Source organism: Saccostrea cucullata, unplaced genomic scaffold (genome assembly GCF_032062105.1).
Source record: "Saccostrea cucullata isolate Sc308-1 unplaced genomic scaffold, CSIRO_AGI_Scuc_v1 ctg1145, whole genome shotgun sequence".
NCBI lineage: Eukaryota > Metazoa > Mollusca > Bivalvia > Ostreida > Ostreidae > Saccostrea > Saccostrea cuccullata.
This window is the reverse complement of record NW_026919948.1, coordinates 16,933-89,021: the sequence shown is the minus strand read 5'-3', so window position 1 is coordinate 89,021 and position 72,089 is coordinate 16,933. Positions and strand designations below refer to the sequence as shown.

The 72,089-nt window shown below is 32.2% G+C and overlaps 5 protein-coding genes across 6 annotated transcripts; 2 read left to right on the top strand and 3 right to left on the bottom strand.

Annotated features, from left to right (window-relative positions):
• The first annotated feature begins 155 nt into the window (after positions 1-155).
• LOC134240844 (phosphatidylinositol 4-kinase beta-like) lies at positions 156-11,951 on the top strand. Its single transcript, XM_062722919.1, has 15 exons — positions 156-182; positions 1,308-1,907; positions 3,276-3,393; positions 3,779-3,913; positions 4,096-4,217; positions 4,736-4,902; positions 5,192-5,282; positions 5,598-5,737; positions 5,885-6,112; positions 6,383-6,535; positions 6,689-6,871; positions 7,312-7,577; positions 8,413-8,548; positions 8,868-8,988; positions 9,369-11,951. Exons 2-15 carry the CDS (start codon positions 1,424-1,426, stop codon positions 9,551-9,553), a joined length of 2,529 nt encoding a protein of 842 aa, XP_062578903.1. The 5' UTR covers positions 156-182; positions 1,308-1,423; the 3' UTR covers positions 9,554-11,951.
• A 2,914-nt stretch (positions 11,952-14,865) lies between these two features.
• On the bottom strand, positions 14,866-21,751 carry LOC134240855 (protein ABHD13-like). Its single transcript, XM_062722931.1, has 7 exons — positions 21,485-21,751; positions 20,332-20,554; positions 19,954-20,054; positions 19,107-19,363; positions 18,499-18,603; positions 16,179-16,282; positions 14,866-15,141 (listed from the first exon to the last, which is right to left on the bottom strand). The coding sequence occupies exons 1-6, from the start codon at positions 21,696-21,698 to the stop codon at positions 16,205-16,207; spliced, it is 978 nt and encodes a 325-aa protein (XP_062578915.1). The 5' UTR covers positions 21,699-21,751; the 3' UTR covers positions 14,866-15,141; positions 16,179-16,204.
• A 173-nt stretch (positions 21,752-21,924) lies between these two features.
• Positions 21,925-41,552, top strand: LOC134240834 (ankyrin repeat and MYND domain-containing protein 2-like). 2 transcript variants are annotated; one of them, XR_009986532.1, is made up of 13 exons: positions 21,925-22,053; positions 26,504-26,568; positions 27,290-27,428; positions 27,620-27,718; positions 29,829-29,903; positions 30,186-30,271; positions 30,721-30,926; positions 31,319-31,454; positions 31,771-31,899; positions 32,144-32,216; positions 32,508-32,621; positions 32,929-33,945; positions 41,403-41,552. XR_009986532.1 is itself a non-coding variant. In XM_062722910.1 (12 exons), the coding sequence occupies exons 1-12, from the start codon at positions 21,987-21,989 to the stop codon at positions 33,006-33,008; spliced, it is 1,269 nt and encodes a 422-aa protein (XP_062578894.1). In that variant the 5' UTR covers positions 21,925-21,986; the 3' UTR covers positions 33,009-34,099. The 2 variants fall into 2 exon arrangements, 1 of the variants encoding a protein (XP_062578894.1); XM_062722910.1 differs by lacking the exon at positions 41,403-41,552 and having other exon boundaries at positions 32,929-34,099.
• On the bottom strand, positions 36,266-47,039 carry LOC134240814 (carcinoembryonic antigen-related cell adhesion molecule 6-like). Its single transcript, XM_062722893.1, has 5 exons — positions 46,607-47,039; positions 45,883-46,215; positions 45,145-45,661; positions 39,906-39,974; positions 36,266-37,193 (listed from the first exon to the last, which is right to left on the bottom strand). The coding sequence occupies exons 1-5, from the start codon at positions 47,037-47,039 to the stop codon at positions 37,172-37,174; spliced, it is 1,374 nt and encodes a 457-aa protein (XP_062578877.1). The 3' UTR covers positions 36,266-37,171.
• Positions 47,040-67,093: 20,054 nt separating this feature from the next.
• LOC134240804 (uncharacterized) lies at positions 67,094-68,827 on the bottom strand (the record flags this gene model as incomplete). Its single annotated transcript, XM_062722886.1, has 3 exons — positions 67,094-67,533; positions 67,871-68,143; positions 68,416-68,827. Coding segments are annotated over 3 exons (1,002 nt in total), but the record flags the coding sequence as incomplete, so codon positions are not given.
• Between the last annotated feature and the right edge of the window lie 3,262 nt (positions 68,828-72,089).

The window sequence follows — 72,089 nt, the reverse complement described above, 5'->3', positions numbered from 1 at the left end:
TGTTTTAAAAAAATTCTAATATAATTTAAATTAAACATTGGACGTCACGTGGCCGTATTAGTAATTCCGAGACCTTCAAAATGATTAAATTTTATTGGAGTTATTCCTCTTTGGTAACATTAGTGGTGTAATTTTATCTATATATGGCTCGACACAGCAAAAATGGCGACTGTGATCATCTGGTAACAAAATGTCTTTATTTTTATAAATCAATCCTTTTGTCCTAAATGTGAAATTATTTGTATAGGCAAAGGGTTATTTTAGTTCATGTTATTTATAACGAATCAAAACACTCTAAAATCTAGTTGAAATTTGGGCATATTTTCATTATTGTGACACTGAGTGTTGAGTAAACCATAAAACACCACAGCCCATGTCAGATTTTACAGTGCTTTAGACTGGGTCATCTCTGTACAAATATGGGTATTTCTAGCTAAATATTTTTTAAACATTTTATATAATATCAACTAGAAATGTTTTCTCTGTTTCTGGGCCAATTATATCTATGGTTGACTTTGTTTTTAATTGTGATATAATTTTTTTTTGAATGTCATTCATTCATTGGGACTTCAACCTCATACATGCATCATGTACACATAAAAAATGACTGTGATGAGGGTCTACCCGAAGGCATAGATTTCTTCAAACTATTCTAACTGAAGTAATGAACTTTGACGAGTATTGAAGTATTCATTACTTTTATATATATGCACCTTCCTTATCTGTAGAAAATTACATTTTACTAGCAGTGCATTCTTAGTATGTGCATTTCAAATTCTGCTTTTGATTCACTACTGTACTGCACCCAGTCAGTGTGTTAAATTTCGGCTGAACATTTGCTGTATTTAAAACTGCTGTTCAGAGTTCAATTTAAAAATGAAACCCTTTGAAGTGGAGAAAAAAAAATCATAAAAGTTTTAAAGCACACTTGGGTGTCAAAGTAGAAGTTAAAACATTTCCAGTATAAGAGTTGTAGAAATCCCAGATTTTACCTTTTGAAAGTAATTATTGCATGAAAATACGTTTATACCCAGGCAGTATTCTGTATATTTATGACCATGGAATGCATATTGTTTTACTCAAATGAATACTTAATTAAATTTCTTAACGATACAGTTTTCAGCTATGATTCTTTACTATTGGAATGGATTATGGATGTTTGTTTTTATAGTAAAAAATAATTAAATACATACCACACCTGTAGTATGTTTGGCAAGTTGGGCCTGGTCCACCCACCCCACCCCCAGATTTTTGCATTAATTTGTGTATGTTATTGTCACATATCAAACATGCTTTCTTATCAACAGATGCAGCAGTCCTGATTTGAACATCAGTGTCCATGTAAAATGCTGATCCCAGACACAGCAGTGAGACCCAGTGAAGTAATACTATCTCAAGCATGAAATGGAATTAACTGACCATCATGTCCACAGAATCATCTCTTAATGCTGCTCACTTTGAGCGAAGCTTGTCTGCATCAGCTGTTGACCATACAACAAATAAATTCCTGTCAGAAGACTGCAAAAAAGACCAAAATGGGAACGAGCAGCAAGAATCTCCAACAGAGGGTCTCTTGGATCAAACTGCAAATGGACATGAGGAAAAGTTAGAGGAAATTAGCTGTCAGTTCAGAAATGGCCATGTTGAAGATGGTGCTAATTTATCAGATAAAGTTGCAGCAATAAAAGTGGAAAGCAATGGACTTAGTACTGTGTCAGAGGAAGAGAAAAAAGAGAAAATGAAAGGTGAAGTGTTGGGGAAACCCCCTCTGCCTAAAAATAGATCCAACTCCAGTGCTGGAAAACAATCATGGTTACTGAGATTGTTCGAGTCCAAAATGTTTGATATGTCCATAGCCATCTCATATCTTTTTAACTCAAAGGAACCAGGAGTACAAACATACTTAGGTTTGTGATTTTCATCTTTTTATTTGAATTTTTCACTTCTTGAAAAACAAATATACATGTTTTTTTTATTTCAATAAATATTTTTTACCAAGATAACCAAAGGTATTTATTGCAAAATAATCTTGAGTAATTTTTTTTAACAATAAACAAAATATCTTTGTATATCTGGGTTCCATTTTAATATTTTTCTTAGTGTTTCTCCTGAAATCTATTTTATAGCCAATGTTTCAGTTCATTGAAGAGAGAGACCTGCTGTTTGCTAAATTAGAAATAATCTATCATGATAGAGAAAAAAAAATTATACATATATGTAATATGTATTTCAGGCAGGCTTGGGGTCAATTACTTTGAAATGTAATTAATTACTTTCAAATACATTGATAATTTTGTCAATTACTTGCAATTGCAATTACAATTACATTGAATTTTTCAAATGTAATTAATTACTTTCAATTACTTTGACAAATGTAATTAAATACATATCAATTACTTCGAGTTTTATTTTTATATATAGAAATAAAGTTTTTTAAAAAAATTTTTTCTATAGCTACTGGGCCAGGAAAGATGAAACTCATGTGCAATTGTTTTTGTTCTTGGGTATGATAGATTCACACCTTGTTCAAAATTAAACCTCACCTTATAATGAGTGTGACACACTGTATAAACAAATTAAACATTATGAATATATATTAATTATCTTTAAAAACACAACCCCATGCTACACCACTGGTGTATGGCAAGACCTTTTTTGAAATCTTTTTTAAATCCATATTTTTGAAGGAAATAAATAATATCTATCACAATTCCATTATTTTCTAACTTTAAATGAATAGAATACAGGTAAATCTTTAAAAATGTTCTAGTCTAATTGCTGTAAAACAAATAAACTATGTGAAACAATCATAATGATTGTTATTTGCAAGTGGGAATAGGGAGAACTGAGATTTTACATAGGGATATATAAAACCTTTTAAACCCACCAGTATAGAACTATGTATCAGTATATTTATATGAATCATCCTTTTAAATATAAAATTTCATTTTGAAAAAAGTTATTGAAATGTAATTGAAAAGTAATTGAAAATACATTTGTTTTTTTCCTATGTATTTAAATACATTCAATTACTTGTAATTGAAGGTTTCTCCTGAAATCTATTTTATACAAATTACTTCCAATAGAGAGACTGCTGTTTGCTAAAAATGTAATTAATCTACACTCAAAAAAATTACTTTATTCATATATAATCCCTGTATTTCAGCACATTTAGAGACAAATTTGTTATAGATGAAAATAATCTATCATTATGTCAGATTTATCTCATTGAGGGTAGGGCCATTCTTGATTTTGTTTTTTTTTTTAAATTTCAGGAAATAGGTTGTTCAGTTTTCCAGAGGAGGAGGTGGACTTTTACTTGCCCCAGCTGCTGAATATGTACATTCACATGCATGATGTAGCAGAGGCCATTCACCCCTATATTGTCTATAGGTGAGGGCCCTTATTAAATATAGATATGTAAAGTAACTATTATCAGCTGTACTGCTGTATTTTTAGACTTAATTGGCCTGTGATAAAAGTATACGATTTACCACTGCTGAAGTTGTTCACATATTTAGAGAAGATGGTGATTTAATTAAATATGATAATGAGAAATGAGAATCTGCTTGATCTATTTTTGGAAACAAAATTGAATATATTTTTAAAAATTGAAATAATTATTAACTTTATGCTATTTAAGTTTTATCTTATCTTTGAAGTTTGTAACATCTGTTTACATGCACATACAGAACAATTTAAATATACATGTATATTATGACAATTAAGGAATTAGAAGAAAACACATTTAAGTAACAAAATACAAATTAAATTACAGGTGTCGGCAGAGTGTGGAATTTTCTCTTCATACTGCCTGGATTCTTAGTGCCTATTCTGCAGATGTATTAAAGCCAAACTGGAAAAATTCACAAGGCATCAAATTAAAGAATATGATTCTAAATGAAGAATTAAGGTACACTTCTCTAAGTAGTATACATGTGTTCTATTTGCTTGTCTTTTATTGTTTTCACTTTATGCATTTTTCTTCCATCAGACTTGATCAGAGATAAAGAAATGATTTCTGTTTATTCTAGTTTTAAATTTTCTTGCACCAAAAGGTTTTGACATGTTGAATAAATTTTGTGATTTTTGTAGACCCAAAGTGGATAAAAAAGTAGGAAACCTGCCAAGCCCCACCATGCCCACTGTACTCCACCCATTTACTGCCACCACACCCTCAAAGAAAACACACAGCAGATCCAAGTCTGATGCAACAGGTATCACACAGTTTACTTCAGGAAAGAAGGATGTAGTTAAACCCAGTATCTTAATACTTATGCAAAAAGTCCATTCATCATACTTTGCATTAAGCTAAGTTCCAAAGAAACAATTCCAGAATATTTTAATTGATTTAACTGATATGTTTTTATTTTTAACTACCTCAGTTTTTCCTTTTGCCTTGGTTTTTGCTTTGACCATTATTTAAGGTTTATTTAATCAATCTGCCCTTTCTTTAACATTGACCTTCTTTATGACTTTTGACTTTGTTTTAAACACTCTTGTAAAGAAACCTCTCAAAATATTTTTATCAATCTCACGAACTAATACAAATCAGTGAGAGCTATATGTATTCATTTGGATCATAGTTTTATGACCTTGACCTTCCCTGTGACTTTGACCTCATTATTCCTCATTTACCCTATCTCAAAGAAACAATGTAAATTTCTTTTCTTGTTGCATTATCCTTAAAATTTAGATTGAACAAAGAAATGAGAAAAAATTCTTTACCACCTAGGTATTTACTCAAAATTGACCCACAGTCAGACTACAGGGAACCTCCAAAAGTCGAGTACAGGAGATTTGTCCTCAGGACGAGCTTTTGACAGTGGCTGTATTTGTGTGCAGTCCTCAGAGGGCATTGTCAATGATCTCACTGGAAAGGAGACAGTCTGCCATTGTGGTGTAAGTCAAAAACATGTTAAACTTGACATCAATACATGTATATATGTAACCTTTAAAAAAAGAATTGATTTGAACATAAATATAACAAAGGTTTTGGATACAAGTTCCTTAGTTGAAAATATCGGTGTTTCTGTATATTGTTCTAGATTGTCAAGGTTTGAAAGGGGGAGTGAGGGTCATAATTCTGCATGGGATTTAGATTAAGTTGTTTTTTTTGATACTATTCCTTTAAAAGTATTATACATATATTTAACTTATAATTAGCTTTTTGTTTCCCTTTTATTTATAGGCTCCTAGGTTAAAACCAGAATTGGAATTTGTCAATGCACTGATGAATATTGGAACTCGGCTGCAGCAGCTGCCCACTAAAGAACTCAGAAGTATGTTGTAAACAAGTAGAAATAACTATTAATGCTCAACGTGAAATGATTGTTTTATAAAGCTATATGTTTAAGGTGAATTTTTACATGTAAAAAATTTAGGGATGCTGGTGTCTTATTGCATAAAAAAATGTTGTGTGGGTTAATCATCCCTATTAAATTGAAGTATCATGAAAATAGACCATCAGCAACCATTACATCTGAATCCTTTAGAATACTTGTACTATTATTCAAATTGGTACAACAGTTGTTCATCTTCCTAGAGAAGTGATAGGCAACACTTTCAAGAAGTTATTTATAAAATTGTAATTTCAGCATCGAGATTAATAGCAGAACTAGCCATGTTGAATCTGAATTTGCCTGCCAGAGTCTGGCTTCCTTTCAACACAAACAACCACCATCACATTGTGAGAATTCCCCATACACAGGCCATTGTTCTTAATTCTAAAGAAAAGGTAAGAAATTGTAACCTGTTCCTCAATTTATTGCCTGTTTATCTGTTTCCTTGATCATCATGATAACATTTTCTTTACATCTTTACATCTAAGGAAAATTTCAGCTTAAAAAATGCACGTGTTTTCATTTGTTAATGTGTTTTGTAGGCCCCGTATTTACTGTATGTGGAGGTTTTGGAGGTAGAGAATGTCTATTCTAGTCACATACCTGGTAAACGACTGGAGAATACGCTACGTTTTACCAAGTCCGAGGAGGACCTCACCACGTGTTACAGCAGAAATAATGGATCCCCCCACCCCGAGTTCAGCATTTATGGAGGGTCGGAGTTCGATGATGCTGAATGCTGGTCACAGGAAGATGATGAAATATTACAGGTCAGAGGTTACAAAATTTCTTCAATAGACTTAAGTCTCTCATAAACTGTTCAGAAGGAATTTTATGAAAATGTAATTGATGTTTTCATTTCATTTATATAAAATTGCTTATGTTTGCATTAAATATGTTTGGAACAGACTTGAATTCTGAGATTAAATTGCGAAAGTAATGGAAATGAAGAATGATTGAATACAGAAATAAAACTGTGATAAAAAAGATTGTCAGAGTTACGATTGATATTTTACTTATCCTTTGTTTGTGGCACACAGTTTAATGTCAAGACGAGATCAGTAGATACATTATCACAGTTTTCTGTGGAAAGCACCACCAGTGCTGATAGTAAGGACCCGGTCTACATTGCAGCAGGAGACATTAGGAAAAGACTATCAGAGCATTTCACAGCTCCTAAAAGCAAATTTGAGGTAAACTTCTATAGTTATCTGTAAATATACAAGGAATTAAAAAATTCACAAGTACGTGTAAACATGTCCTTATGGAAAAATTTGGGAAAAGGTCTTGCAGACTTGATTTTCTGGTAAAAATATTAAAATAAAAAAAGTCTTGACGATTTATAGCGTGACCCAGAGGATCCCTCAGCAGCTGCCCTTAAAGAACCTTGGGAGGAAAAAGTCAAGAGGATTAGGGATTCCTCCCCGTATGGACAATTACCAAACTGGAAGCTGTCATCTGTCATCATTAAGTGTGGGGATGACCTCAGACAGGAACTACTGGTGTATCAAGTCCTCAAGGTTCTAAAGGTACAGACTCATTTTTATGATTAGTGTTTCAGAACTTGTGCCACTCTAAGTATTGCATACTAGAATTATTAAGAATTAATTTGAAATAATAATTCTTTTTCTTTTTACTTGTAAGGAAATAAACTTTTACTTTACAATGCATGTTAGTAAAACTTAACATAGAAATATAGAATAGGAACTTAAAGTGGTTGTGAATTATTGAAGTTTAATTTGAAATGATAATTCTTTTCTTTTACTTGTACATGTTGTAAGGAAATAAACTTGTAATTCACAATACATGTTAGTAAAATTAACATAGAAATATAGAATAGAAACTTAAAGTGGTTGTGATTTTATTTTGATGTAAATTCAAAAAGAAGCGTTCAGTTCTAAATAAAAGGTTTCACAGTACATTTAATAGTATACAGGTGTCTAAAAAGGGCTATCTTCCATTATTGCAGAACATTTGGGATCTAGAACATGTGCCATTATGGATAGAGCCATACCACATCCTAGTCATATCCAACATGAGTGGAATGATCCAACCTGTGGATAATACAGTCTCTATCCACCAAATCAAGAAACACAGCAAGAAGTCACTCAAGGAGTACTTCATCCAGGAGTTTGGAGCCGTGAACAGTGAGGGATTTCTGACAGCCCAGAGGAACTTTGTACAGAGCTGTGCTGGTTATTGTCTGGTGTGTTACCTGATGCAGGTCAAAGACAGGTGAGAATAACTATCGGGTGGCACTCTTTGGAGTATACATTTAGATGAGAATAACTATTGGGTGGCACTCTTTGGAGTATACATTTAGATGAGAATAACTATCGGGTGGCACTCTTTGGAGTATACATTTAGATGAGAATAACTATTGGGTAGCACTCTTTGGAGTATACATTTAGATGAGAATAACTGGCACTTGGGTATAATTTAGATGAGAATAACTATTGGGTGGCACTCTTTGGAGTATACATTTAGATGAGAATAACTATCGGGTGGCACTCTTTGGAGTTTACATTTAGATGAGAATAACTATCGGGAAGCACTCTTTGGAGTTTACATTTAGGTGAGAATAACTATTGGGTGGCACTCTTTGGAGTATAATTTAGGTGAGAATAACTATTGGGTGGCACTCTTTGGAGTATACATTTAGGTGAGAATAACTATCAGGTGGCACTCTTTGGAGTATACATTTAGGTGAGAATAACTATTGGGTAGCAATCTTTGGAGTATACATTTAGATGAGAATAACTATTGGGTGGCACTCTTTGGAGTATACATTTAGATGAGAATAACTATTGGGTAGCACTCTTTGGAGTATACATTTAGGTGAGAATAACTATCGGGTGGCACTCTTTGGAGTATACATTTAGGTGAGAATAACTATTGGGTGGCAATCTTCGGAGCATACATTTAGATGCACAGCCAAACCTCATTATCATGAATATCTATGTGTGCATTCTTATTTGTCAGAAGAGTATGGATAGTCAGATGAGGATTGGGGCCCCTGTATCTTTTAATACATGTATCTGAAGTAAAAGTGGAAAACTTTCTTTTGCAGACACAATGGGAACATTCTACTTGACAGTGATGGTCACATTATTCACATTGACTTTGGATTTATCTTGTCAACTTCACCAGGCAAAAATCTAGGATTTGAAAACTCACCCTTTAAACTCACACACGAATTTGCAGAGGTATTTACAATCATTTGATAGAAATTCTTGCAGAAGTGGTGGGATAAAATTATATTAAAGAAAAAAAAAACAGCATTCAGTTTTTGTATCAATATGTACTAAAAAGATCTTGAATGACTTTCTCCATCCTTACTTTAAATTTTCATTCATTCATTGATCTGATCAATAAATGATTGCTCTTGTGGTAAAAAATGTGTACCTTAGGTACTTCAAAACAATGGGTAAAATGCACGATGTATGAAAATATATGGAAAATTGCCACCTATTTCATTTTAATTTTTGGACAAAATTTTACAACCAATGTTTGTTTTATTTTCAGGTTATGGGAGGACTGGAGAGTGATATGTTTGAATATTTTAAGATTTTAATTTTACAAGGATTGGTAGCATCAAGGAAGCACATGGACAAAATCATTCCCATTGTGGAGATCATGCAAACAGGTAACAAAAGGATAAGACATTTTAAATAATTTGACAACTTTAATCCGTGAGGATTTAATTTTGGCAATATTAGCGAGGGTACTGAGATTTCTAAATATTGAAATTCCTAAAATTTAATTGCATGTTATTTGTAACTGCTTTTTTATGGAGCATTTTAATAAAATCATTAAAATCACTATTCGCTAAAAATGAAATACCAATTTTTAAAGCGAAATTGCTAAATTTGCGTCTCGCAAAAATTTCCACTTATTCTGTATTTTATGCTGATCATTAATTATCAAAAAAAATGTCGAGGACCATGTATTAGGTTTTGTGTTTTGTTGCTACTTCCGGAACAAATTGGAATGTAAAACCTAGTTTATCCTTTACATGTATTGCAGGTTCAGGACTGCCTTGTTTTGGGAATGGTGTAAATACAATACGGCAGTTGAAGGAGCGATTTCATCTGAATCTGACAGAAGAACAGCTTCAGCTATACGTGGACCAACTAGTCGAGTCGAGTCTCAACTCGCTTACCACGTCTCTGTACGACAAATTCCAGTACTTCACTAACGGCATTCTGTGAGATTTAGAAAGAGGGAGAGATTGTAGCAGAAATGTTGGATGGTAGAGACTTAGCAGAGAGAATTTGGAGATTTAGAAATTTCCCCGGACTAGTCAGATATGGTGTACATGTATTATTGCACAGAAAGTTGCCAAATTTGTTCACGATAATCTCAAACATGTAATTTTATGTGCAATGGCTACCTCAAAGAAATGGATTTCTTCAAGATAAATATACTGTACCAACGTCTTTTATAATAATTTTAAATTAAAGTTTAAGAAATATTTTAGATTTAACGAGAAAGAGCTCGGAGAAAATTATATGAGACTGTTCATATATTAATTTTAACAAAATAATCTTTTTTTCATCAATGATTGAAATACTTTACTTTCACATCAATGTATGAAAATATTTATTGTTTTGACTTAAACAAGCTGAATTGAGATTTTACTGTAAATTATGTGTAAAAATGTATATTATTTATGATGGTGCATATCTTAAAGGCTGGATTTTATGTTTTGCACTCAAAATTGAATATCTGCATGTTTTATTTGTGGAATTTTAAAGCACTTGCCTTATGTCAAAGTGCATACAGTTACATTATTTGTGATAAAACATTTAGTTTCAATTTATGGTAGTGCTAAATTAAAAATTAATAATATTAGTTTATTTGGAATTTTAAAGTCAAAGAAATTGAAGATGTCATTTTGAATTTCTACCTTCACCGAATATAAAAATCAAGTAATATTGATGTCGATATCTAAACAGATAAAAATCAATATAGTTTTATAGAGAATTTTAACCAGTTAATGTGCCATACTTTGTACATTTAATTAAATATTTATTAACAAAATAAAATAATTTTATGTTATTAACTTTGAATGTTGATCAGTAGTTTTTTTCCCCCCAAGAGATTAATTCTGTTAAGTGAAAACAAAGCACAGTTCACCAAGAGAAATTAAAATTAAAAAGGGATATTAAATACATGTATTTAGAAATATTGAAAAAAAATTGTTTTGTAAACATAAAAAAAATTATTTTAAGCTTAAACATAACGATATAATTCATGTAAAAGTCTTGCTGACTTCAGGTCAAATTTGAACTGGTTGTTGTTTCTTATGTAATTTTTGATTTGCAATGCATCTGTGAACAAATTATGTATAAGGGTATCTAGTTGTACAATATTTAAGCTTTTTCATCTTATATAAGGCATAATTTTTGCATTATTAAGAAAAACCGACATAAAACTTGCAATATTGAATACCTGTAAATTCACACTGTAATGTGATACAAGAGCTAATTTCAATGCAATGTTTACCTGCTTTAGTAGGTTGTGTGTGTGTACCTAACAATTTTTTGTCCGTCTTATATCTGTGTATGATGATTTTGTAATGATGGGCATTTTTTAAGCAATTAATTAAAAATTTATGATTTTTAATTTTAACTGTACATTGCAAATATCATACAATGCTACATGTGTAATTCCTCATTAATGATAAAACATTTTTCAATGGATTGCATATACTGAGCCATTGGAATGACCTTCTCCTGTTATAATATATTGATTATCAATGCAATTTTATGTACAGAACATGTTTATGTATGTGTAATTATTCATTTTTATACCCCTTATTTTGAAGATCATACATTACTCAGTCCATTTGTCTATCCACAACTTTAAACAATGGCCAAATTTAGGATTTTAAGTACACAATATAAATTTTTTTAATTGTTAAAGATGAAAGTTTCCTAAGGTCAAGACCATTTACTGTTAATGTTACTCACCAAAGGTAAAATAAATATGTACCACCGAGGGATGGGTCTGGGATGGGAGAATTATGTTTTTTAAACACTTCTTTTTTTCCAAAGACAAATATGTATGAAGTATATAATTTCCTAGTCAATGCATTTACTCATCATGGAATGTATGCAAGAAATTAGTATTTTTTCTAAAAACTGCATACATGTAATATTTAGAAAGATTCCCATGTGTTGTGTTGTTCCTTTGCAGCTTGGCAACCCTGACAATCTGCTTCTTAATTGTACTCACTAGACCACTCACATTTTTGAATATGAATGGCTTGATATTTCTTTGAAAAATATTTGTCAGAAGGAAACATACATGTTAATAAGAAATATATTTATTATTAATTTAATGTAGATACATGTAACTTGTTTTCAGGAATTGGTTATTTAATATTTCTTTTATCACAAATACCAAATTTATGTGTAAAATTACACATATTTAGTTCTTGGAGTACAGAGTACCTGTATTTAGACTTCTGATGACTGCATTAACACTTACATCTCATCTTTTTTGAAAATGTACATTTGTAAAATCACTAACCCATTGCACTGAACAAAGTTGCTTCATTTTGTGAAATGTCACAAAGATTAATTAAAATATGAATAGAAGAAACTTGATGTTACTTGTACAATTTATGAATATCTGAAAGACACAGTTCTTCCAAGAATCCAACAAGTTAATTAAAAAACATAATTCAGTGAATTTTACACAGGGTATATAGGAAATTCAATGATTTGTTGTTGGGTGTGGAATTTTACATGATTGGAACAGTTTTTTTTTTTTTATATTTTCACAAGTTTAAAGCACAAATGAAGATATTTTTTAAAACAAGAGGCCAATGGGCCACATTGCTCACCTACGCAAGTGAGTTAAGGCTACAAATGGAGGTTTCTATGCAAAATATCTAATTAAAACCCATAATTGCTATACCTACCATATAGAAAAATCTTAAGACTTGTTTTTTTAATATATTCTTGGTACCCACGACATGCGATAGCCAGTACGCATTATGACGTCGTCGACCTTTACTACACAAGTTTATAAGAAACAAATCGCTTCGGTGCAAGGGCATACCTTACTTTGTTTTACAAAAACTAGGTACATATAATGAGATGAGGATATTACAAGGATATAAGATATTGCTGCACAAATGTCGACACTGCAATTGTTTAGTTACTATTCGTACAGTTTTAAGTTGGAAACAAGGTAAAAATTCACAGTCCAGTGTGTTTCCTAAAAATTTTATCGATTGAGAAAGTGCATAGGATTTGTGCAGCAATTTTATTAATTTTTAGAATATTCTCCTTAATATTGTACATTATTTATTTTAAATAAAATAGGATATGCCTTTGCGCTGACGTTTTGTTGAAGTGTTTTATTACCTTGAATGGAAAAAAACAATGACGTCATGCTATGGCATCATAATGTGCACTTGCTTTATTATGCTGTGGGTACTAAGTTTGTATAAGAAAATAACTTTCTCTGTACATAAAATACAGCAAAACTCATTTAGTGCGAACACGGATATTGTGAATTTACGGATATAGCGAAGTCATCTTGGATCCCCAGCGATATTAATTAAATGAATTTCTTATACGGTTATAACAAATTACGGATATAGCGAAGTAATTTCAGAGGTCCCAGTGACTTCCTTATAACCGAGTTTTGCTGTATACAACTTTTGCATTTTTATTAGCCTTAACTCACTTGCATAGTAACTTTGTCCATGCTGTTCTTTAATGGATTTCCCTTGTGTAATACCTATTATGGCCCCACCTTCCCCCGAGGGTCAAGATTTAAACAATTTAGAATGTAAACTATCTCAAGATGCTTCCATGTGAGTTTCAGCTCATTTTGTCCTTTAAAGCGTTAATTTTTAAAAATTTTTCCTACGTATTTCAATGTAAAACTTGGATGTCCTATTGTGGCCTCTGAGACATAATTTCAACTCCCTCTGCTTCTGTCATAGACCATGGTACCATAGTTGAGTGATTCTTAAAAGGCAGCTTAGGGATTGTGAGATAGAAAATTGAACACCTAAATTTTAACTAGAAAACTGACCAGTCAGCAAGGGCCCCGCCATGGGGTAGAATTAAAAAAACCTACAAAAAATAAGATTCAAAATGTACAAAGAATAAGCTTTAGCAATTGTATTCTTAAAATTTCATAGTTAGATTCCTGAACATTCAAATATACCTGAAAATAATATCCTTGTACTCTACATTAGGCAGTAAAGAATGACTTAACTTTGAATTATATTTTAACAATTATGAAGCTTGTGTTATATAAAATCCAGCCTTAATTTTTTTTAATATCATATATTTTTCCTTCAATTTTCTATCCAGCAGTTGCATGACAAAGGTTTTCATATAATCTTAAACACAGATATCAAGAAAATCCAATGTACAGTTTTCTGCAGCAGGCTGGAAATTAATCCCAAAGGATTAATTGCACACATCTCTCGATCATTTTCTCACTGTGTGTTACAATAAGAACTTTTTTCAGTATTAATGATGAATTTTTTATATATTCCTTAAAAATTAATAATTGATTTTGAATTAACATAAGTAACAAAAGTAAATCAAAAAATCTTCTTTAATCTATTTCTTGTTTTTGCACACATTCAATGAAATCATATACTATTAATACAAAAATAAATTATGAAAATTTATATTCAAATCCACATTTCAGAGTGTTATGCATTCAATTGACTTAACTTCAAAACAAACTTCATTTGCAGACAGAGGTGGTAATTCATCTCAATGTGACAAAAAGATAATGCTTTGGATTTTCTTCAGGAGGAAAGCTAATTAATCCCACTGAAATAAAGCATTCAGTTTAAAAACAAATAGTTATATCTCTTCAGCCAATGTCATTATTATATAAAGTTTTTGTAGGAATAAAACCAAGCCCAGCTCCAAACCAGGGGACAGATCCCTAACTTATAATGAAGTGATCCTTTGCATAGAAACTACCATACCAAATTTATAGCCTTAATTGGGCAACTTAAAAAAAGTTGTCCATGCTGTTCTTTATGCATTTCCCCCGTGTAATACCTATTACCCCAGCTCCAAACCAGAAGACACAGATTTAAACAATTTAGCATCAAAATATGATTTTTCCATGTGAGTTTCCATACCAAATTTGAACTTGATTGAAGAAGATTTTAAAATTTTTTCCTAGTAAAAAACAGAAAATTTGTGGCCGGAAGATTCAACTCCCTTTGCTTCTGTCATAGACCATGGACAGACAGACAGATTCAAACAGGCAGAGTGATTACTGATAGAAAATTGAACACCTAAATTTTAACAAGCTGGAGCAATTTTTACGATTTTGGTCTCTGTCAGAATGAATTATTCTTTCACTTCTTTATAACAGGATTTTAAAAAAAACTTTTCATAGAGGGAAAAATATTCAATTTTTGATGCACTGATATTTTTTCCAGTGTGAGAAAATACAGTGTATTACATAGAATATTTCATACAGCAAAAAATATAACTTTTTTTCAATAAATAAGATTACAGTATTTCACTGTTGAACTGTAATAAATAACAATAAGCTTGAAAAATCACTGCATGTTCACGATTTTCCAATATTAAGAATTATAGAGTACCCAGTACAAATGTAATCTGAAGACATAAGTTTGTCATATAAATAATTAATCACAGATAGTTATATAAAGGGGAGTTCTACCAGAGTAAGAACACCCCCAGTTAACAATTTTTTTTTGCATAGAAATTCACAGATCCACCACTCTGCTTCCTCCTGCAGCAGTACCAATCTTTCTCTTTGTACTGAATACCTACAACAAGTAAAATTATTAAATAATGTTTTTATTTTGGAAGAAAAAAACATGCACTTGTATCTTGAAACATTATGGTTTTTAAATCATTCAGGTCTTCAAGGTGCTTCCTTACACCTTCAATGAGGCCCACAGGCCACAATGCTCACCTGAAAAAAAAAGCCTATCTTGAATTGAATTGAATTGAACATATTTTATTGACAATTAAAGCCAAAAGGATAAGACACAGTTTTTACATCTAAGACATGTATCCTTGATTACAACTTAGAATTTGACAGACCTCATCTTCACAAGCAATACCTGCACCACCTAGAGCTTTCTGATGTTACATCCTATATATACAAAAAATGTGTGATTTTTCAGTAGAATATATCGCGACTTTTTGAAAGGTGATACATAACTTTAAAAATTACCGGTAGTTAGTTATATATTATAAAGTCCAGAAATTATTCATTTATTTGCTTCATCTTTTAAATTACAATTATAGAAAGTCTAAAAAATATTGTAAAAGGTGAAAAGAACAGCATCTTACCATCCAAACATGATTAATTTTATGTACATAAAAATTTCAAAAAAGTGAAATTTTGTTTTTCTAGCATATTTTTAAGAAAAATAATGACAATTCATTATAAATCATTGTAAAAATTTATTGCAAAAATATCATGATATTGTGATATTTGGGGAAAAAATCGTGATATATCGCGATACGAAATTTTTGGCGATACCCATCCCTACTATATAAGTTTAACTAAGTCTTGTGATCTTGATGCTAATCTATTCAATGGCTTTGGTTTATGATCAAGACATAAATCCATCAATTGGTGAACTCAATCCTCATGCCAAGTACATGTACAATTATATTTTCTAATGTTACAAATGCACAGGAGAGGCAAAAATTTCATATTATTATACTTCGTGCAAGTGATCTCAATACAGTATAAATTTACAGTCTCTGTTATCAACATTTTTATTTTGCGAAAAAAAAAAGTTTTAGAATAATAATACAGTACATACAAATGAAAGAATTAGATACTTACTTCCTGCAAGAAACTAATCCATGCTGTTAACCCTGGGACATCCAGGTCTCATTATGTGTGCCCTCTGGAAATCTGGCTATTCTTTTAAGAGAGCTACCAGAAACCTGAAATGAAACACATGAGTTAAGTTTGCAATGTACATGTACCGGGTACTGGTACATTAAATGTTTTACTCTGTAACTCAGATCACATTTTGAATTGTAATTCTTACTCAGAGATCTATATACTGGAAACACACATGTCAAGAGTTATATTTTATATACATCACCCCTACTAATGTTATTGTGATTTAAATTCAAGACATGTGGTTTAGGTTTACCTATTCAAAGGTTATAGGTTAGAACCAGTTTTATAAATAAAATTGGCAGTAAACAGGAAATTACTATAGTCTGTTACATATCTAAAACATGTCCTGAAATGTATTCATTTATTTGTTTCATCTTTTTAACAAAAACAAATCATGCAGTGGCTAAAATAGAAAGTCTAAAAAATATTTAAAAGGTGCAAAAAGAACAGCATCTTACCATCCAGACATGATTAATTTTATGTACAAAAAATGTGTAAAAAAGTGAAATTTGTTTGCCTTATATGGCTATTTTTAAGAAAAATAATGACAATTCATTGTAAATCATTGTAAAAATTTATTGCAAAAATACATGTTTAATGTATCGTGATATTTGGGGTCAATCTATGATATATCAATGGAGTGCAAGATAAAAAGAAATTTTTTATGAACAAAATGCCTTCATATATATATTTAACTATCACAGTTTTTGATTTGATGTTAATCTATTCAAAATTTGGTTTATATAAAAATAAATACATCTTTTGGTTAACTCAATCCCATGCCAAGTACATGTACAATTATATTTTCTAATGTTTAAATGGACAAAAACATTTTTTATATTATTATACTTCGTGCAAGTGTGTTCTCAATACAGTATAAATTTACAGTCTCTGTTATCAACATTCTTATTTTGCAAAAAAAAAAAGTTTTTAGAATAATAATACAGTACATACAAATGGATAGACAAATGTAATGATTACAGTGTACATGCACCAGAATACATCTACTCGCAAAACGTATTTTTTAAAGGAATATAAAAGAATTCTTGTGACTTTCAATATACTGTATACAGGGAAATTTGGCGGTGTTTTATTTTCGCGGCTTTGGCGCCCTCTTCGCTAAATCAAGTACAACGCTAAATGTCAAATTCAAATACACACATAATTTTTTAAACAAAATGAAGAAATGATCTAAATCAAATCTACGGGGCAAAATTATTCAAAAGTGCAAAAGGGTGAAATATCGTACACGCGAAATATAATACATTTACAGTATATATGTTGACAAGGAAATTTTAATGCAGAATTAGCAGAAAATTGTATCATGCAAGAAACTTATAATTTAAACTTGATGGAATCCAGAGAGATCATTATGTGTGCATTTCTGGAAATCTGATATTATAAGGAGGTGAAAACCTGAAACGCAATATACTTTTCTGAGTTGAGTTTGCAATACATGTACTGGGTACTGGTACATTAAATGTTTTACTCTGTAACTCAGATCACATTTTGAATTGTAATTCTTACTCAGAGATCTATATAACAAGACTGGAAACACATGTGTCAAGAGTTTCATTTTATATACATGTAAGCATTACATTCTGTGAATTTTATTCTTTTTTTTCTTCTTAAAGACCTATTGTGCGTTAATTTACAGGCTTATGAATACAGAAAAGGTAAAGTAATGTCTGGAAAAAAAAAACAACTCTTAAACCTTAAATATACATCTGGATTCTTTGTAGTCCAGGCTCCAAGACCATAAACTGAGATCAAATTAAGTCCAAATTTCAAACTATTAAAACTTTTGAAATAAATTTGATGCTAAAACAAAATTTTCACCATTTGTTTGAATTTACATATTACGTAAACACATGGTAAAATTGCAAATTTAAGAGCAAATATAGGACCCCATTGGAAATAAACTCTCGAGCTTTAATGGGTTATCCTGCTATCTATCTAGTCAACTTGAATTTTATTTCTAAAAATATTATTACTTTAATTTTTTATTTATAAAATCTTGATTATCAACTTTCGTCTTTTATAAGATCATGTATAATTTTGTGTATTTGTTTTATGTATGATGACATGATACCAAATAAATACTACTACTACTACTACATATACATGAAATAAAATTCAAGATATTAAAAATCTAAATTTGGACTTAAGTCTGTTCTCAGTTTATGGTCTTGGAGCCTGAGTTAAGGTAAAAGCTTTTCCCAGAGAACTGACAGAATTAATTATAGATACTTACACTGTGTAATTTTGACATCATATGTGGGGGAATTAGTTTGTCCCCTTGTCCCGATAAGAATAAGGTTGGAATGGTTATCTTCTGAATTCTATCAACTGTAGGATACTGCAGAGGAAAATTTATATTTAGTACACACAGTGTATGCTTATATCTTATGTGTTCTTTACATGTACTTGATACAACCATAGTCAATGTAAGTTAATGACACTTTATCAGTAATATAATGAAGCTAATAAATTAGCATTACAAATTAAAGTGTTTCTTTTTTAAAGTAAGAAGCATTGTTACAAATTGTTTTTACACGATAGTTACCATTTCCGGTAATGATGAAAAAAAAAACATTAATTTTTGGTCATAGTTGCTTATTAATTATCCTAACATTTAACAAATATACTTGAGAAATGATTTTGTGAAGAACAGACTGTGTTGTGTACTTACACGAAAATAAAGTTCTCTGGTCTGATAAAGCAGAGAATGACACAAAGTCTTATTGCAATGCCAGCACTGATTAGAATAGCAAATGCTTGTGGTTAGGCATAAGCTCCCTGATTAACAAGGTGAACTCTAGGGTTAACTCCAGTGTAGTAAATCACATTATCTAAACTTACCTTATTTTTAAATACAATGGCAGGTATATATTCCAGAATGTACAAGTCTGCAAAAATGGACCTAGCAATGTCTGGAAGTGATGTGAAGGAATTTTCTAACACTAGTGCTACTATATGTGGAGAATATTTTTTGTTGCTGGCTAACCACGCAGCCACAGCGCCCCCTAGTGAGCGGCCAAACACTATTATTTTGTCTTTATTTATATCTGGACGGCTGAGTAAAAAATCCATAGATGCCTCGGAGTCTAAGTACAGTCCTACAATAAAATGTGAGAGTTTTGTATAAGATATAGATCATTGCAGGTATTGACAATTTATGTAAATATACATAGCTATAGTTTAAGTAAAATTAATTAAAAATTATCAGTAAATTTATGCATGCATGCATGCATTTGTGTTGTATACTGTAAAATAATTTATTAAATCCCATAATGTTTCCATAGCAATAAGATCATTTTAATCACTGTAGTGTAATAAGTCTAATAGTGAACACACTGAACAATTAACTGACTTTACAGTAGAGTGATTTCCATTTCCTGTGGCTTAAAATGTGTGAATTTAAACCAATACATGTATATACATGATATAAATGTATAGCAAATTTATTATGTTTATAATGAAGCAAATCATCCATCCCTGGTATATTATTCCAAGTATGTTTTACTGCAATACTCAACATAAATACATGTAGTATAGTACAAACAATGAGCTACAAAGTGCTGTGGATTTTAATTAGATGAATATCGAAATAACAAAATATTACAATGAAAGCTTTATTTAACAAGTAATCTGATTCAATGACTTTTTTCTCTATCAGCCTCTGCTTTTCTGTGAACTTTGACCTTACCTGACTCTGAAGGTGAGCCATCACTCCTTCCATAACCCCTGTACTCAACCAACAGAACATTCACCCCAACATATCTGTGTAAATCACCAACATTAGGGTACCTACAAGACAAGGTGGTTTTGTAATATCATAATATCATTTTCAATAATCGCTTGAAGTACATGTAACTCCCATTTCTTAGCATATAAATAATAAAAGATACACAAAATTCATGTTCTAGAAAATGAATGACCCTAACCCTAGAGAGAGAGAGAGAGTTGAGTAAGAAGTTTTTTTGGACTAGAGAAAATATTCAAGGCAGATAGTAATATTTTAATTCCAAAAGGGTAAGCATTGGAAGTACAAGTTTATTGCCAAGTAAACTTTTGTAGTCCTTGCCTGTGTCCAATATTCCCAGCATTTCCATGGAAATAAATCACAGTTGGGGCATTAGGATTGGAATGTTTTATAAGCACCACATTAATTTTGACACCATCTTTAGTGGTGATGAAATGGTTTTCTCCCCGCAGGTTGAAGCGCTGGGGACTGTCAATAAACAATCTGGACTGGGGAGGTTGCTCAGGATAGTATAGCAGCAAGTCCTGGGCATTGTAGAATATACCTAAGCAACAAATATTGTCAATACACTGTAGTAGGGATAATCTCAACGAGATGTTGTAGGGACTAAAATTTTGGTCTGGTGTCCCTACTGCATCTCAGAGCAATCCCACACAACATGATAAGGGATTTTTTGCCCTGACTTCGACCACTCATTTCAATCAATATGGGCTGCAATGAATTAGCTGCCCATTTCAACTGTTTCCTTTGGACATCCCTTTCAGTCTCTATCACTGTAAAACTTTCCTTTCTTACCTTTAAAAGGTTTAAATCCAACAAAATATAAAGTTGTTGATTTTTCATAGAAATATCCTGTGCCATTACACAGCTTATGCATATATGTTCGTAAACTTTTTGTGTTTTTCTTTTTTTGTCTGTGTGAAATGTTTAAGTCTACCGTTTATATCCGAATACTAGTTGTATTATTATTCAGTGATTCTCTTTAAACTTGCAAAATTCAGTGTCAATGTCAGTCTTGTTTTGTTCTTTTTAATTGTACAGTAGCCTTTATTGTAACATCATCTTTATGTCATCTGAATAAAATCTGAAATGAAGATTGAGGATAGGAGAAAATGTATGTCTGGACCAGGAATCGAAGCCGGGACCGAGTTATCCAGGCCGATATCCATGGCCCAAACCATTACACGTTTAAACCTCCGATGCTGTCGAAGAGTTCAGCAATAGTCTGCTTTGAATACTTCGTTCTACTACTATTACCTATAGGAATGAACTATAGTACAAAGCGGTTGAAGTCAGGGCAAAAAATCCCTAATCACGTTGTGTGTGATTGTTCTGAGATGTAGTACTAGTAGGTACAGCAGACCAAACTTTTAGTCCCTACGACACCTCGCTGAGATTATAACAGCAAAACCTGAGAATTGTAGAATATACCTATTAACACAACAAATATTATCGAATGTATTTTTATACATACTAAATCCTCCTACTAGAAGGAGTGCAAACGTCAGTAATCCTCCGTAGTACCAGAAAACCAACACCAAGATTAGTCCTGCAGATGCACATAGTTTCCAGAACTTTGACAACACAGAGAAAACAAGACGTGTGATAATTTCTAGGACCCTTAATTTTGATCCCATTTTTTGTTCTTTTGGAATCAAACTCTCTTCATCATCTTGGTTTGTTGTCATAGTAAATAACTTTCAATAAATTTAATTTTCATGCCATCCAAAATCAAACCGGAAGTTGAGAGAAGAAGAAAAAATTTAACTAACTTGTACTCTATCTTAGTCGTAAATTCCTTAAAATAAGTGTGTATCGGCAATATCTCTTTAAATTTATACGAATATTATCAATAATATACATATTTATAAGAGCCATTCTTTTAATATAACAATTTATTGTTTTTATGATTCTGGAACATTCTTTTATGGTCCGGAAAAGCAACGTAAACCTTTTCAGAATTTATATCAGAAAAGATGGCGACCCCCAAATCAAAGAATGTGCGAGAAAACGAACAAAAGCTGCTGGATGCCATTGTAAATGGTGATGCATTTTAATTTTTTGCGATTTTTAAACTTTGTCTACGCTTTCCAGGTTATCTAGGTTGAAAGAGCTTCATAGACATCTTTGTTTTTTTTTTAAAGTAACAGTCACAGCTACTTGGTCTTGATGTTATATCAATAAAGTGTGTTTATCATGTTTAAGGACAGATGATGCAAACAAATTTTGTCTTTGAGAAAGATATAATATCATGTCACAGGTTTAGAAATGTGGATGGTTCTTAGAATTTGTTCTCCTAAGAACTGGAAAATATTAGTAATATTTCAATGAAAAAACAAATATAGACAAATTACATTCAGTAAAGGTTTACAGGTGAAAACAGTTTTCAGAATATGTTAACATGGTGTTAAAAGTGTAATATAAACTTAAGAAAAATGTACCAAGCCAGATGAATTTTATTAGGAAAAGCTAAATGGTAAAAATCAGCCTATGTAATATTGCTAATTTTTTGTCATTTTGATCTTCCTCTTAAAATTCACCCGGCTTGGTATATTTTTCTAGGGTTTATATTACACTTTTAGCGCCAAGATAACATATTCTGAAATTCATTTTCACCTGTAAACCTTTACTGAATGTGATTTGTCTATATTTGTTTTTTCATTGAAATATTACTAATATTTTACAAGTCTATTTCATTTTCCAGTTCTTTGGAGAAAAAATTCTAAGAACCATCCACTTTTCTAAACTTGCAACATGATATTAAATCTTTTTCAAAGAAAAAATTTGTTTGTATCATCTGTCCTTAATGTTAGACCATTCCAAGTTTTTTCTCTGTTTAGCGTCCACCGATCTTTCTAAAACCTACCTACCTATTCGCAAAAAACACACAAGTCAAAACACAAAACACAGGCTTAAAAGTCATAAAAGTGACACCCTTTAAATGATGTGATCTAACTAAACTGCTTTAATAGATGAAATATCTATTCTTTAGCAAAAACAAGGGATTAAATGCTTAAAATACACCCAGTATAACTTACTGTACAGAATTATTTGGAGAAATTGACAAAATTCAAAAATTTCGACTAAATTAATCAATTTCAGGACTCCTGATGTTGTGTGTTTTTTCTCATATGGGGTGTCAAAAACCAAGGCGCACGTGGACGCTAAACATAGAAAAAACTTGGAATGGCCTTACCTATTAAATTTTTAAAAAGATTACTCTTTTTACGTATCAGCAATCACATATATATTTATAAACCAAGAATGAAGACATAAGTACCTGTGAGCAGGAGCAGCACAATCTGGTGTAGAAGTCGTATGTCGAGAAACCATTAGCAATATACAAAATAATCTATCCAGAATAGTTTGATAAATGTTCTAATTCAATATGTTTTATGGTGTGACCATTTAGGCAAGCACAGTTGTACCATCGAAACCACACTTGAAACATTGATCAGACACTTCAAACATCAAGTGGCATGGGATATCTCCACTAGCTGTGACGTCACATGACGTAAAGGAGCTCGTTGGAGCTTACAGACAGCTGAGTGTCTGGTCGAAATTATAAACTTAGTGCAATGTTTGACAAAAGTCGTTGTAGAGTATTTTCTTGCCTCTTTTAAGATTTCTACAAACCTTTTTAAAAAGCCTTATGCTTTATGTTAATGATTTATTCGCCATTATAGTATGGAATAGGCTCAACTCCAATATAAGGATAAAGTAGTACTTTGACTGAAACAATATTAACATATTCATACATCATTGTATATTGTAGTAATGTTACGGAGTTTATTTTTTCTACTTTCCACACATGAATTTACTATCGACCGGGGACAGGTCGACGGTTGACACTTCCCTTCTGTTCTAGTGTCGACCAGAGACAGGTCGACCGTTGACAGTTGACACTTCCCTTGTGTTCTAGTGTCGACAGGGGACAGGTCGACGGTTGACAGTTGACACTTCCCTTGTGTTCTAGTGTCGACCAGGGACAGGTCGACGGTTGACAGTTGACACTTTCCATATGATCTACTGTCGACCAGAGACAGGTCGAAGGTTGACAGTTGACACTTCCCTTGTGTTCTAGTGTCGACCGGGGACAGGTCGACGGTTGACAGTTGACACTTCCCTTTTGTCCTAGTGTCGACCGGGGACAGGTTGACAGTTGACAGTTGACACTTTCCTTGTTTTCTAGTGTCGTCCAGAGACAGGTTGATGGTTGACAGTTGACACTTCCCTTGTGTTCTAGTGTCGACCAGGGACAGGCCGACGGTTGACAGTTGACACTTCCCTTGTGTTCTAGTGTCGACCAGGGACAGGCCAACGGTTGACAATTGACACTTTCCATATGATCTACTGTCGACCAGGGACAGGTTGACGGTTGACAGTTGACACTTCCCTTGTGTTCTAGTGTCGACCGGGGACAGGTTGACGGTTGACAGTTGACACTTTCCTTGTGTTCTAGTGTCGACCAGAGACAGGTTGACGGTTGACAGTTGACACTTTCCATATGATCTACTGTTGACTGGGGACACTAACCCTAATCACACCTATAAATGCGAAACTAACCCTAATCACAGCTATAAATGCGAAACTAACCCTTATCACAGCTATTTATGTGAGACTTACCCTAATTACAGCTATAAATGCGAGACTTACCCTAATTACAGCTATAAATGCGAGACTAACCCTAATCACAGCTATTAATGCGAGACTAAACTTAATCACAGCTTTTAATACGAGACTAACCCTAATCACACTTGTGAATGCGAGACTAACCCTGATCACAGGTAAAAATGCGGGACTAACCCTAATCACAGTTATGTGTGCGAAACTAACCAAATATCCCTGGTCAACAGTAGAAATGATTAGATGTCAACTGTCAACTGTCCCCGGTCGACAGTAGAAATGGTTAAATGTCAACTGTCCCCGTTTGACAGTAGAAATTGTTAAATGTCAACTGTCAACTGTCCTCGGTCGACAGTAGAAATGATTAAATGTCAACTGTCAACCGTCCCCAGTCGACAGTAGAAATTGTTAAATGTCAAATGTCAACTGTCCCCGGTCGACAGTAGAAATGATTAAATGTCAACTGTCAACTGTCCCCGGTCGACAGTAGAAATGGTTAAATGTCAACTGTCCCCGGTCGACAGTAGAAATGGTTAAATGTCAACTGTTACCTGACGACAGTAGAACCGAATCACTACTTTTATATATAAAGCTTCCGCATAGGGACTACATACCCTTATACTGGAGTTGACCCATGGAATCCTGGTAGTAAAGGAATTCTGGGAAGGTTTCACACAAAAATTTTCTTGACGTATGTACAGATTTCATAACGAATTCTGTATATTCTTACATGTTAGTCTGTTGAGCTTGATATTAGGCCTAGAACAAAAATATGTTTGTTTCCGCTTTCCCGACCGACCCTAATTTATAGTGCCGACCCTAAATATTTTTTTAATGCTTTTGGCCCATGATGTGCAAGATTTCACCCAGGGAATTAAAGTCTCCAACTTTGCAAGCTTTTCAAGACAGAAAGAAGTTTGGATCACCTTTCTATTATAAGTTTTAACTCACAGAAATGCTTGAAAACACCATTTCTTTTGTCATTACTCATTAATATTACTACTATACACGTTTTGATTAAAGAAGCAAAAAAAAAAAAATAAAAAAAAAAAAGAAAATTGCCTACCTACCTACCCTATATTTTTTCAGCCCGAAAGCGGAAACAAACATATTTTTTTTCTAGGCCTTAGGGATGTGCGATTTTATCAATATACCGGTATATAGCGATTTTTTGTTGCGTGATACGTACTGTGATACGGAGACCTAAATACCGCTCTTTAGGTACATATTATAAAGTCCAGAAATTATTCATTTATTTGTTCAATCTTTCAAATTACAATTACAGAAAGTATAAAAAAATGTTGTAAAAAGTCGAAAAGAACTGCATCTTACTGTCCAAACATTATTGATTTTATATACATAAAAATTTCAAGAAAGTAAAATTTTGTTTTTCTAGCATATTTCTTAGCATTGTAAAAACTGCTTTTAAAAATATCATGATATTATCCTGATATTGTGGGAAAAAATCTTGATATATCACGATACAAAATTTTTGGCGTTACCCATCCCTACTTGATATTATGACAAAGCTATTTATAATAATAGGTTTATTTAGCTATTTTGAATAGGCTACTTTAACTTTATAGCTTATTTAAGAGATTTGTGTTGGGTCTGTTTTCAGGTACTTTTTTCTCGGTTTAAAACTATTCACATACTATAAATTAAAAGTTTCTTATACTGCAGCATTTGAATTCTTTCAAGCAAGAAATATACAATGGAGTCTTGTTAATTTTTCAAAGTAAAACATCCTAACACTGAGAGCAACTTGCCAAAACTTCCCAGTAGAAATTTTAAGTACAGTCTTTCATTAAAGTAGACCTAAACAGTTGTGAATTGTTTCATCAGAATGTTGCATGTTTATTGATAGGCAATGTTGATGAAGTCAGGACACTTTTGAAAGATCCAGATGTTCGAGTGGACTTTACAGACGAGGTAGATATATTTTATTTAATATTCTTAAATAAAGGATTATTGTATTTGCTCTACAATTTTTTATTGCAAATTCTCAATACTTTGGACTTATTTTGGGCGGTAAATTTTCATGGATTGCTTTCTATGTGCAAATTAGTGATAGTTATATTCAAGAAAAAAAAATCATTTTACAGGCATAAGATAACGGAGGCATCAAAAATTTGTCAGACAAGTTATCACACAAGTTGAATTTATTTTGCATTGACACCTTCCTCAGAATTAAGTTTAAACTATTAGTTATTTTACAGTGTCTGTTAAAAAAAGAAGGAATAGACATGCAGGGTATGATGCACTTCATAACTTTTTCCTATCTGAAAAGGGGAAAAACTCGATTTTCTTTTCAAAATAAGAAAAATAGAAATATCAGCTATTCCCTTTCTCAAAGTGTCATTGAGATGAATTTGACAGTTTATGACCTGATGCAGATGTGTTTTAAAAACTATTGATTAATTTTTTGGGGCTTTAAACTGATTACCATTGTTCTGACTAAGTAATGATCAACCAGTAAGGGACTTGCGTGCATCTTTATTATACATGTATTCTTTTATTAAGAAATGTTGGTAAATGTGCTATGCTAATTATTTTGAGGATTTGTATTATGTTTGATTATAGACTGGGATGACCCCACTACAACATGTGCTTTGTTTATTATTTTGAGGATTTGTATTATGTTTGATTATAGACTGGGATGACCCCACTACAACATGCAGCCTTCAGGGGACGTAAGGAAATGGTGGAACTCTTCTTAGCTAATGGAGCAAACGTTAACTCAGATAAACATGAAAACTCCTACTCAACTTTGATGTTTGCGGCTTTATCAGGTATGATTCAAAAAGAAAAAAAATGAATAAAGTGATTAAATTTTTTCCCTAGTTTTCAAGAACATATGGCAAAGTTATTATGCTTGAACCTTTGTGTAAAATTCATTGAACATTCTACGTATTATTAAAATGCATGTATAGATTAAAAAAAATGATTGATGAATATTAATGAATGTGATTTTTATTTATAGGAAACGCTGAAGTGACTCGACTCATTCTAGAAGCTGGTGCAAAAGTTGATCATGTTAACTCTGTTGGTCGCACTGCGGCACAGATGGCAGCTTTTGTTGGTAAGAGAACATCTATATTAGGCCAAAATAAAATTATAGTTTGTTTGGAATTGCCGCCCGCCTCATTTAAATACCCCCCAGCTCAAATAATTTTATTGGTAAAATATTGCAAATATTTTTTTTACCGTTTTTATCATCTTACTTTGTTTATTACCTGTTACTTTGTTCGTCAAAATAGCTTTTTAAGGCAGGTCTACACTTTTACGGATCCGGTTTTAATTTTACACACTAATATAAAATTTTGATTATCCTTCTCTATTGAAAAAAAATCTTTTTGGATGATTAAAAATAATTTAGCAAGTATATATTTGTTTATTATAGTGTCATTGTGCACACAAAGCATTTAATGTACATTATTTATAGGAATAACCACTTTGCACTCTGTCCATAGGATCTATATGTAATTTAGTACATACACAGACAGAGAATTCTTAATTGCCTTTATGGACCTAAAGCTTTTTAATTTTTTTCTAAACAAACTAACTTGAGATCTATTTATCTTTAATTTTTAGCCTATATCATCTTTTTAAATTTACTTTTTAATACGTTTTGCAAAGAACGATTGAAAAAATAGATAATGGGGGTATAGGTGTTCAAAAGGCTGTTTTGTAAAAATTTTCTGGTCAACCATAATAAAGTATGTTTTTTTGCTAACCTAAGATATAATTCTAAATAACTGTGAAGAAAAAATAGCATATAAACATATAAGATTTTGAGAAATATTTAAAATAAAGATATTTTGAGTTTTTTCTCTGAAAGATTTTGACAGAATCAACATAATTTTTTTAGTGTTTTCAAATAGAAATTTTCACAAATTTTCTTGACAAATGAATATTTATTATTTTCCAAAGTTTTAACAATAATTGGATGTGATTTGGTACATAGCTAAGTAAAAATATGATGTTACACTTCTATATGTTGAATTTTTGCTGTTGCATTTTTAGAGGTATATACTCCGAGACATGTTGCATGAAAATTAACCTGCAAAGATATGTTTTTTATCGGTGTTTAAGTTAGATTATGACTTATTCAAGATTTTCAAATCAAAAAATAAAGAGTTTGACAGAAAATTCTGAAAGTACGGACCTACCTTAAAGTCGGGTTTGAGCTCACATTAATTTAACAACACAGGTCAATTAAACGCTTTCTTCATAGTAATTATGATAGAGCGATTATAGGTGGCAATTTGACAAAATGAAAGCCGCCAAAATGTCAGACCAGGTAGGATCAGTGTATGTGAAAACATTCAAGCGTGGAAGAGCAGAACATTTTATGCATCTCCATAAAAATAAAAGGTGAATAAAAAATTAAATGGAATGATACACCAATACCTGGAACGAGTTATTGTAATAGATTGCACATTGAACTTGATCAGCTGTTGATAGGTTAAGTCCGTCATGTTGAAATAAAAATGATCGTTCTGACAGATCCCAGTTAAAAATTACATGCATAAGAAATGTTTCATCCCAAATACTAAAGAAAAAATTTTGTCTGTCAGTATGACAAGTCTTTGAAATGTAATTTTAAAATTGATTCATGGCAAACACTTAAGAACATACCAAGCACCCCCTCCAGCTTTTCCACAAAACATCCCAACAATTCTTAAGCATTTAAGAAATTTTGTGTGATTCACACTGTTTGTAAGGGTTGTCTTAACAAAGGGCTAAATTTCAAAGAGAAATGCTTTAAAATACCATTTATTGTTTAAGGGGGTAATATATATTTTTTTTAGAAAATCATATGACAAAAATTTTAAATTTTTCTTTGCCAAATGATAGACAAAAGGAAAAAAAAATTAAGTGGTGGTTAATTTGTGGTTAATCACCACCTCCTTAAAAAAATTTAAAATAAGAGATGCTTTTTGACTTTTAATAAATATTTGTAAATTATTAGATGCTTCAATTATATATTTTTTTGAAAATCAAAAAAAAATCCCTCCCTCCCTCCTGGGTCTGAAACCCCCCAGGCGGCAATTCCAAACAAACAATTTTTAAAGGATATGGCCTTAAGGGATGAGAGTCTGCTTTTCATTGTTGAAGGGAGATAATTGTTTAAAAGATAAAAACATCAGAAAAGTGAATTAAAGATGAAATGTTTTTCTATAACTCAGGTCAGCATCAGTGTGTATCAGTCATCAATAACTTTTTCCCAAAGGAACAACTCTTGTATTTCACCAAACCACAAGGTACCTGGACATTATTTAGCTTCTAGTTCTCAGAATTAAAAAGAACATGACAAAGTTAAAACAGAAGATTGCATGCTTGATTTATTCTTATTCATTGATAAAGAATATAAATGCCTTGTATTTAAGTGCTATTGTTTTCCTTTGAAAGCATATTCCATAACTACATTTGAAATGAACACTTTTTTGAAAAAAAAAAAAAATTTGGGAAATAAAAAGAAGTTCTCTCATACTTGTATCTTGATTGAAAATCCTTAGACTGAGGTTGAGAAATATTTTGAACAGGTTTGGAGAAAGAACCCAAACTTCCCCCTGAGTTGGCCCCAGCTCTCTGTAAAATGATAAACATGCCAGATCTTCACCCAGTCAAGGTATAGTACATGTATCTTGTGTGACAGTTTCAAATCCGAGGTGCAAGTCCATTGTTATCTGCACACTTAGACTTACACTGTCTTTACCTTGTGTCAGATTTTAGGTACTAGGCCGTTGCTATCCGCACACTTAAATTTATTTTGTGTCGTGCATGGAATCAGACATACTTGGCCATTCATTGTTATCCGCACACTTAGATTTATTAAAGAACCACATACAGTAACTCAAGCACACACAGTAAATGATTTGTGTCATAATGTTTCAGTTTTATGTGTTTTGTAAATAATTTTATTCACAAAAACCTTATTTTGTGCAGTTTTACTAGATTGTTAGGTTTGTTTATGATAAAAGGTAGTCACTGTAATGACCTTATTACATGGAGGATATATACACAATTTTTTTATCATAAGTAAATATAATAAAAAACAAAATGTATATTGTATTTCAGTTATGTATGTATCTTCAAGACCATCCTGGACTTCTTGATGCCTATCAAGGAATTGTCAGAGTATTTGAAATTTTATGTGAACGGAGCATGAAAGCTAGAGACACCAATGATATCTTTGCCATGAAGACTCATTATTATTCAGTGCTTTTTAAAACAGCCGGGAAAATGTACAAAGAGAAAGGAAATATTGACAGTTTCATCAAATCGTAAGTCTTTCTCTTAAAAATTGCAGGTTTCACAGATTTACTTTTGAGTTTGTTCTTTTGCCAAATTATTTACTGGTAATTTTTATATTATTTTCATGAGATTAAATCTGTAATATATACTTTCAGTAAATAAGCATGCAGAGTGCTGTTAATATGTAGTCTAGAGCATTATATATAATCTTTTGCATCACTTTTATTGAACACAAACACAAAGGCTGACATGGTATTATCAGATCTGTATTGATTTACATGTTGTTCAGGTTCATCTAAAGAGGCTTAATCTACTTAAGCTGCTTTGATAATTGAGGACTACTAAGATACCATTAAGTTCGTCAGCACATAAGTGATGGATAATAAATGTATTTCACTGTAAATCTTTGATTTTTTAAAAGGTTAATAAGAGGAAGAGAAAGCGATGGTTTTCCAGAATATCAGGAGAAATTTCTGCGACAAGTCTTACGGGAGTTTCCTTATGCAGAGTCTGAGCTTCTACAGCAAATGGTTCGGAATTTAGCCAACACACAAATTGTGAGTTACGCAACGAAAATCTGTTCCAAATATTTCACTTTAAAAAGTTATTTAAACTTTTAGGGTTATGTAAATATTATAAACTAACTTTTATTCTCTTCTGGAAAATGTCAGTGAGTTTTATAGCCTTCTCGTACTTGCAGATATTATTCTCTACAAACTTAATTGTATTTTTATGTCCTCAGATGATAAAATTAGTCATCACGGGGGTAGGTTTCAAACTGACAAATGTTAAATTAAATGTTCAGGAATAATAGTTGTTTCACAGTATTCTTCTTTTAACTTTTAAGAATCATGGTCTCATGTTCTTTGACAGGGAGATCACCCTACAGCGTTGTACGTTTTGTGTCAGGGGATTAATGGACAAAAGTTTATGGATCAGGATGATGTTTGTAGTACGTGTGGCAGCCTCAGAGCTGAGAAAAAGTGCTCAGCCTGTAAAATGGTAAGTTGTCAACTAGGCACTACTCATTTAAACAAGTAGAGTTTATAATACGCTTTTCTTGTGAAGTTGAATTTTTTTAAAGGTTTGAGGAATTTTTTTCCCATTGTGAAATGAAATATATGTAAATCTTTCTCAATCAAATTTCCATATTAAAACATTTTCATGTGTAAATTAGAGAACGATTATTAGTATGGGTTTCTTTTGATTTATTTTTAATGTACATGAGCATTGATTTTTCCCCTAGGTATGTTACTGCAATCAACAATGCCAAAAGTTACATTGGAGCACACATAAAAAGTTCTGCAAGAAGTTAGCAGGTAAAGTCTTTATAAACTCCTAGTGTCCTAAAGTATATTGTATGTAGCATCAGCTTTTCACCCTTATAAGGGGGGGGGGGGTAAATGATATAAGATTTTTATTCCATATTCAGTCCTCATTGTCTGTTAGTTAATTTACAGCTACGATGGGATTTTCCATCAAACTTTTGATGTTCTGAATTGAGATATATAGATTTGGATAATGATTGCTGTTTTTAACAGCCATTGTCATGATTGTAATATATTAAGTGGTAAGTGTTAAATGTGAGTTTAAATTGAATCTTTTAATAGAGGAGTACAAAAAGTTAGAGGAAAAGAAAAAAGATGAAGAGAAGGAAAAAGAAAGACAGGAACAGATACTGAAGGAACAACGACAGAAAACAGAAAGTCAACAAGGAGAACAGGGTGAGGAAAGTAAAGAAATTACAACTCAGAAATGATTTTAAACATGTGTGTACAAATATTTAAGAAAAGATTATCATTTAAAAAGAAATCAACATAATTTACCAACAGTCTATGAGAAGATTGTAGCTTTAATCTTTTTACAAAAATAAATCAAGTCAATTAAACCTTACATATGTGTGGTTTTCCTTTATTGTAATTATTATTTCCATGCAGAATTTAGAAATGTAAGTTTTTAAAACTGGTAAAAACATTATATTCCTGTGTAGTGACCTAAAACAATGACTATTCCATTTTAAACTTTTTTCAGACAAAGCTATAACAGAGAATGGAGTAGACAAAAGTTCTGAGGTGACAGAGGACAACACGGCCAGAACTGCAGAACCATAGACTGTCTCATCTCCTAGTCACACATTCCATCCAGAGTCATTGTTTTCTATGTTTAGTCTGTTTATGTTGTGTTTGTTATTGATAGACGCAAAAGCATAATTTAAACTGAGATAGCAAATATTATAATACTGCAGAAATTGTGATATGACTTGTTCATACCAAATTTTGTTCTCTCATTCATTTTTAAAGTTTATATTCATATTTTTTGGTGCTAGATAGATCTTATTTGTTTTCTTCTCTGTTGTTTATGTTATTGATTTTTATTGAAGTTAGGAAGAAAAATATCATTTAGGTCTTTTCTTTATATGGGCATTAGTCTTATAACATCTATTGTATATTCCATATACATGTATAATAATGTTAAAGACAAATTGATAGCATTACTTTCTTGTACAGAAAGATGGATTTTTTAATGATAAATGAAGGATCATGTTTATTTGTATACCACAGCCAAAAAGTTTTATTTGGAAGCCTCCTTTGATTTCAGTCACTTCCAAATTTTCTTTCCTGATATACATGTACATCTGTATTTTTAGAAAATGTCAAAGTCACAGAAATGATACATTATTTAACTTTTCAATGAAGAGGAAATGTTAGGTCTTATTTTACTCAAGCAGTTAGACCTGATACATTGTATTGCTTTTGTATCATTTAAATGAGAATATATTACTTACCCAGTGTCACACAAATGTAAGGGAAGCTTTGTTCGGAGTGACACTTTATCAGAACTCTGATGAAGGTTCAAGAGTGATATTCACATGAATTTTTTTCAGAGAATATTCATTACTTGTAAACTTTTAAATGCTTTACACCTAATATGTACTGTACGTACACACATGATTATAGAATAATATAGAAGAATAGAAGACAGTTTATTGTTTTTGGGCCGTAATTGAAGATTAAAGGGCATAATTTTTGGTCTATCTCCTTTCTTTAGGTACCACCATTTTTGACCTCATGACCTTGAACTAAATTGATAAAATACTAATTGCCAATCAAGGATGTCGTTTTGTTCATATTTGTTCAATGTTTAGTGTATGTGAATGTGTAATTTTTCCAAAAAAAAAATGCAATAAAGTGATTGTTTTAAATGTGACCTTTTTTCTGTACACTGAAAAGTAATATGACTCATAAAGCACATGGGGTCATGGTAATTAAATTGTCCTTGAGTTAGAAAAGAGCGTATACAGTAAAGACCTGTCCAAACCCGACACCACTGTTCCATAGCCAGATCAAGCAACATTTGAAAACAGTTGAGTTTATTTTTTTAAGGGACTAAAATTTTACATGATAGACAATATTTCGGAATACACAAAACCCAAAATCAGGATTGACGTTTCACTAAGATAAAATATCCAGGGGCCCGTTTCACAAAGCCTACTTAGGACTAAGTTATATCTTAGGAAAGAACTTTTTCCTAAGTTCATTACTTATCCGTTTCACTAACCTCGTCTTATCTTAGGATATTCCTAAGTTATGTCATAACTTTAGGACAGGTAAATCGATGACTTAGGAAGAAACTAAATATTGCGGCTGCATATCCATGGTTTCTTATGGAGAGAGAGAATGTGTTTGGAGAGAGAAAATCCAATGATCTGGATGATTGTGTTCTCTCCATGTTAAAACTGCTTTACTTTGCATGGAATTACTCGGATTTCAATAATTGACAAACAAGTGTCAAAATAATTCCAAGGTATATAAAAATGTCCATTCGCAACACTGGAGCTGGCGAAACAGATGGTATACACATACTGGAATAATTCCTCATCATTTGAAGAGCACGCATTTGAAAACAAAAAAAAAAAGCTCATGATCTGATCCATTATTAATTTATTATACATGCATGTATACATTATGTTTTTATCTACATGTTTATTTACTTATATATGACTAGTATTTTAATCGATATTAAATTAGAATTTTAAAAAATGATATTTTAGATACTAGTAAATGGAAACACTTGTTCACTTTCTATAAGTACATGATTCTTGATGAACCCCCAATTTTTAACTATATAAGCTCCGGATGTGTAGATGTTTCTCCCAAGAATGGTTGCATCTAATCTTCTCTAGGATGTTATTATTGAGGGGACACAAGCAAATGGCAGTTTTGTTTTCTATTGCATTCTATACATCGGTAAAATTATTATTACCCCCCCCCTTCCCCTTTCCCGTGCTTCTCCAGTTCCTACGGCCATGAGATTACAACCAGTTTTCCTCTCCGCTTAATACAATGTATAGATATGCATGAGATTTCAACAGATTTCCTTTCTTTTTTTTTTTAAATTTTTCCTAGTATTTTCATATCTGTCATTTCTGTGGTCGCAAATTGGGATTTTTTTCTGGCATGGCATTCTTGTTTTATATACATGTATATGAGAAAGCAAAAACACAATGCGAACAACTGACGTGAAGTAGTCATTAATAAAAGATTTTTTTAAAAAATGCCCTCACATGTGTTCGCTACGAAGCAATCATTTTTGAATTTCATTTACAAGTAGATACCTTATAAAGAGCGAAAAAAGTAAACGTATATCAAGTATAACGATGTATAAAAAAATACAAATATCGTGTGCCCTGAAGGGAAGAGGGTTTGAAAGGGTCTGTCTGTGAATGCTTAGTTCTACATGTAGCAGCAAACTTCGCAAAGTTAACACATACTTCCGTCCAAGTCCTTTGAAAGTGGGGGTAATCCCCAATCCTCCCACCCCTCCCTTTTTGAAGCTGAAAATATAACCCATACTATCGTACTGAGAGTTGTAGATAGAGCGGAGAAGTTATTCCATTAGTCCTTAATAAAGGCACAACTTAAGAAATGACTTAGGAAAAAATTAAGATAAGATTGTTTCGTGAAACAGCTGTGACAAATCTTAGGAACTTCCTAAGTTATAACTTAGGCATATCTTAAGTTATGTCTTACGACATATCTTAGGAAACGTTTGTGAAATAGGCCCCAGTTTCATAAGATTTTACAATCTCCTATGCAGAGTTGTCGTTCGTTCCTCTCTCAGACACCTGCAATGGGCTCACGTCAAGATTTTTGACGTAACGTAGAAAAAGTAATATTTGCAGGATTGTTTCAAATTAAATTAATAGTTCTGGATTAATTTAGTAAATATCTATCTGAAAAGTCAGACATAAACATATAGATTGAATTATGATGAATTAAAACAAACGCACTTTTTCTCGTGTTTATCACTGTGATATACGCGAGCCATTGACAGAGGTGAATGTATGAGCCGATGGTAGAGTGAAGATTTTAATGTTCATCAGGAATTTACTGTAATTTGTTAAAGAGTGCCATTGAATTTTTGCTTATGAGAGAAAAAAAAAATTGAGCCAAAATTGTTTTCCCCTCCCATTCCTGATATTTTTGGTCTCAAATTTTCAACATGGTATATTTTTGTCCTTGTTTCAATTTGATGATTAATGTCCGATAGGTTACATACAGGGACCTATTTTAATGACACGGCCATGAATAAAAGAACTAGAACTACAGTCAGAACTTAATTGTGTAACTGGAAACATTATACAAGTATTTTTTAAAATCCACAAATATCAGCAATTCCAACATTTCAAACGATTATCCTCCACTTGTGTAAATTTGTATGGTTCCTTTTAAAGTTCATTTTAGATCGAAATCGCTTAAAAATGGTATTTCAGGAGGAAGAAATAGATAACATTGAACTGCTCTGTACTTGTATATAGATTTCCTGATTCTGACAGGGAAAAACAGGCTTTTGAAAAATCCCGTTTATCCCTTACGCGAGTTATGTATATTTTCTGCAACAGCTGCAACATTAATTTTTTCCTTACTAACAAGCAAAGGAAGCATTTTATTGTTCAACAAAATACAAACTTGGAAACGAAGAACAACATTAAATTTGCATAAAAATGTTAGTGTAAGTAACAGTTTCTCTTTGAATTACGATAATTATAACACCTAAACAGACTCCCGCTACAGGTCTGCTACCAACATTTTTTTTAGGTCAATTATGATATTTAGGCAAAACTAATTATAACGACAGAAATTCATGTACATGTTAATTTACAGGTCTTCGTCAGAAGAATTCAAGCCTTTTCTTTCTCTTCCCGAAACTCCCAATTTGCACACAACTCATGCGCAAACGATCCCGTGGCACAGGGGATTCATTGGTTTTCCAATCAGGTCCAAGCAACATCATATCTGCAATTAAGTACTTTTCAAATAATAAATTTTATATCAGATTTCCAACTAATTTATTCATGATATGAAAATACATGTACATTGTATATACATAAGAAAAAAATGTGTGTGAGAACGTAAGAAATAAATTAAATATTTATAAATGACTTTAAATATTTTTTTGCGAACACTAAGAATGTTACTAAAATATTACAAAGTACTTAAAGTTTTTATTGGGTCCTTGCTCCATGTTTTTTTTTTTTTATAACTGAAAACTTTATATTTATACTCTTATTTTGAAAATAGAAGAAGTTTCATTAAATGTAACGTGTGCTTGAAATTTGTCTATTTTGCCTGCTTTAGAAAATTTTTGCAAATTGTAGCATAGTACGTAGATTTTACATCATGTATCACGGAGAAAAACATATCTTAGTATGAAATAATTATTTCAAAAGTGTTTGTTTTAAATTGTCTTTCTATTTCTCTGAAAGCTATTTAGATTATATTAAACTATAACTTATCTCGTAATACCGGTATGGAATTTCATAAACGACAGTAAGCTGCTTACTGCTGACTACCACTATCAACTACTGACAACTATTGCCTACAGCGAACTCGAGACAATTACTGCCACCTGCTAACTACGAGTACAAACTGCTTACAATCACTGCCAACTGCTCAATGCTGACTAACACCGCCAACTGCGAAATGCTTTTTACCACTGTCAACTGCTGACTGTAAGTGTCAACTGTAAACTGCTGACTACAAGTGCAAACTGCTATCTACAAGTGCAAACTGCTGACTACAAGTGCAAACTGCTAACTACAAGTGCAAACTGCTTAAAACAACTGCCAACTGCTGACTTATAGTGCAAACTGCCGACTAACTGCTGGCTACCAGTGACAACTGCTAACTGCTGAATATCAAGGACTACAAATACAAATTGATTACATCCACTGCCAACTGTTACATGCTGACTGACAATGACAACAGCTGCTTACCATTGTCAAACTGCTTACAACCACTGCCAACTGCTGCATAACTACCAATTGTTAATTAGTTCTGTTCTCTTTCATCCTTGGACTATCAGTAAGTCGTGGCATTCTCGACGCTACGTAATTAAGGTCTCTTAAAATGGCGAATAGATTCTCATTGGTAATAACAATAGCAACTTGAAATTGTTGTTGACAATGATGAGACGAGTTAAGCCCTACTTCTATGCCGTACAAAATGCTGTCATTGGATCATTGATACACTCGTTGACATATGACGGGATGTATATTTCAACAGCGAATGAAAGGCTGTGTAAATTTCAGACGCTAATTTTGTAACGTCGAGAATGCAACGCCTTACTGAAAGTGCAAGATTAACAGAAAACTGTACTAAATTCTTCTGCTAACTACCTGACTACCATTGTCAACTTTTAACTGCCGACAACCACTGCCTTTTGCTAGTTGACTGTTGACAACTTCTATCAACTGCTCATTTGACGATCATTGCCTACTGTTAACTGCTGATTACCATTGGCAAATCCTTACTACCAACTGCTTACTAACCAATAACAGTACTAATGCCAACTGCTTATGTCCTGGGACCCGTTTTAGAAAAGAACTTACGACAAAGATAAAAATTTATTCCTTCTAATAACTTTTGAATTTGTATTAAATAAAAAAATAGTTTTAACTTTTTAAAAAGATATGAAGAAAAATTCTTTTAATTTTAAAGCAATTATAAACAGAAAGAATAATTTTTGCAAAATTTTACAATCAGTTGAAGTTTTTAGTCTAAGTAATACGTTCTTTTGTAAACCGGACTCGTGGATAACTAGCTACTTTAGAAATACATCACTTGGTAAAATGCCTAGTGACATCTTTAAGTTTATCATACCCCCACTTGAGAAGCGGGAGGGTATATAGTAATCGTTATATCCATACGTCCGTCCTTACGTCTGTTACGCTTTGGGGTACCCATCTCTTATCCGCAACTCCTCTCATACCACTGATTGAAATTTGATGAAACTTTCACAGAATCTTTATTACATATTGCCATTGTGACCTCCTATTTTACATTTTGATACAACACATATTTTGGGTTTCCCATTGCAAAACATGGACACTGCCATTATATTCATGTGGGTGGCGGGGGTATCATTTAGTGAGCTCATTGCTCACAGTACCTCTAGTTTCCTTTAAAACCATCCCATTATCAGATCCTATGCAACAGTAATTTTGATTATGAATAAATGTGTCTAAGGTTTTCATTATCCAGGTTACTATACAGAGATCTTTGTATTTACTATTTATTAGTATTTATTTCTCCTTTCGGATATCTATCTCAGGAACGTAGTGTCGGAGTTGTCCCCCTTTTTCAAACATAAAGTTTGTAAACTTTTGCATTAAAATTTTTCTTTAAAAATTGCTTTCTCCCCTTTTTTGTATTTACCGTATATTAAAATTATTCGACGTATTCGAGAAAAAGAAAATTACATGTATATTCAATGGTAATTGATTTTCCATTTACTTGTTTATCAACGACAATCTGAACCAAATAGTTATCTTTATTAATAACATGCAATTTCTTTGTAATATTTCATAAAGTGTTTAATCCAATGTTTGAAACTCTGCATTGAATTTTCGCCAATCAGTAGACCGTAAGTTATAAGTTATAGATAAAATAGAAATATTCCTATATTTATAAACAGTTACTTTCATTTAATGCAGTACTACAGCATACAGTTCATTTCCGTCCTGTTGACTGGTGTCTTTATCGTTCTCTTTCCCTTTGGTCGGAGAGGACGGAAGACTAAGAAGAAAATAGCATGCAATTTAAAGTTAAAATTATAGAATGTATAAAAAAAATTACACAATACCTAAAAGCAATTAAATAAAAAAAAAGGTTTTGTAAAATATCAGTTTTCTATTTTACTGATTCATTAAAAGAATATAAATTATAGATATCCTAAAAATATTTCTGAAAACACCAAAAATAAGAACTGTTCAAAGCACTTGTGTTTTTGTAAAATGAACGCATTTACCGTGTGTTCTCCTTGTTGAACTGTTGGTTTGCTCGGATTTTAATGAAAAGGAAGGCAAATGATGAAGCAAACAATACTGTGAGTGGTATGAAAATGAACGATACGGCTTTCCACGTATTGAAGCCACAGACTGCCTGCCCATCCTTTTCCTTACAAATTTCCCCGATTTGGCAAGGGTTGGAGTCGCACGTCAGTGGAGCAGTACTTTGTATTTCTGGATTTTTGACAGATATAGATACCATAGATGTAACGTTAAAGTCTTTCCATTGAACGTGTTGAAAACAGAGCAAATATATTTTTCAGAACTGTTTGTCTGAAGGTTGTTAAGAATCAACGAAGACCTGCTACTGATATCATATTTTGTATCTTCACTACTGTTGGTAGACAAATATGTCCAGCCGTATTCTGGGGACGGATTACCATCAGTTTTAGATCGTCACCCTTATAGTACATTTCTTTGAATGGTAAAAGTGTTATTACTAGCGTCCCAGGCCCATCTTCAAAATAAAGATTCCATTTGAAAAAAAAAATATATCTCCCAGCATGACTGTCCCATCCATGATTCACAAATAGATGCCATGACATCTACATTTGTTTTTTTTTTTAATTTAAATGATACAGTGAAATAAATTAAGGTAAAAATAAAGAAAAATAGTAAACAAATAGTTTCTGCGTAGTACTTCATCAGTTTCAGAGAGTGTTGATATGGATTCAGAAAACCGCAGTGTGGTGATCCGGAGAGTCGGATCACAACGTCACGTGATTGCGTTAAATCTACAGTAAAATTGAGTGATACGCATTAGGTATATAATAAACATCTGTATTTTTAGAAAATGTCAGTCACAGAAATGATACATTATTTAACTTTTCAAGGAAGAGGAAATGTTAGGTCTTTTTTTACTCAAGCAGTTAGAAATGATACGTTGTATTGTTTTTGTGTCAATTAAATGAGAATATATCGCTTACCCAGTGTCACACAAATGTAAGGGAAGTTTTGTTTGGAGTGACACTTTATCAGAACTCTGACGAAGATTCAAGAGTGATATTCACTTGAATTTTTTTTCAGAGAATATTCATTAATTGTAAACTTTTAAATGCTTTACATCTAATATGTACTGTACATACACATGATTATAGAATATTATAGAAGAATAGGAGACAGTTTACCTATTGTTTTTGGGCCCGTAATTTTTTAGGTACCACCATTTTTGATCTCATGACCTTGAACTAAATTGAAAAAAACTAATTGCCATTCAGGGATGTCATTTTGTTTATATTTGTTTAATGTTAAGTGTATGTGAATGTGTAGTTTTCCAAAAAAATTGCAATAAAGTGATTGTTTTAAATATGTCCTTTTTCTGCACTCTGAAAAGTAATATGACTCATAAAGCACAGGGGTCATGGTCATTAAATTGTCCTTTGTTAGAAATAAGCTTATACAGTAAAGACCTTTCCAAACCCGACACCACTGTTCCATAGCCAGATTAAGCAACATTTGAAAACAGTTGAGTTTACTTTTTAAGGGACTAAAATTTTACATGATAGACAATATTTCGGAATACAAAAAATCTAAAATCAGGATTGACGTGTCACTAAGATAAAATATCCAGTTTCATAATAGTTTAATGTTCATCAGGAATTTACTGTAATTTGTTCAGAGTGTCATTGAAATTTTGCTTATGAAAGAAAAAAAAATTGAGCCAAAATTGATTCCCCCCCCCCCCCCATTCCTGGTATTTTTTGGTCTCAAATTTTCATTTTGCTAATTAATGTCCGATAGGTCACATACACGGACCTATTTCAATGACACGGCCATGAATAAAAGAACTAGAACTGCAGTCAGAACTTAATTGTTTAACTGGAAACATTATACAAGTATTTTTAAAAATCCACAAATTTCAGCAATTCCAACATTTCAAACGATTATCCTCCACTTGTGTAAATTTGTATGGTTCCCTTTAGAGTTCATTTGAGATCGAAATCGCTTAAAAATGATATTTCAGGAGGAAGAAATAGATAATATTGAACTGCTCTGTACTTGTATACAGATTTCCTGATTCAGGAAAAACTGGTTATTGAAAAATCCCGTTTATCAGCTTACGCGGGGTATGTATTTTTTCAGCAACAGCTGCAACATTAATTCCTGTACTACCTACCAAAGAAAACATTTTATTGTTTAACAAAATACAAATATGGAAACAAAATGCATTTAACTTGCATAAAATGTTAGTGTGAGTATCAGTTCCTCTTTAAATTAAGGTAATTATAACACCTAAACAGACTCAAGTCTTTTCTTTCTCTTCCAAAAACTCGCAATTTGCGCAGAACTCGTGCGCAAAGATCCGTGGTGCAGGAGATTCATTGGTGTTCATGAATTTCACGCGTTTTCAAATCAAGTCCAAGCAACATCATATCTGGAATAAAGTAATTCTTTTAAATGATAAAATTTAAATCAGATTTTTAAACTAATTTATTCTTGATATGAAAAATATAAACACAAGAAAAAGAAAAAAAAAAGTTTGTAAGAACGAATGAAATACGTGTATCTAGTTTTGAATATTTATAAATGAATTTACTTCAAATGTTTTTGCGAACATTAAGAATGTTAATATTACAAAGTAATTAAAGGAAGGATATGGAGATAACGAACAGTATTCAATATCAAAGTCCATAAAACAATACAAAAAAGGAGCAGAGCAAACACGGGCCTCTTAAACATCAGAGATAGGATCAGGTGCCATGGAGGAATGAGCATCCCCTGCTGATTGGTCACTCCCGCCGTCTGCTCCTTGTCCTGATCGGGAAATAACGGTAAAGTCGATTGTCAATTCAGTGTATAAATAATGAACTAACAATTAGTATGAAAAACGTCAGTCAGCATTTGTCTCAATGATAGATCGTATTTGCTGACAAGATCATTGTATCGAGCATAGAACTTACGAAATGACGACTTTAAACGAGACTGTTGTTAAAGTGTTTATCGGGTCCTTGCTCCTTGTTTTTTTTATAACTGAAAACTATATTTGTATTCTCATTTTGAAAGAGAAAACAAACTTCACGGCTGCATAGCTACCAGCTGCTAATTAAATACTTCTGCTAACTACTATTGTCAACTTTTAAATGCCGACAACCACTGACTTTTGCTTCTCAACTGTTGACAACTTCTATCAACTGCTCATTTGACAAACATTGCCTACGGTTAACTGTTGATTACCACTGCCAACTCCTTGCTGCATAATACCACTAGTACTGCCAACTATATGCTTATTTAAAACTACTGACCAGTGCTTCGAACTGCTAACTACCCAATACCAGTGCCAACTGCTTATGTACGATGCTCTAGGGGCTCGCTTTAGGAAAGACTTTATGGCTTAGACCAAAATTTATTTTTAGGAATTTTCTAATTTACATCAACGAATAACGAGGTTGGCTCCTTTTTTGTCAAGTACATTTTTAGTTTCTACACACTTGGCTTTAATTCAAATAAAAAAATGGGGGGTCAGTATGCTTATTTTGGCGCTACAGTACATTTAAAATGACCCTTTTGCACTGAAATTTGTGTCTTAATCAAAAATAACATCTTCGACAAATTTCTTCGTATAATCAATTATTGACCTTTCTGCACTCACAAAACGTGAATTTCAGGCATTGAAAATTAAATAAGCAAAAAAAAAAAAAAAAAAAAAAATTTCTTAAAGTCCTAAACTTTTGCTGAATTTAAACAAATAGGTCAAATTTATATTAAATATTCATAAAAGAATATCAAAAGTGGGGGTATATGATTTATTACATTAAATTTGGTTTTGTTTAATCCTACATGAATGGAATTTGATAATTTTTTTCATTGAATATAGTTCAATTTGCAATGTAGAATTCGTATTTAATGTAAAAGCTTAAAAATGATTCAGAATTTTAGAAATAAAGGTCCAGACCAACATCTGCCTAAAATCTCAGCATAGAACCTCCTTAAATAAAAATTGTTTTATTTTTTTAAAACGATATGTAGAAAAATTTTGCTGAAGTTTTTGGTCTAAGTAGTAAGTTCTTTTGTAAACCGGACCCCTGGATAACTAACTACTTTACAAATACATCATTTGGTAAAATGCCTAGTGATATCTTTTAGTTTATTTCCCTTAATACTATACCGTTTATCATAAGGAAGTTAACCGACCCTATGCAATAGTAATTTTAATTTTTTATAAATGTGTCTAAGGTTTTCATTATCCAGGTCACTATGTGGAGATCTTTGTATTTATTTCTTTCTCCTTTCGGATATCTCTCCAAGGCACGAAGTATCGGAGTTGTCCCCCTTTTTCGAACATAAAGTTTGTCAGTTATTGCAGAAAATGTTTCTTGAATTTTCTGTACATCAAAATTCTCCCATGTTTTCAAGAAAAAGAAAAGAAAATTACATGTACATTAATGATAAGTCCTAATTTTTCATTTTCTTGTTTATCAACGACAATCTGAACCAAATAGTTATCTTTATTAATAACATGCAATTTCTTTGTAATATTTCACAAAGTGTTTAATCCAGTGTTTGAAACTCTGCATTGCATTTTCGCCAATCAGTAGACCGTAAGTTATAGTTATAGATAAAATAGAAATATTCCTATATTTATAAACAGTTACTTTCATTTAATGCAGTACTACAGCATACAGTTCATTTCCGTCCTGTTGACCGGTGTCTTTATCGTTCTCTTTCCCTTTGGTCGGAGAGGACGGAAGACTAAGATAAATATGACGCAATTTAAAGTTAAAATTATAGATTGTATAAAAAAAAAATTACACAATACCTAAAAGCACTTAAATAAAAAAGGTTTTATAAAGCATTACCGATAAGTTTTAATTATTTCTCTATTAAACCTTTTCATTAAAAGAATATAAGAACTTTTCAAAGCACATACAGTGTATTTTCGTAAGAGTACATGCATTTACCGTGTGTTCTTTTTGTTGACTCCAAACAAGAGCTGTTGGTTTGCTCTGATTTTAATGAAAAGGAAGGCAACTGATGAAGCAAACACTACTGTAAGTGGTATGAAAATGAACGATACGGCTTTCCACATATTGAAGCCGCAGACTGCCTGCCCATCCTTTTCCTTACAAAGTTCACCGATTTGGCAAGGGTTGGAGTCGCACGTCAATGGAGCTTGTATATCTGGATTTCTGACAGATATAGATACTACAGATGTAACGTTAAAATTCTTCCCATTAAACGTATTGAAAGCAGAGCAAGTATAATTTCCAGAATTGTTGATCTGAAGGTTGTTAAGAATTAACGAAGACCTATAACTGATATTATATTTTGTATCTTCACTATTGTTGGTAGATTGAAATGTCCAGCTGTATATTGGGGGTGGATTACTGTCAGAAAAACATTCCAGTTTTAAATCATCACCGATATAGTATATGTCTTTGAATGGTACAAGTGTAAGTGTTGAAGTTCCCGGTCCATCTTCAAAATAGTTCAATTTGAAAAATAATAAATACCATAAGCCACGACACCCACATTTTCGTTAAAATCTTAAAATAGTGTATTATATTTTTTTTTCGGCAAATTTGTTGGTGGAACTAAAAAAGTTGATAGTAAAAAAAAAAAGAATAAATAGAAAATATTAAAGTTGATAAAAAATGAACAATATGATGAACAATTTTTAAAGAGAAGAGTACACTTACAAAGCACCGAGATTCTTTGTGAGTATCTCTCTGGTCCTGGGTCCTGTGTAAGACTATTTTGTGAGGAACAAAGAAATTTTATCCCGTTGTCCTTTCTGGAAACTTTGTATTCTGGATTTACGTTTAGAAAAGTGGTACAATTCTTTGTTTTATTGTTCAGTAATTGTGAAGTGAACACGATTTCTGGAATATTTGTTTTCTCTGGAACTTTCCAGATCTTGATGTTTCCCGCCGGACTTCCAACATCAGCAGCACAAATAAGATGTATGGACTGATTCTCCTCCAACTGATCCTGATGTTCCAAAACAAAATCTACTGGTTTTTTAGCTTCAGCTAGTTAGATTAGAGAAGAATATAGCTTAATCGCCAGTAAAAATGAATTCAAAAGAAAAAAAAACCTTACGAAGTATAATACTGTACTAAAGCATATTCTAAAATTATAAATGTTATAGTCCGACTAATATAAGAGAGAGAGAGAGGGGGGGGGGAGAGTCTACCCGTGTTGAGACACAACTCGACACTCAATTGTTAAAGATATAGTGTTGTCAATAAATGAATGAGGCATACGTCGATCATACTGTAACAACTTTAAGTACGGGGGTACTCAGAGGATATAAGTATGTTTTAACTACAAGTTGCTTTGTATCCTGTAACTTCATGCATTAATGTCATTTCATACAATTCAATAGCATTTTGTTTATCTAAATATTATTGGCAAAATTACCCTCGAAAGTAACTGCAGATGAGCTTTTCTTCTGTTCATCTGTAGAGTCGACAACGACAAAATACTCTATCCAACAACGGTACAATCCTTCGTCACTGCAGACGACATCGTGTATTATCATCGTGGCACTGGAGGACACACTAGTATTTGATGTGATAAGTGTCGTTCTATTTGCAAGAGCAGTAGCCATTTTATGAATATAGGGTTCTTGTCCGCCAGGAGGAGAAAACACGGCAACATCTACGAAACTATTGTTTATTTGTTTTTGCCATTTAATCTCTCTATCTGATATACGTTCTCCGTGATCAAATGAATAATTGCAGCTTAGGAAAAGGCTCGTGTCACTTCGAAATTTTACCTTCACTTCAGGTGAAGTTGATATGGAAAGTAAGGTAACACCTAGTACAAGAGAAAAATTATTTTGTTTGTGCATATTATATTCAGACGTAATTCACACTTTTGAAAAGCAAAATGATATATCAGCGCATAAAATCATTTATTTTATTTTTTACAACATTATTTTTAATGTGAAAAAAGTTCATGTACTGATCAGGAGTTAAAAAAAGAAATTATTAATCCATGGATTCTGAAAATAAGCACTTGCAATCAATAGAGAATTCGAAATCACAAACCTTAATATGGACACATACCGGTACGTACAAACTCTTTTTCTCTTTTCTTTTTTAAAACTAGAAATTTGAAAGATTCATCTTCCACAAGCACTAGAATTTCATGTGAAAAAGGAGAATCAAATAAGGTTTATTTTCAAATAAAGCGATTTATGTTAAAAATTTCATGTATGTATTTTTGTGGATGTCAAGTGTTTATCTTTTTGTAATTTTACAAAACCTTTAATTTGTAAACCCGGTTCTTCCAGTGACCCAGTTTTACCGCGTCCATAAATTTTGTCAAGGCCTTAGCTGTTTTCAGCCAATCAGATTGCCGCGCAAGGCTTCCTATTTATATACTTCTTGTTTACTCGGAGTGCTGCCGCGAAATTTTTGTGAACAAAAAAGCAACCACCACCTCCACTCCATCCACCACATTTATTTAATTAACCACATAATTTTTATTTGTGTGTCCTGAGGCGCTTTTTATGTACCACTTTTGTTTCCAATCAATTTGATGTTGTATTTTACCGCATTATCACATCTGTATGTTGTAACAATATTGCGGCTGTGAGACCACTGATTTGTAATCATTTATTGAATTGCATATCTGGTCAAGCTTTCCAGGATTCTGTTATGTCTCCCAGCCAAATTCTTTGGTAATTGTTTTTATAAATGGATTTAATTTTTCGTCATTTAAATAAATGACAAGATTTTTACACTTAACATGTCTTTTGTTATGAATTTTGGAAACAAACTGAGCTGCTATGTTGCCTTGGTCTGCCAGTTAAGTTTTAACATAAATGAAATATATGGAGTAAATATGCAAGTTGGATAAACAAGAATATCAATTTACAGTGTCATATAAAGTCATCATTTCGTAAGTTCTTTGATCGACCTATTAGTTAAAGCTTTACATGCAGTTATATATCCTAGGACCCAGTGATTTCACTTACAATAGTGGAAGTTTATAATGTGTCCTGTACCGGCTTTATGGTTCAGTTTGAAATGAAACGCTTCTGTATTGCTTAGAAAACAATATACTGTTTATAGCTTAATATCAAAGGAGATTCTGTACTGAGAATTTGCGTTAGAGATAGAGATTGTTGTTACACTAGAACTGTGAAATCTAAAATGATCACCTTCTATTTTTTGAAAAAAATTACTTATTAAGACTTTTATGATTACAATCATTACATGTATTATATACAACTATGTTGCTGTAAAACGACATAAAAGATTTTTAATATGTATTTATTTGTATAAGTATAAGAGTTTAAATTAATTAAAGTTTTATTAAACTAATAGGCCTACTTTAAACAAAGAGTTCAGTAGCAAATATTATTCTATATTTTAGGATTGTTACTTTGTTATGTTATGTTATTTTATTTCTATTTAATTTGTATTACAAATATTATCATAATATTGTGTTACTATAATATCACATTATTTAAAAAGTTCAGTGGGCAGCTGTGCGCGAAAGACGTTATATATGTAGTTGTTTTTGAAGTCTTATTTTCAATGTTTTTTCAAACTGTGGCTAAGTCATTTTATCTCTTTCGTTGATCTTAATAAATTCTTTTTGAAATTTACATATATTTATAAAATAGAAAAATGAAAAGTAAAAAGAAGACATAATAAATAAAAAAAATAACTGACACATTTAAAACTGTGCGACCCATAACCCTCTCTAGACACCATATTTGCAATCTTGATTGGGTTCAAGGGTTACACTCTTTAGAAATGAAGAAATTAGTTTTAAGGAATTTTCCTTAGTTATAGTTTTAGGAGTATTTTAAACTTACTCTTCCATTTTTATGTTGATTCCTGTTTTCATCCAAGTAAAAGTAAAAATTCTTGACACGGTTTATAAAATGCTTTTGTTAATATCTTATATATTCCTCATCAGGTATTTAAAAATTCGTTTGAAGTAAAAAAAGAACTGTGCTATTGATTTTTATTATAATTTTAAAGTTAGAAAGTTAATGTCATGAGTATCAGAGTATTAAAATAAACTGTTACATAAGCAGTACATTAATTTAAGTTAAATAGAAGTGGAGGTTCAAATAGTTAAGACAAATTTATAAATTCTTGCCTTTTATCAGGTAAAGCATAAAAATCTCAAGCTTTATCATCTTTTTGATGCAAAGATATCAGAGTCATTGGTCTTTTCCAAGAATTATATTATTCTTTAAAAGAAGAAAAATATACGCTTTAATATTGAAATGTTGCATATTTGTATTGCTTATGGATTTTTTGGGGAACCAATACTGTTTCTTTTTTTTTCATCTTTTAAAAATAAATATGCTAATATTAATTATATTGAAAATTGCTAGATAATTCACTTACCTTTTGCGACTATTCGGGAAAAATTGTGAAACATAAATAGAGAGATTTTAATTTTCTGCCGTGATTTGTACGAGGAAGTATTATATTGCATCCAGAGAATATACGATATAGAGGAAACATATTTCTGGTATAGCTTTTCCAGGCAATACTGAAAATGAGGAAATGACATTATCTGTTAGAATGTTCTCAATATATATATATATATATATATATATATATATACTCAGCAAATATGGCGAGAAATAAGAATAACCAAAGAATGACACAACAAAACAATGTCGGAATAGGAGATCGAAATTGGAATAAACCCCCTAAAAGAAACCAAGGATGGCTGAAAGAACAGAACAGTTTACACAATTCTAACAGTAAACAAGAAAACCAAACAAGGAATAATTCGGAGAATAATTTTTTGTGGAAAGGACGCTTCCACAAGGGCCGCCAAAAACCATTCCGATTTCTGCAAATTTAGACAACTCAGAAGTAAGTCAAAATCAGAAAATCGATGTGAAAATTGTTAATTTATCTCGGAGAGATATTACAGAAGATGAAATGAAAATTCTAGATAGGGGTTTGAAATTTACACCCACACCAAAACAGGATAATGTGGATCTCATAAAAGATACCGAGGAGTTTTGTCGGAAACTTAGACTTAGAGAATATTTTCAAAATGAAGAAAATACGGACGAATCACTTGTGAGAAATAAAAGTAATTTCAAACCACCACCTAATAGGGATAAACATTTAGATGAATTTATCAGATGTTTACAAAGTTCCGCCAGAAGTAATGACATCTCCATGAATACCCATATTAAGGATAATATCACTAGACGGGAACGAGAAGCTATCAAAAGCCTCGCAAGTGATAATTCTATTATTATAAAGGAAGCAGATAAAGGGGGAGCAATTGTCATTATGGATACGGATCATTACAAAGAAATGGTTTTGGACCAACTTAATGACAACAATTTTTACAAAGAATTAGTCTCTAATGAAGACAGTAAAACCATGCGCAGGATTAAGAAATTTACAACTAATTTTGCGGATAATTTAACCAAAAAGGAAGTGGATTATTTAACCAATTTTGAAATTAAATCTAGTAACTTTTATGGTTTACCAAAGATCCACAAATCCAAAGAAATACAGAACGGACTTGAAGGTAAAAACTCATTATATATAAAATTACCTCGACCAACGGATTTAAAACTTAGACCAATTGTAGCAGGCCCTGCATGCCCCACGCACAGACTCAGCAACTTGTTGGATATACTTCTAAAGCCTCTATGCCAACTTGTACCAAGTTATGTAAGGGATGATTTGGATTTTCTCGGCCACATTCCAGATACAGTTGAACTAAATACTGAGATGGTTAGTTTTGATGTAACGAGCCTCTATACCAACATACCGCATACACTTGGACTAGAAGCAATCGCTTTTTGGATTGACAAATACCACAATCAAATTCACGAAAGATTTTCTAAAGACTTTATTCTAGAAGGAATAAAAATAGTATTAGAGAATAATCATTTTGTTTTTGACGGGAGAAATTTTCTACAAATTAAGGGAACAGCGATGGGCACGAAAGTTGCCCCAACCTATGCAACCCTAGTTCTCGGTTTTTTAGAAGAAAAACTGTTCAACGAAACAGAGAGACGATTTGGAAATCCTTTTGCGCAATACATACGATTTAATTGGAAACGATACTTAGATGATTGTTTCATTTTTTGGACGAGATCTACTGAGGATTTACAAGAATACCATACCATTCTTAACAATCTACATCCTTCTATTAAATTTACCTTGGAAAAGAGCAGGTTAGAACTACCCTTTTTGGATATTCTTATAATTAAGGAGGGTCGCAAAATCATAACAGATTTATACTACAAGAAAACGGATTCCCACCAATATCTCGTATTTAATTCTTGCCACCCGTCACACGTTAAACGTAACATACCTTTTAATATGGCAAGACGTGTTTGTACCATTGTCATAGATGAAACCAGAAGAAATGGCCGTCTACAGGAATTAAAAACATTTTTGCTCAGACAAAAATATCCTAACGACTTAATAGATATAGCAATTGAAAAGGCCAAGTCAATACCGACTGCAGATCTCCGTTCTACTAGACGAGGACGCCAGGAAAACAATAAGGAAATCCCGCTGGTCGTTACCCATAACCCACGGAACCTTAATATATATAACTCCGTAAAACAGTGTTTTCCTATTTTACAGCAATCCCAAAATTTAAAGGAATTAATTGACCCGAAGAGCATCATCTATAGCCGACGCCAACCTCCAAACCTAAAGAAACTCCTAACAAGAGCCAGATTCTCATCGGATGAAGAAAAACGCACTGTAGCCAAATGTATGGATCCCCTGTGTGGAACCTGCCCTTATTTAAAAACCGGAGAAAATTTTACATTTAAATGTGGTAAAACGTTTACCGTCAATGCGAATATGTCATGCAAAACTAGAAATTTAATATACTGTATGACTTGTACTTCATGCGGGGAAAACTATATTGGACGGACCGGTAACAAACTAGCTGACCGTGTAAGAGTCCATAAACAACAAATACGAGACCCCTCCGTCAGGAATACACCTTGCAGTGAACATTTTGATTCATGTGCGAATGGAAACTTTTTGATATTTCCATTTTATAAAATCACAGAAGATAATGAACAATTACGGAGGGCCAAGGAAGATTATTTTGTTAAATTATTTCAGCCTAAATTAAATGTAAATTGAACATTTTAGCTCTAAAGAAATGTTCCATTTTATTACAATGTACATGTGTTTAACTCTATACATTTGGCGCTTTTTTGACATTTACCTGTGCCAATGTATAACGCTGCCTTTGTGACGTCATAATAACGACGTCATAACAACGAAGTTGTATTGTTTTTATTATCATTGTTACACTCTGAAGAGCCGTAACGGCGAAAGCGCTTAGTGTAAAAAATGAAACGTAAACTTGTTTGTTTATCTTGGATTTAATTTTGATTTATAACTTAACCTATACCATGGACTTCTACAACATTTCCCCTATATATATATATATATATATATATATATATATATATATATATATATATATATATATATATATATATATATATATATATATATATATATCAAATCAAAAAAAGTCAGGAATCACAAGACTCGAAAAAACATTTTTACATGAGGTTTATGAACTACAACGCTTCACGCCGGTATATTTATCATGAAGCGTTAACGCGCTTCATGAAATATGCCGGCGTGAAGCGTCGTAGTTCATAACCTCATGAATCTTCAAAAATCAAATTCATTTCTTAAATATAAAATTGCTTAGTAACGTTCATAAGCACGACGTCAAGTACTGTCCATTGTGACGTCATAATAACGTTAAAAGGTAGCATTATATATATATATAATTTAATTTTGCTTGAATTCTTGCCTCTCATTGGTTGATTTCCAAAAAGGAACGCATAACATTTTGTATAATCTGGTTTGGTATGGGGACACACCCCCTTGACAACCAGCATAATCATCTGTATCCATCAATCCCCTCATTTCCAGTCCTTGGGATTCATGGAAAATTCCAGATTTAATGAATGTACCTTTAATTTCAAACAGTTGCTCGATCTTACCTCATGTAAACAAGCATCATGGCTGCTAGATCTATGTATCAGTTTTTACCTCCCCTCGCTTCCCATCACTTCCGTTACTACGGTTGTATTATTGCGCGGTAAATTTGAACTCATAAAAACAACACAATTTTACATCCCCAGTTGTTTAATTATTTTAAAATTAAATTATAAGGAATGACTCTAATTCTTGGCTAAAATATCGAGTATAATATGGTTTGGGTCAGTTTACGCTTTTTTATAATCCGCTTCGCGGATTATAAAGCGTAAACTGACCCAAACCATATTATACTCGATAATTTGGCCATGAATTAGAGTCATTCCTTAAATAAAATCCAAATTCAAATGATAAACTCAAACTTTTATCTAAAGCGCTTTCGCCCCATGCGGGCTCATCAGTAGATTGAAATTGTAAACAAGTTACATTATGACGTCATTCTCGTGACGTTATGTAGGCAACGTTAAACATAATGATTGTGACGTAATAATAATCACAGTTAAGGTCAAGATCTAGTAAATAACTTGAGACTAATTTTTTGGTGCTAGATCCACTATGACGTCATAATCAATTTCATCTTCCTTTTTCCCGTACTTTACGTCTTTAGCAGAATAATTTAGAAAATAGGGTATTTTCATGTCAATTAATTTAAAATCATATGAAAAGTAAACCGGATACCTATATTAAATTTGATATTGATTTAAAGAAGAGGCCATGAACATACTAATTACCGTTTTCTGAGAGACTGTAGGCAATCTGGATACATTTCCTCTGCCGAATACGAGAAAAACTCCCATATTTATGACTGTTTTTCTTAATTTTTTATTGAAAATGACAGTTTAAAATACAGTTTTCCATCTTGTATACCTACAAATTATGCCCCGATATACCTTATTTGACCAAGCTAAAGTTGTAATGCATCAATAAAGGAATTTATTTCTCAAGTTTGATAAATCTGTAGGCACCTTTCATTTACTAGATCTTGACCTTAAATGAGGCGCACAGATAGAGTTTTACAGTTCATCTGATCAAAGTTTAGCGCCTATTATAAATGTACAGTAATGGAGACATTTTATATAAATTGTACATTTTAGGAATGACTCTAATTCTTGGCCAAATTATTCGATATAACCTGGTTTGGGTCAGTTTACGTTTTATAATCCGCGTAGCAGGATATACTCGAATAGTTTGGCCCAGAATTAGAGTCATTCCTTATAATTTAGTTTTAGAATAATTAAAAAAAATTGTGGGTGTAAAATTGTGCTGATCATTATGAGTTCAAATTTGCCGCTCAATAATACATCCCTAGTAACGGAAGTGATTTGAATCAAGGGGACGTAATAACTGATACACAGATCTAGCAGCCATGATGTTTGTTTACATGAGGTAAGAGCGAGCTACTGTTTGAAGTTAAAGGCACATTTATTAAATCTAGATTTTTTTATGAATCCCATGGACTGGAAATGAGAGGATTGCATGGATACAGATGATTCAGCTGGTTGTCAAGGGGGTGTGTCCCCATACCAAACCAGGTTATTGAGAAATAGTTTGTGTTCCTTTTTGGAAATTAACCAATGAGAGACTAGAATATAAACAAAATTAAATTATAATAAAATAATTTGATATAAATTTCTTTTAACAGTTCAATTTTGGTTTAAACAGATTTATAAAATATTGTTCTTTGGCTTTCCGCAATTGTTCATTTTCCTCTTTTATTTTGTAAAAAGGAAATATATAAAAATGTCCTTTGCCACAAGAATCAAAGTGTTCACTACATGGCGTGTTTCTTATGGTCGGATCCTTAATCTGTTGCTTGTGCACGCGAACACGGTCGGCTAATTTGGTTCCGGTTTGTCCTATATAATTTTCCTCACATGTAGGACACGTCATACAGTATATAAGGTTTTCAGATTTACACGTCGTAGAAGATTTTACGCCAAACTTCATTCCGTTTTTAAAAATAATGGTCTGGCCGGTTTTTAAAACTTGACATGTTCTGCATCGTGGATCCTCGCACTTAGAAACCATCGGTTTCTCGGGGTTCGATGTAAATTTGGCTGTGGTAAGAATCTTTTTCAAATTGGGAGGTTGACGCCTGCTGTGTAGTATATCCTTTGGTTTAATAAGGTCCCTTAATGTTTCTGATTGTTGAATAATAGGGAAAAAATTGTTTGGCAGATTTAAAGATGTTGTGATTTCTTGGGTTGTGGGTAAGAACAAAAGGGATCTTTTCGTTGCTTTCCTCTTCGTGATGTCTAATAGTACGTAATTCGTTTATGGGTATTTCCTTTGCCTTTTGTATAGCAGCCTCAATTAATTTTGATGGATATTTTTGTCTGGAAAGAAATGTTCTTAGTTCACACAGTCTTGTATTTCTGCGATCCTCATCTATAACAATAGTACAAATTCGCCTGGCCAAAATCCTTCCCAAAAAATGTTTTGCATTCTGAAAAAAAGTTTTTCCTCCAGAAAACCTAGAACGAGAGTTGCGTAGGTAGAGGCGACTTTTGTCCCCACTGCTGTCCCTTTTGTTTGTAGATAGTACTTGTCATTAAAAAAGAAATGATTATTTTGCAAAACTATTTTAAGTCCTTCGAGGATAAATTCTTTGGAAAATCTCGGCTGGATTACATCTGGATGCTTGTCAATCCAAAAGGAGATGGCTTCTAGTCCTAAGTTGTGGGGAATATTTGTATATAGACTAGTAACATCAAAACTCACTAATTTCGTATTTTCTTCAACACTTTCTGGAATATGGTTGAGAAAATCCATGTCGTCCCAAATAAAACTGGGTACCAATTTGCAGAAAGGTTTTAGTATATACATTTTGGTACATACATTGAAAGAAACTGGAAACGTTATTTAGATGACTTTTATTTTTTGGACAAAATCTCTACAAGATCAACAACAGTTTAACAGCATTCTAAATCGGCTCCATGAAAGTATGCATTTTACAATGGAAATCAGCGAAAACAAATTACCATTTTTAGACATTCTATTATAAAAGAGGGAAGAAAAATCATAACGGATCTCTATTACAAGAGCACAGACTCCCATCAATATTTGATTTTCAACTCATGCCATCCATCCCATACCAGACGAAACATTCCATTCAATATGGCCAGACGAATTTGTACTATAAAACAACTTGTCAGTGGGCCATCCTCGGGAGATATAACTGCTAAGGAGAAAGACTATCTCACAAACTTGGAAACAAAAGAGAGTCAATTTTACGGATTACCAAAAGTACACAAGTCATCAGAAATCAAAAACGCCATACAAGCTCAGAGAGGAGAATATATTTGCTGTCTAAATCCTGAAGATCTCTCTTTTCGGCCAAGCGTCGGGGGGCCTAATTGTTCAACTCAAAGACTGAGTCACTTGTTAGACATTTTATTAAAGCCTTGTTGTGAAAAGGTTCCCAGTTTTATAAGAGATGATATAGATTTTATCAACCACCTACCAGAACATATTCAACCTAATACGAAACTCGTTTCATTCGACGTCGTGAATTTATACACAAATATACCCGTGGACTTGGGTATAAAAGCGGTTAAATACTGGATTGATAGATACCCACTACAGATACTTACTACAGGATCGTTTTGAGCAAGAATTCATCTTAGAAGGATTAAGAATTATACTTCAAAACAATACATTTGCCTTCGGAATAGAGCATTTTATTCAAACCAAAGGAACAGCGATGGGAACAAAAGTGGCTCCCACGTATGCCACCTTAACTTTGGGATACCTCGAGCAAAAACTCCATCAACGACTTGTCACTCTATGGGGAGAAGAGGACGCTGATGCTATAACATCAAAGTGGAAACGATTTTAAGATGACTGTTTTATTCTTTGAAATGACAACATTGAGAAATTATCAATTTTTCACCAATTATTAAACGACTTAGATTCCAACATTAAATTTACCATGGAAAGCAGCGATATGGAATTACCTTTCCTTGACGTTCTTGTCATCAAAGAAAATACCAAACTTTCAACGGATATCTTCTACAAATCAACTGACACCAACCAGTATTTACATTTTGGATCCTGTCACCCTCATCACACAAAAACAGCAAATCCATACAATCTGGCTAGACGTTTATGTGCTATCGTTAGTGATGAAAACACCAGAGATATCCGACTAAAAGAACTCAAGTTATACCTTTTAAAACAGGGATATCCTCAAAACCTGATAGATAACGGGATATTGAAAGCCAAAGGATATGAACGGTCAGAATTACTGTCTACAAAAACCCAGGAAAATAAAACGGATATAATTCCATTTGTGCATACCCACAATCCAAGGAATCATAATTTGACCGCCGTAGTACACCAGCTTAACAACGTTCTGAAAACGGACCGGTCAACACAACAAATATATAGAGATGTAAAATTTATTAACAGCAGAAGACAGCCCAAGAATCTTAGAAGAATTCTGTGTTCGTCCCATTTTAAGAATAGTTACAAAGTGACTAAGTGTGGAGACGCGCGTTGCGGGACGTGTACACATATAATGGAAGGATCAACTTATGACTTTAATGGAAGACAATTCACAGTCAATGCAAACATGTCTTGTGCCACTAAAAATGTAATATATGTAATTACGTGTGCTGGATGCCAAGAATTTTATATCGGGAAAACGAGCAATCAATTGCGTGCCCGGGTGCGTGTCCACCGACAACATATTAACTCTCCGGAATATCGGCAAATCCCTCTGAGTGAACATTTTGGATACTTGTGGAAATAAACAATTCACTATATTTCCTTTTTACAAACTTTCAAGTGAAAGTGATATTCAGAGACGTGAGAAAGAAAAACATTTTATACATATGTTCAAACCTAGACTGAACAATTGAGCATAATTGTTGTAAAAATTGTACTTATTATTTTCATTCTACAGTTTTCCCGCAAAGTTTGACTATGACGTCACAATAGACGTTTGTATGTAATGTTCCGCTTACTATGACGTTATGACGTTATGTTGCTATGTTACGTATTATAAAGCTTATGAAGATTTGAAATGAAAGCACTTAAGCTAAACTAAAGGTTTTCGTGTTTCTTTTTTAAAAAGATTTACCTATATATATATATATATATATATATATATATATATATATATATATATATATATATATATATATATATATATATATATATATATATATATATCCTGTACCCACCCATCCAAGATATCTATTTTTAGTGACACTTTGGAGTCTTACACACACACACACACACACTCACACACACACACATACATACACACATATATATATATATATATATATATATATATATATATATATATATATATATATATATATATATATATATATATATATATATATGTGTGTGTGTGTGTGTGTGTGTGTGTGTGTGTGTGTGTGACTGGGTGTGTGTGTGTGTGTGTGTGTAAGACTCCAAAGTGCGATGGTGACGCTAAATTCCGATGGTCTCGTCAAACCCCGATGGCCTGCGCCAAACCCCGATGGCTCGCTCTCTTTACGGACCCCAAAGTCCGATGGTCACGCCAAAGTCCGATGGCTCGTTTCCTATGAAACACGCGACGCTAAAATGCGATGTCTGACACGCCAAAGTCCGATGGTGCGAAGGAACAATCAGCGTTTATGACCTCACCATAGTCCGACGTCATGACGTTGTCCTGCATTCAAAATCAATTGATTCAGTATTCGTCTCACATACATTTTTACTGATATTGCTTATTGTTTTCGCCCACCAGACCTTTTAGGGCTAGTCCTTGTAGACTATTCGACTGATAAGGGTTAGTTCTTAAACACCAATGTGTTTCCCCGAGAGATTTTATGGTTAGTCCTCGCACACTATTGGACTGATTTGGATTAGTCCTGCACCCATCCAAGATATCTAGCTTATAGTTTTAACACATTTTTCGACTGATAAGTGTTAGTCTCGCACCTATATCTAAAAGATGAGGGTTAATCTTTGCATTTAATGTTTATTTGTATTTTATTAAATAAACAAATCGGGCTTGGCTTGGCACGGTATCGCATTTTTGCGCAGCAGTACTATGACGTCATAAACGTTAATAATTTTCCGCATCATCGGACTTTGGCGTGTCAAACTATCGGGGTTTGGCGCAGACCATCGGACTTTGGCGTGACCATCGGACTTTGGAGTCCCATCGCACTTTGGAGTCCTACATATATATATATATATATATATATATATATATATATATATATATATATATATATATATATATATATATATAATTAAAAAACTTTAAAACACTTTTCGAAATATTTCAACCGTGTTACCGGCCTTCATCATAGCAACTCAATTGCGAACAACGTATTATGACGTCACAATGAACATAAAAATTGAGATGCAACGTCATGTAATAAAACTGCGCCAAAAACATCAGAAAATATTGTGAGAGCAAAAATTGTACTTGTGTTATCAAAAAAATTATCATACAGAATAAAATACTGGGTATATTAAAAAGCTTCCCTCCTCCAGATATTCACATGTTCCACAGCGTGGGTCACGGCACTTTTTGACGACTTTGGCATTGTTCGTTGCAAATCTTGCTCTGGTCAGGATTTTCTTCAGATTGGGTGCCTGTCTTCTGCTATTAATAATTTGTGAGTCCTTGATAATGTCTTTTAGATTCTGAGATTGTTCCAAAATGGGAAAAAATCTCCTGGCTGATCTTAAAATATTGTGGTTGCGTGGACTGTGCGTGACAACAAAAGGGATGTCGCTTTTTTCACTATCATCCTTGCGGCGAGTGTTTCTTAGTACAGAAGTAGGAATGTTTTTTGCTTTTTCTATTCCGGCATTGATAAGATTCTCCGGACAATGTTGTTTTTGGAGATATGATTTAAATTCTTCTAACCTTTTCGAGTGTAAAGTTGTATCGGTTACTATTGTACATATGCGTCTTGCCATGTTGTATGGAATATTACGCTTAGTATGTGATGGGTGACATGAATAGAAATCCAAATATTGTCAAATATTTCCGGAAGTTTATCATATAGCTTTTCTTCCAAGTAACCCATAACTAGGGTGGCATAAGTTGGAGCCACTTTACATTCCAGAGGAAGTACAAAAAACACGCTTCTTGTAAGTTTTGATGTAACCAGTCTTTACACCAATATCCCACATTACTTGGGACTTGAAGCTGTGAAATTTTGGATGGAGAAATATCCGACAGAAACAAATGAAAGATTCTCTAAAGAATTTATACTTGAAGCCCTTCAAGTAGTTTTAGAAAATAACCATTTTCATTTTGATGAGCAATTTTACCTTCAAATCAAGGGCACAGCTATACTAAAGCTCGGAGGCAAGATTACACAATATGAAATGAAATTATATCATAAAAAAATCAGTTTGATGGCACCATTCATCACAATTTCAATAAGATTACAAATATCACTTGAAGATTTTACACTGAGTATGCTACAGCGAGCTTAAGGAATCAAAATGAATTCAATCGGTTAGTTAATAATTTTCTATTATTCTTATGGTTTGGACGCATTCAAGTCAATTAAATAGCCAATTTGTCAAGATTAAAAATAGAATACCGGTATCTATTTGTACTTGTACTAATACTAATACTATCTATTTGTACTAAGTACGAATACACTAGTAAATTGCTTTTCGAGCGATGAATTTTAAAACACTCAAAGGCGATGGCATAAAGCTATACAAGTATTCTAATTATTTTTCTCTCAAACTTTCGTCAGCAATGACTGCTAAAATAATAACAACAATACCGTTTATATGTCATCAAATCATGCAATGCATTAGTGACGAATAATAACGAAAATTAAAGAATATTCAAAAACAGAAAAAAACAAACTTGGTTTAAGTGTTCCCTTATTTGGTTGAAAATGGGATAGGTTGAAATTTATTTAAAATATTATTTGCTTTAAAACTAGTGCTAAATTAAAACAAAGTTTATACAAAGACCAAACTAGGACATTTTACCGAAATTTCTTTATTCCGATAAAATTTTGACAAAACTAAGATTCCTTTCCCATTTTGGCATCTACAGTAACATCAGGAGTTTCTGTAAGATTCTGATATAGATTTAGGTAAATGGACAGACCCCGTGACTTTATTAATGATATATCACGTCATTCAATTTTTAAAAATGAGTTTCTCAAATGTGTATCTCCATATCTAGAACTGGAAAGGGGTTTATGGCACGGGTTTTATATAAAACAGGGCTTTCGCGGGTGGGTTTTATAAAAGCAAATGATGTAATTTATTTATTTTGGCATTTCGCGCCAGGTTTTTTTTTTGTAATAGTTTAACATAGGAGGTGAATTTCTAAAGTCACGGATTCCTGGAAGCTGAACCCGTGAATATGCAGTGTTTCAGCCACAGGATTGCTTTCTATGGGTTGTTCGATACCTAAGAGGATGGTCTGAGTACGATCAATTCTTAAACAGAGGCAGGTTACTGATAGATAAGTTGAAGTTACGGGGATTTCAACAAGCTAGGTTAAAAAAACATTTTATTTTATGGTCGTTTTGATAATTTGTTAGCAAATATAACCTATTACTGGTTCTTATATCTCATATCAATTACGGTATTAAGCATTAATTTTTATGCTAATATGATTCATAGAACCCATGACGAGTGTGATCGGGCATTATAGAATATTCATTGGGAATATATGATTAAGCATAAGGATATATAGTTGTTAATTTTGATTTCTAAAGCTCTCTGTAGCATACACAGCGTAAAGTCTTTAATATTTGCAATCTTATTGAAATTTTGATGAATGGTGCCATTAAACTGATTTTATTATGATATGATTAATTTCATTTAATTTTGCGTAATCCTGCCTCCGAGAAAACGTAGTTGCAAAGATTTTTTTTATTATTAAGATAACCAGCTGTGATTTCCTTGTTGACAATCATTTTTTCTTTAAATTGGGATCGGCTTTTTTAATATTCTTGCAAATGATAAATAATTAATTCAATATTGTTGGACAACTTTTCGGTAATCCACAGGTCTTCATCATTAGAAATCAAGAATATTCCTGTAATCAATTCTTAATCCTGGTCTAGTCGGAAAACTTCCAGAAAACTCGTTAATGTGGCATAAAAACCATACACAAAAGGTTGGTGGTCAATGAATTGGGAGTTTAACAACCGACTGGATATATATTTATTTGAACTAAAGGCATTTTCAAAGTGTTTTCCAATTTTCCAAATTTTTAACTCAATTAGGTATACAACATCAAATACTTCATTTCCATCCGGTTATTAATAACTATTGTGACTTTCATTAAACCATTGGCATTTTCCTCCATATCCTTAATGGGAAAGTGTTTTCTAAATTTTAGATTGAATTACACTAATTAGGTATACAATTGCAACATCAAATACTTCATTTCCGTCCTGTTGACTTGCTTCTTTTTCATTCTTATTTTCTTTTGTCTGAGAATTTTTAAGTAGGAAGACTAAGAAAAAACGATGCTATTAAAAACATTAGAACTGCATCAATACAAATTTACAGAGGACTTTTTGATCTCATTTATAAAGATAAAGATAGATAAAACTTCACAAAACAGATTTATACTAAGGAAAGCGATATAACAATATACCTGGGTAATTATAAGCGTTAAGAATTTCCAAGTACTGACACTCTGATCATCTTTTTTTTCTTAAAATTTCCCCGATTTGACAAGTCACACATCAGTGTATCCATACTTTGTATTAATGTATTTATATAGGGGGTTCAGGTGTCGTATAGTGAGACTTCCCCCATAGTGAGGGTTCCCCCGGAAGGCTCACTATATAGTGAGCCTTCCCCCCGGAAGAATGGCTATATAGTGAGACTTCCCCCACGGAAGTTTCACTATATAGCCGTTCTTCCGGGGGCAAGGCTCACTTTATAGCCAGCCTTCCCCCATTCATAGCGAGACTTCCGCCTCATATTATAGTTTCCGGAACATTGTTTTATTATTTAAAAAAATTCTAACAGTGTTAATTTATGACGAAATTAACTTCCATATATATACATGTATTTATATATTTATTTTATATGCATGAACAGTTTGAATATCGTTTTAACTGTTTGATATCCATTATAACATATACATGTAAAATTGAGATGATATAATATATATAATATGTATACCCATTCCTTTACATGTATTGATAACGAATAATTTTATTAGTTCACGAGTCACTTATATGAAATAATCTGATTGTTTTCAGCATTTGAATAAAAAAAAATTGATAGCATAGTGTTGTTTGTTTGTTTTTCTGTTTGTGTACAAACATTAGCTATTTACACATTAGATATGGTTCAACCGATTTAATAAAAAATGTAGCGAAAAGAAGAAAACTTTATAGTACTTTAAGACTATGCGAGAAATAAAATAATTGTGCTCGAATGTGAAAAATAAAACATGCATTCCAAATCTCAATTATGATTTTCTTAGTTCCTAACTATATTTATCGAAAGTTTCATGTACATAAAGTTTAAATCTACTTTAAGGATAATAACAAATGAATTATTTTTGTTATTTTTTAAATTCATATTCAAATATCTTATCTCAATCAAGTAATGACTGATGCATATATGTACGCTCTGTGTTTCAACGTATAAAGTGTAAAAATGAAACTGCGACAAAACAGATCTACACACTAAAATTGACAATTAGCCATCTCCGACTTTAGTGCAAAATAGTTTAGTCAAATAAGTGACAATTGCAATGCAGTATATATATTTTTTTAATTTTACGTATTTTTTTATACGTGCATTCAAACATCCAATCGTCCAAACCCAGTTTAATAAAATATCTTTAAATGAATAATTTTTAAAACACGACCAAAATGAAAAAATAATTGTATGAATTGATATATGGGTGTGATGAGCAGGGGATGCACACATTTTCATGCAATTTTTCCGGTCATAAATTTAAAAAAAAAAGGGGGGATTAAGCCCAATCCATGCATCCGGTGCCTTTGCTAAAATATGCATGACAGTCAGAATTTAATTTAAAGTGTATTGGAACTCAAATCCATCTTATTTGATTTTATAGTTATGTAATTTTATTAATATCACGCAAATTTAATTTCAAATTGAAATACAAATCCTAAAAATACTTCATAAAATTTATAAAAGTTAAAAGGTCCCTAAAGCATACAATAAATATCTCATTATGTCAATGTATATAAAATCCAAACCGAAAACCGAAGGGGGAAGACTCACTATGGTTATTATGGGGGGAAGTCTCACTATATATCCATATTTTCCTCCAGGGGGAGGACTCACTATATAGCCAGACTTCCGGGGGGAAGTCTCACTATGGCGGAAGTCTCGCTATATGACAGGTATAAATTTTCGATGAGACATATTCAAATAAATATAGTCTAGCAAAAACATGGACACATTCAGAAATATAAAATACTTTACTTGGCGAAAAAATTCCAAGTAGAACTGAAGTTATGAAATTATCAATGTTGCGAGTATTGCTGTTTTATGTAAGAAAATTTAACTAAATGAGAATACTATATGATGGCACATGAAAGGAAGAAAAATCCGTTAAATCTAGGTAACTTTTAAAGGATAGAGTCTAATTTTATTTGGAAGTATGGCAAACTATATATTTTCGGAAAGGTCTATGCAAGCTCTAATTTTCTGTTTCCATGCCAGCTGAAAAATATCTAAGATGGCGGCAAAATATCCAATATGGCCGCCAATAGTCAAAATGGTCGACACAGTCTTATTGATAAAATGCTTTCAAATCATGTAAGCTAGGAACAAATAATGAAATTTTATTAATTCTTTACAAATTATTACTTATAAAAGATTTATAAGAAGAGTGATTTTAATTAAATATGATCACTAAAAGTCAGAATTTTGTCTGGACATCGCAAAGAAGAAAAAAGTCAATATTATAAAACTGGCAAAGATTGGAGAAAAAAAAAAGAATTTACTACAGTAAATTCACAACTTTATTTTAATTTATATAGATCTTTAAAATACATGATATCAAATTTTCGGTATCGATAAATAATTCTACATATTCAGTCTAAATTATCGATCCATGCTTCCTGGACAAGTTGAATGTTAAACCAGTTTATCCCAGACATTTGCTACTACCGGCAGGTACATCATAATATGGAATGATCCTAGAATTTTCCCGAAGTCTCACTGAAAAAAAAAATTAACCACAAAGTATCCTGTTCATAAACACAATTATAAATATTTTTATAGTTATCAGTAAAGCAAAAAATAAACATTGTCTTATATCACATTAGAACTTCGGGTTATTCTACAGTATTTCAGAATTCAAAGGAAATCCTGGTTACAGAATCAAATTTGTACATTTATTTCAGGGACCGTTTCTATAATTCTTCATGTTTAAATGTAGCATGATGTAGTAGGAAATGATCATAGCTTTCATAGATTTTTTAAGACTAATATTATTTAATCTCACATTTTTTATTTTCTCTTGTGGTTTTACGATACAAAGTATGCATAAATTTATACGTGCTTAAAAACTGTTCAAAAGTTGCGTCGGGGTGACGACTTTTGAGTGGAATCCGGGTGAATTATTTTCCGAAATGATTACAGAACTACAAATTTCAGATGCGAAATTTTCTCAGCTTTCTAATAGTGTATGTTGCATAAAAATATTCTGATTACTTACCGTAGTAAAATTTATCTCTTTCCTTTGAAACGAAAATAGATGAACATCTGCACATTGCATATAGATGCAACAATAACGATGCTAATCTTCAAAATGTAAGCTTTCCTCTGATAGGTCAATGTTGTCAATTCCCTAAAAATCGCCTCCCGGAAAGCCAATCAAAATGACGCTATCAACATCGCGGAGACAAAATTACAGTGCCATGCATCAAAGGGGAAACCCCGCATCCAATTTTAGCACAACTTCGACCTGGTTAATTTTTATTACAAACTTTTCACAATGACATAACACGCACATCATACGAAACTTCAAGCAATGTAGAACAAATTCCTTATATTTAATTTTTAGATAAATATGAAAAATAATGCAAAAATCACGGTTATAAACACCAATAAATTGCGTTTAAATGGCACAATTACACTGCTAAGTCGGGTTACCTGAACCCTCTAATTTATAACAGATATAGTTATCATAGATGCAATATTTAAAATCTTCCAATTGTAGTTATTGAAAGCAGGTCAAATACAATTTCCGATATATTTGGTCTGAAGGTTTTTCAATTTCAAGAAAGACGCATTTTGAAATCCTCAATATCATTGGTGAATTGAAAAATTCATTAGTGCAATGGCAAAGGATTAGCTCTCTAGTCTGTCAATACAGTGTATTCTTTTTCTTTTCGGAGAGCTACAGTTATGCAGCTAACTGGGAGTCTGAAGTCAAACATCCGCCGGCGTTTCTCCACAACAATGGCTAATTTAATGGTTTACTTGCAAGATCTCTTATTCTGCACCAGCAGTCATGAGAATAGAGTCCTTAAAAAGAAGTTTTCTTTTAGTTTTTGTAATACTTAAAATTAAATGTTTTTTAATTTCACTCATACTTACGTAGTTCTCCGGGATTGCTTCTTCTGTAATAGTGCCAGGGTTTTGATGTTCCCGTCTATATCAAATTTACTCTGTTCGACATGTCCCCGAAGATGCCGTTTAGCATCATTCTTAATGCATGATACATGCATATCACTTTATTGTTAAACATTATTAAAGAAATATGTAGAAATATGATGATATATTAAAAAAAAATACGCAACAACTTTCACTAAAAAAAAGGAACCTTATCTTTTGACAACACATTTTGTACAAAATGAAAAAAAACTATATAAATTAAACAGAAACACAGAGAAAAGCTCTAACAAGCTGTGGAGTTGTCGATATTAAATATATAGACATATCACATGCATGAAAATAATCTTAGAGGTTTTTTTTCCTGAAGACAATGCTATCCAATGAGCGATTAGAATCAGCCATGAGTCTTTATTATTCCTAAGAGGGATGCTTATTTTTTTAAATACACTAGGTGTAACTGTTACTTACGTTGTTTAGGGTGGTTTCTAACCAATATAGATACCATAGACGTAATGTTAAAAGTCTTCTCATTGAATGTATTAAACACAGAGCAAGCATAATTTCCAGAATTGTTGGTTTGAAGTTTGTTCAGCTCCACTAAAGACATGTTACTGATGAAGTATTTTGTATCGTCTTCGTTGTTGTTAGTAGGTAGAAATGTCGAGCTATATATTGGGGGCGGATTACTGTCAGAAAAACATTCCAGTTTTATATCATCATCGACATAGTACCTTGTTTTGAATAGTAAAAGTGAAATTAATGGCGTCCCCGGTCCATCTTTAAAAGAAAGATTCTATTAAAAATCTTTAAAAAAAAGTACTAGAGGTATATAAACCAGCCCTTCCAATATTCACCAAAATAAATAAATTGTACCTATATGTAAGTTAAAATAAAAAAAATGTTGAATTATTCTGAATATGTTTATCAAATTAAGGACAATTAAAAAATAAAGGATAAAAATGTATTTATATAAATATGAACAACAGCAGCGGACGGAAGGGTCAGAATAACTAAAATATATCTTATCTTTCTTTTAAAAAAATGCGTCTTTATTGAAAATACCAGTCTTCATTACAACCTTGAGTAAAGAGTTGATCAATTGTGGTGAACTTACAAAGCACCGATATTCTTTGTGAGTATCTCCCTGGTCCTGGCTCCTGTGTAAGGTTATTTTGTGAGGAACAAAGAAATTTTATCCCGTTGTTTTTTCTGGAAACTTTGTATTCTGTGCTTACGTTAAGAAAAGTGGTACAGCTCTTTGTTTTGTTGTTCAGTAAATTTGAAGTGAACAAGATTTCTGGAATCTTTGTTTTCTCCGGGACTTTCCAGATCTTGACGTTTCCCGCCGGATTTCCAACATAAGATGTATGGACTGGTTCTCCTCCAACTGGAATTGTTGTTTTAAAACAAACTGTACTGGTTCTGTAGCTTCAGCTGTTTAAATAAAATATGGGTATAAACAGAACGAGAATGAAGCATATGAGATCATGCTGTAATGGTGTGTTTAAACTGTCTGTGACAATACAACCTGTACATAATGTCATGCATTAATTTGTAAATGTCGCGACGTACAGCTGATTCGTATTCAGTGTCTATCTAAATACAAAGGAAATTGTATTGTTATATTATTGACGTTATTTTTGTTATTATTGAAATTACCCTCAAAAGTAACTAAAGATAAACTTTTCTTGTGCTTGTCTCTATGGTCGACATCGACAAAATACTCTATCCAACATTGGTACAATCCTTCATCACTGCAGACAACATCGTGGATTATCAATGTGGCAATGGAGGATACACTTGTATTTGATGTGATAAGTTTTGTTCTATTTATAAGAGCAGGGGCTAATTTATGATGAATATAAGGTTCTTCTCCGCCAGGAGGAGAAAACACCGCAACATCTTCGAATCTGTTTACTATTCGTTTTTGCCATTTAATCTCTCTATCTGATATACGTTCTCCGTGTTCCACGGAATAATTACAGCTCAGAACAAGGCTGGTGTCACTTCTAAATTTTACTTTAAGTTCAGGTGAAGTCGATATGGTAAGTAAAGTAACACCTTGTAGAAGAAAAAAATATTTTGTATGTTCAAACGTTTACACGTTGAGAAGCAAAATGATATCAGCACAATAAACCATTTATTTTAGTTTTTATAATATTGTCTTCAATGTGAGAAAAATAGTTCATGCACTAAAGAAAGAAGGCATTAATCTATGCATTCAGTAAGTAGGTACTTGCAAACAACAGAGAATTCAAATACCTTAACCCCCTCCATGGCATAGATTTTAAGCATTTCTGGACAAATTGATATTTAGATTTTTCAGGTATTTCTTGTAATTTTTGTATATACTAATACATATTTTCTGAAAGCAGGTATTGTAAGTTTCCGAAAATGATTATAAAAATATAATTTCGGTTGCCATGGCAACGAAATACACAATAATCATGCTGGAATTTCCATTTAGAAAGGAATGAGTTTCATTTTGATTTTTTCGCTCAGTTAAATATATTTTAAAATATTTTATTGTTGTGTTGAAAATTATGAGCATGTAGAACATTTTTTTAAAAATCCAATTTAAAGTTATTTAGAGAAACGGGGTAGGGTTGGGAGGTAATCACCAGAATTTAGCATAAGTAAGGTAACACCTGGTACAAAAATATATTTTGTATGTTATGAATAATTATATTCAAACGTCATTCACACTTTTGAGAAGCAAAATGATATATCAGCGCACAAATCTATTTATTTTATTTTTTAACAATATTGTCTTTAATGTGAAAAAGTGTGTGTACTAATCCGGAGTTAAATAAAAAAAAATTATTAATACATGCATTCAGTAATTAGGAACTTGCAATAAATAGAGAGTTCGAAATTACAAACCTTATTAGAAAAAGATTCATCACCCACAAGCACTAAATTTTCATGGAGTGAAAAAAGGAGAATTGGTGAAATACATGTATATGGAGTAAGTACAGCATGCAAGTTGGATAAACAAGAATATCAATAGGTTTAAAGTTCATCATTTCATAAGTTCCTTGGTCGACTAATTACTTAAAGTACAGGGGGTCGTAACATAAAGGCTACTTAAGTCTAAGACCGTGCTTAAGTAGGACTTAAGTACAGTCTAAAACGTAAGACCGTAACTAGAAGCGTGCTAAGATTTGGTAATCTTAGCAGAACTTAGGCGGCCGGTAGAGGTGACTTAAGTATATCTTAACTTTCATGTACATATATTTAGAATTATTTAATGTTGACTTTCGATGTTAAAATATTCCTCTGTTCATATTATGCATTAAAGAAAATAATTATCTCTATTTGACGCTGATTTAAGAATTTTACTTTTTCGTTGGGGGGGGGGGGTTGATCACTGATTCCAATATCACTCCCAACAGAGCATACATGTAAATACAAAATTTAATTTTAGGGATACGTCTGAAATTAGTGGGACCTCGGTTATAGAAGTAAATTGAACACAGTAATAAACCATGGATCTGTATGTTCGTTTTGAAAAAATGAGTTGAAATGATTTGTTAAAAACAGAAAAGAAAGAGGATGATGACAGTAATAATAATATTATAAAAAAAAGTATCTGTAGAACGCGACAAGTGCGGATTTAGACAGGGCTCACTACAGTTGGAGAGAGAGAGAGAATTGCTGATAAGTGGAGACATACGGAAAAATATCCCGATTTTTTTTTTGTATCCTTGATTAAATTGCAAATGAGTATATCATAAAACTTCTGCAGTTTTTGCTTCTGACATACATGGCCTGATACATAGCGGGGATTCAACATGTATTGAACTCTTCAGAGTTTCAAATTTAAGTAGATAGACGGTCGATTATCTTTTCTTGTCTGCGATAATAACAGGGTAAGTGAACATTTGTCAAAACAAAAGAGTTACAAAAGGAAAACTGAAAACATCTCAGGTGATAAAATAATTGCCGTAAATTTACAATGAACCACAACTCGCCACTTTCTGACCGTGCGGTATTTGCTTCCAAACATTCCGATTAATTCATAACATAATTATAAATTTTAATACGAAATCTAATCTAACATAACTTAAACCAATAGGCAAGGACGTCAACTTCAATATGTAATGAATTAAAACCCTAACCGAATCACTTTTAGCAAAAATCAAAAAATGAAAATATCTATATAAAATCAAAAAACATAGGTTGGCTCATATGAAATATTTTAAACATAAGTTTGACTTAGCTAAGACCTAGCTTAGTTCGCTTTATGTTACGGTTTAAGACATACTTAAGTAGTACTTAGACAGGTCCTAAGATTGTGCCTAAAACGTACTTACGACCCTACTTAAGTCAAAAACTTAGCAAGCTTAATGTTACGAGCCCCAGGTACATATCAGATCCTAGGATCCATTGATTCTGTTCTGAGAGGTCGCGTTAGATTGCTGTTACACTGGAACTGAAATAGCCATAAACGATACACAATTCCTGTATTTTTTCCAGAAAAAAATCACATTATTATGATTTCTATGACTATGATATACAACTACTAGTATGTTGCTGTAAAACGACAAAAAATATTATTGATTTGTAGTAATTTAAGAGCTTGATTATTCTAAATTAATACTTTAAACAAAGAGTTCAGTAGCACATAATAGTCTAGGATTTTCACTTTATTATGTTATTTTATTTCTATTTTATTTTTATCCAAGATATATTTTTAATGTTATGTTAAATGTTAAAAAATATTACATTATTCTAAAAGTTCCGTCGGAAGCTGTGCACGAAAGACGTTATCTATGTAGTTGATTTTTGAAGTCTTATTTTCAATAATTTTTTCAAATTGTAGAAAAGTCATTTTCCCCTTTCGTTGCTCTTAATAAATTCGCTTTGCAATTGACAGCCATTTGTAAAATAGGTAAATGAAAAATAAAAAGAAGTCATACTAAATAAATAAATAACTCCCTCTCTATACACCATATTTGCAATATTCATGGGGTTAAAGGGTTACTCTCTTAAGAAATGAAGAAATTAGTTTGAAGAGGGCTGAGGGGTCGCGGTCATTTTTGAACTTTATTGATCTTTAGAAGAAGAGCTCCATACAAAAATGGTCAAAATTTAAAACTAAAATGTGTAAAATTTTCCTTGCCAAATGATAGTTGACAGCTTAAGATATCATATCTAAAAAATTAAGTTAATCTGATGGTTAATTTGTTGACCCCCAGCCTCCTTAAAAAATTTTACCCCGACTGGATATAGGAGTATTTTTTTAAACTTACTATTCTGTTTTATGTTGATTTCCGTTTTCATCCAAGTGAAAGTAAAAATTCTTGACACGTTTTACATGTTTTTAAATG

Bases quoted from the DNA above. Each gene is read 5' to 3' on its own strand.
- LOC134240844 (XM_062722919.1), top strand. From the start codon at position 1,424: ATGTCCACAGAATCATCTCTTAATGCTGCTCACTTTGAGCGAAGCTTG. The intron at 7,578-8,412 runs GTGAGAATAACT...TTTCTTTTGCAG, and splicing joins CTGATGCAGGTCAAAGACAG to ACACAATGGGAACATTCTAC. The intron at 8,989-9,368 runs GTAACAAAAGGA...CATGTATTGCAG, and splicing joins TGTGGAGATCATGCAAACAG to GTTCAGGACTGCCTTGTTTT.
- LOC134240855 (XM_062722931.1), bottom strand. From the start codon at position 21,698: ATGACAACAAACCAAGATGATGAAGAGAGTTTGATTCCAAAAGAACAA. The intron at 19,364-19,953 runs GTAAGGTCAAAG...ATTTTATTGTAG, and splicing joins TGGCTCACCTTCAGAGTCAG to GACTGTACTTAGACTCCGAG. The intron at 18,604-19,106 runs GTAAGTTTAGAT...TTTCCTCTGCAG, and splicing joins CCATTGTATTTAAAAATAAG to TATCCTACAGTTGATAGAAT.
- LOC134240834 (XM_062722910.1), top strand. From the start codon at position 21,987: ATGGCGACCCCCAAATCAAAGAATGTGCGAGAAAACGAACAAAAGCTG. The intron at 22,054-26,503 runs GTGATGCATTTT...GTTTATTGATAG, and splicing joins GCTGGATGCCATTGTAAATG to GCAATGTTGATGAAGTCAGG. The intron at 27,429-27,619 runs GTATGATTCAAA...TTTTATTTATAG, and splicing joins GATGTTTGCGGCTTTATCAG to GAAACGCTGAAGTGACTCGA.
- LOC134240814 (XM_062722893.1), bottom strand. From the start codon at position 47,039: ATGCACAAACAAAATAATTTTTCTCTTGTACTAGGTGTTACCTTACTT. The intron at 45,662-45,882 runs GTAAGTGTACTC...ACTATTTTGAAG, and splicing joins ACAAAGAATCTCGGTGCTTT to ATGGACCGGGAACTTCAACA. The intron at 39,975-45,144 runs GTAAATGCATGT...TTTTCTTCTTAG, and splicing joins GTCAACAAAAAGAACACACG to TCTTCCGTCCTCTCCGACCA.